The 72,089-nt window shown below is 44.9% G+C and overlaps 1 protein-coding gene across 7 annotated transcripts; it reads right to left on the bottom strand.

Annotated features, from left to right (window-relative positions):
• Window positions 1-55,598: 55,598 nt before the first annotated feature.
• Window positions 55,599-67,189, bottom strand: gata3 (GATA binding protein 3). 7 transcript variants are annotated; one of them, XM_028955103.1, is made up of 6 exons: window positions 67,045-67,189; window positions 61,767-62,149; window positions 61,113-61,646; window positions 59,794-59,939; window positions 58,092-58,178; window positions 55,599-57,000 (listed from the first exon to the last, which is right to left on the bottom strand). In XM_028955103.1, exons 2-6 carry the CDS (start codon window positions 61,969-61,971, stop codon window positions 56,710-56,712), a joined length of 1,263 nt encoding a protein of 420 aa, XP_028810936.1. In that variant the 5' UTR covers window positions 61,972-62,149; window positions 67,045-67,189; the 3' UTR covers window positions 55,599-56,709. The 7 variants fall into 7 exon arrangements, with proteins under 7 accessions (XP_028810936.1, XP_028810939.1, XP_028810934.1 ...); XM_028955106.1 differs by lacking the exon at window positions 59,794-59,939 and adding an exon at window positions 59,640-59,680; XM_028955101.1 differs by having other exon boundaries at window positions 55,600-57,000; window positions 58,053-58,178.
• Window positions 67,190-72,089: the final 4,900 nt, after the last annotated feature.

Below are 72,089 nucleotides of genomic sequence, written 5' to 3'. Positions count from 1 at the left end.
CCCCCTTCTCACTCCTCTCCCTCTCTCTCCATCTCTCACTGAACGGCTGTGTTAAAATTACATTTTAAAAAGTGAAAAAGCTGAGGGGTTCCGTGGTGCTGTACGCTCTAAAGTCGGAAAGAGGATCAGTTGAAAAATATGGTTAATCTTTCCAGGGCTCTAATTCTCCTGCATGCACACAAACACACCACACAACACACAGGTACAGTTATAGGGTGAACCGTATGATTACATATCAAGTACGCACACACATTAAAAATGATGTGTCCCATACAACACACACACACACACACACACACACACACAAAATTCCCTAAAGCACAGTTATACAGATGAAAGCACAAGATTAAACTTAGACACTTACAAAGACAGCTTGAGTACCGAGCATGAAGATACAGGAACATAGATAGAAACATACTACATTACATAAATAAAACACACACACACACTCTCTGAAACGACAGACCTCGAGTAATGAAAACGTAAACCATGCAAAGGCATTATCTATCAGTTCACATAAATTGAAACAATTTATATGGTTCTTTTGAGCAAAAACACAACACTGGATGGCCAGGCCCCCGAATGAGCCCCAGGGTTTCTTATTAGAACCAGCAGGAAGTGCTTGCCAAGATATGTGTGATAAAAGAACTGGTTCTACTTTACTGAAGTCAGCGGCACACACGGTCACCTCCACAACACAACTCCTTGCAGACGGTGGCGAGCTCAAAAAACACCGTTCCTACAGAATGAGAAAATAATAAAAGGCTTATTAAGACAAAATAAAGTAAACGGCTTTGGCTTGAATGACAGCGGGTTTTTATAAACGTACAGTAATGGTTTCTTCTCCACTGTTCTCCGCACAATGGCGCGCCTCTATAGGTGCGTGTGTCGTTTTGAGCGGCACGTCAGAATGATTGAGCGCGGTGGAAGGGCTGCGGCTTTCTCGTGGGGATTTATTTAAGCAAACATTCTGAGGTCCTTTGTGCCTGCGTCTGTATTTCACCGTTTCAAACCTCTGCGTCTTTTCTGTGTTTTAAATAATCACCTTGACATCAGTCAGGAATTTAACATGAAACAATCGCTGAGCTGCCTCAGAACCCAACATCAGTGGGGCTTACAGCCGCGCATCCCTCTTACACACGCCGGGTACACACACACATACACGCACACACACACGCACGTAGACTTGCACTCACATACACTTTTATGCAAATGCCACGCTTTGTACTTGCAATATGAAAGGTGTTATTAAATCTTATTTTGCATGATTCTGGTTTGAGGGATAAATCTATCAAAGGCTTCCAAAATTCAATAAGTTCCCCCCCCTTTGTTTGTTGTTTTTATTTATTTAAAAATTTTAATTAACTTTGGGTGTCGACAAGTCATGGTTAATTGGTGCTCACTGACAGAAGGGCGCAGCTCTGGTGAAGTTTGTCGGCGTGCCTTTATTGACTGGTACTTTCAACAACAGAATTGCGTTTGAATGGGGGGGAAGTCCGCATAAAGAAAGAATATCCCTGGTATTCAAGGAGTCGGGGGTGCAACATTCCCCCTCGCTCCCTCCCCGCCATGGGGGAGCCTACGGGGGTGGGGGGAGGAGCTTTGGTTGTCATGGAGGAAGGGGTCTGCAGGTCTTCCCAAAATCCCCCCAAGGTTGACGGTGGCCAATTCTGCTGACCCCACACACCTTTGTAGAATTTACTATCTTCTTTATCAGCCTATTTAAGTGTGTGTGTGTGTGTGTGTGTGTGTGTGTGTGTGTGTGTGTGTGTGTGTGTGTTTAGGTCGCACATCCTTAAAGGTGACAATAAAAAAGGTCAATATTTCCACCCTTTGTGAAAATGAGTTCAGCCCAGCGCTCCAGTTCAGTATTTGTGTATTTGCACTATGATTCAGGAATCGGACATCACTGACTTGAGAGCACATGAAATTGAGAGCACACAGCAGTTTTGTTTGAAAATACAACGTGTTGAGGACATTTTTAAAAATGGTTGGAAGGTGCTGCGTTAAAAAAACTTTACTGTTCCAGTAAGCAAACTGGTATTCAAATAGTATTTGAATATTCCAAACAACGTAAAAATATTGTAGCATTTTTCATGCTCGCTGAACAAACAAAAGTGCCAATCATTTACTTTAGGACGGAAATTGCCTTTATTTATTTAACGTTCCCCTATTGCAAAATGTAATAAAAAAAATGTATAAAGATGCTTTCCATGAATAGTGCGATTATTTTGAGTAGTCGGATTCAAATAACCACACCTCGTGCTTGAAAGAAGAGGTCATTGTCAGAGAATGTGTTGAGCAGAGATCTGTTGCTGAAATCTGTATTAAATAGTGATATATAAATATACAGATATGTGCGTGTGTGCGTGCGTATATGCATGCATGGCAGTAATTCAACCATTGTTGGAGCACACAGATTACCAATGGTCAAAAACACACATTATATTTGGGGACATGTTGAAGGTCCCCATGAGGAACACTTGTTATTTTTTACAATACAATGACAAATATTAATTATGTTTAGGTGCAGAGAGACGTTGATGTATTTTATTATGTAGTATCCATAAGCAGGAGTGGAAGTTTGCATTCTTGTCTAATTAAATCACATTTCTGACAACTGGCTTTAAGGTGCATAGTTTTTGACGAACCTGACGATCGCAGCATGGTGATGATTACGAAGAGTGATTGATGTTAAACTAAGTACATTTTGCACCAAAACCATTTGAACATTTTAATCACCACATATCAACATCAACATATGGAAATATTTGACTTTTCACATTTAGTTTTTCGTGGTAAATATTTTCTTATTCCAAAAACACTTTATTGTATAGGTTGAATGTGTGTGGTTTGTGTGTGTGTCATCCACCCAACTCTCTGGCTGAGACGGGTCAGGTGTTTAACCTCTTTCGGCCCTCTCATTCCGGCCACAGAGCCTTGCTGGAGGATTCTATTCCTGCCTGGCTCGCTCCTGCCCTCTCTCTCTGCTCCCACTCTCACTGCCTTACTCCAATCGTTCACTCCACCGCTCCTCTTTACTTTCTCGTTCTCTCTCTCTCTCTCTCTAATCTGCCAAACTGAGAGATTTATGTTCTCAATTAAGCAAGCAGGGCAGTGTTGGAATCTCCCTGGATCCTCCCACACAGGTAGACAAACCTGTCGACTTCCAGGTGTCTGTGTGTGTGTGTGTGTGTGTTTGATGGGGGTGTATGGACTGTATTTCGGAAAACAATACGATGAAGGACAAGGAAAAAGACACAAAAGGAAGTAAACATGCCAAACCAGTAGAGGGCCAGCGAGAAAGAGATGACACCCACCCACGCACACACACATTACACAAATTCATTAACATAAACGGCATGGGTAAAACACTGGCTCCATAGAAACGCAAATACAAACAGAGCTGATGAAATGACAACAGTCAACTGTTCTGCAACTCTCATGATGCTGACCTGTTCCAATGTGCCAGTTTGTGTGTATGCGCTGTTTTCTTTCCACACCTCTCATTACTTGCTGCATCATTCTTTACTGTACAGACTGTGAATATATGCAACCTAACCAATTAATAACAATTACGAATGCTCCTGCACCATCGTATCCCTGATCAATAAACTGAGACAATGACACATCTATCAGAAAATTATAAATGATTATACCACTGTTCTGACAATTATTTGCACTTCTGGTTCATAAAAATTGTATTTTGTTGCCATGGTTACTGCTGTTCATGGTAATAAAGATTCATTTGATTAAGTAAGTAAATATTGTGGCTGTGTGTATCACTGTATGATTCCATTTACTGTTTTGATTTACAGATTTCTTCTTACATTAAACTGTGTGTGTGTGTGGGTGTGTGTGTGTGCGTGTGCGTGTGTGTGTGTGGTGGTGTGTGTGTGTGGTGGTGTTGAGGGAAAGTGACCGCTCTGTACCCTTCCGATGTCAGCTGCCTCACTGGATTACCTGTGAGATTTACAGGACTGTCAAACAGGCATGCAAGCAGGAGATGCTTTGGGGCATGTTGCCGTGGTAACCGCTGGACCTCAGGTATGCTCTGTGCGCGCGTGTTTCGGTGTGCATACGCGTAGCACGCACGTGTATGCATGCCTGGCTATTTGTGCCCTTGTTTGTTTTAGGATTCAACCACACCTTTTCTTAAAAAGTGGACCTGGCACAATTCTTAAGCACAGATTACCAGAGTCAACAGCGGCACAAGCTCACATCTATCAAGAACAAGGTGCCACTCACGCATGAAATTCACAATATGATGCATTAAAGCGTCTCAAAAGCAGCTCATGTGCTGAAAGATGCTTCACAACTAAATACACCTGATTCCATGTAACCTTATTTAAAATTTTTTAAAAAAAAGCTTGAGCAGCATTCCCTAAACAAGAGGTTGTCTGGAAATAACTATCCTTTTGTTATAAATGTTTTACATTTACTGTCAAGAATCCATAAGGGCAGGGGAACAAACCACTCTTAAAACATCAACGATCGAACATGGACATGGCCCATCAGGATACATTTATACAAGGGTGCACATAATCAGGTAATCATGGCGACATCAGACAAACACAAAACCAGAGAAAGTCAGGTTTATGACATTTACATTTACGGCATTTATGAGACGCCCTTATTAAGAGCGCCTTTCAATCAGTAGTTACAGGGACAGTCCCCCTCGAGACACTCAGGGTTAAGTGTCTTGCTCAGGGACGCAATGGTAGTAAGTGGGGTTTGAACCTGTGACTTTGTGACCTTCTGGTTTATATGTAAGTGTATTAACTACTTGGATGCTTCCACCCTTTTACTATTTATCTTAGGTTTTTAATTGTTTTAATTAAATTATGTTCTTGTATAACTCATGCGGAATTGACAAAAACCTTGGACAAAAAAAATCATATAAAATCTAAAAATAGTTAAAAAAAAAAAAAAAAAACATAATAGTATTTTTAAACTACGTATGATATTTCATAAATCATTCTATGAAAACATATGCACCATGGGCTCCACTAATTGTGTTGGCCTTGTGTGAATTTATATTCAACTTATAAATTCATACTATATGCATTTAGCAATGTGCATTTATTGTTGCAATATATATAGACAAAATGCAACTCCATTGATGTTGATCAACTTACCCACCGCAATTTGAGATGTGTTCTGAAAAATTGCACAGCAAAAAAGGAAGCTGGAGAAACACCTTACTGACACACCAATCATGTGATCATTCATCAATACATGCAGTAATACATGTTCATCAATACATCCAGTTACACATTCAGAGGAAGGGAGAGGATAACAGAAACACTGGAGAGACACAGATGAATCTTCAGAAGGATTAATTGTGTGTGTGTCTGTGTGTGTGTGTGTGTGTGTGTTTGAGATAAGACCTCCCTCAATCCAATCTGACTGACAACTATGCCCCGAGCTTTACAGACGTGCTCTGTCTCTCTCTCTCTCTCTCTCTCTCTCTCTCTCTCTCTCTCTCTCCAGATCCCTTTTTCATTACCCCTCTTTCTTGAAGGTGATGGCGTGTGTTTGTGCATTAGCCCCCGATATCGTGTAGGCTTTTTACATTGTCGTAATTAATAAAATCACAGAGCGACAGAGTGATAGAAGGACTGTAGGATGAGGCGTTAATTGATAGTTTTCATCTTTGCCTACAATCAATCCATTACACCCAGCACCATGGCAATGGAAACTGCCTTCAGCTACACCTCCATACGATTCAACTCACAGAGTAAACAAGTCAAACTCCACGTACACAACGTACACCAACACATCAGACATGGGACAGAAAACACGAGAATCAGCACACCACAGCCCCCGTGTAAGTGCATGGGCCTGTGATTGCATGTGTTGCATGCTCGGGTGTGATGGAAAGAGCTTCATTGTCTCGCTCACTGATTGCCATCGGCAGTGGAGAGCTGCCTTGTGTGAGGCATCAGCAATGTGCCAATCAGGATTCTATTAGCATTGTGTACCAAAGAAACTTGCATTTCATCAAAACCGGGGACCAAATAAGGCATAATGATGACCAAATACGTAATTCTGCTGAGAATTCTGATTTATGTTAGAGGCTAAGAAGAGTTACACAGACGTAGTGTAAACGAATAGAATTCATACATAATACATAGTAATTCTCCTGGTCTTCACCGTTATCTAAAAACAAACAAAGGTGTAATGGCCCTGATTCTGTCCAATCTGACAGTTTATAATAAAAGCGCATCTCAGAAGGGGAGGAGAAAAATCCATCCATCTCTTTGAAATGGAAGAGTCTAATCTGCCCAATGCTGCATCACAGAGAGATTGGAGTCTGCAGACTGAGAGCGAGAGAGAGACAGAGAGAGAGAGAAATGGCAGGTTCGTGGTTTAAACCCAGACAGCAGCAGAGGGATTTAACACACCATCCAAATGTCAACCAACATCTGTTTCATATTTATGATTATTATAACCCAACCCCCACCCCAAAACACACACACACACAGGACTTTTAACACTTAAACGATTCTATCGCTACTTAGGATTACCCACTCTTCTCTCCTGCATAATTTATAAGGCTAATCTTTCAGCGGTAGAAAAAAAAATCCTGCTGCAGATTTGAAACTGATATATGAATAGCCCAGCCGCCGATTCTCAACTGATATTTGGAGCATCTGATGTTACTGGATTTATTATGTTGAAAACCGGTACAAAGACGAATTCCGGTCGTCCTCTGAACTGGTGTCGGGCAATTATTTCGGTTAAACTCAGGACTGATGACAATTTTAACTGTATACATATTTTTTTAATAGAGATTTTATCAAATGTGTGAATGTGTCTGTGTGTGGGTTAAGGTTTCGTTTGCACAATTGATGGACCGTGTGTGTGTGACACGGACGAACAGAATCGTAGAATCGTTTTAAATATCAGGCTGATGAACTGGCAGTGTTTCATGCATGCAAACTTGCTCGCTTCTGGTTATTGTATTTTTCCTCCAGCCACATCCCTTCGTCTCTTCCAGCAACTCCTCACTTCTCCTCACCACTCCTGCACACATCCCTTCATCCTTCAAACCTGACGTGACAGCTACCCCCCCCCCCCCCCTCCACACACCCATCCCCGCACGATTATGAAAAGCACACAGTTTTGATAGAGTGCCCTTCTGACATCACCCACTTATTAGCCAGTTTTCATACCGGCTTCAATCAACTCGGTAATCCTCAGAGGGAGGAAACGTTTTTTAATTCGCCGATGGGACGATAAGGGTGCAAGCGGGAGCAGCCACGGTGGCTGCTGCCATAGCAATGAGGTCTCCGAACGGAAAAAAAAACAAGATATTAAAAAAAAGATTTACACGTAGATGAATCGTGCTTACAAGATGGAACCTTGCGCATTAGCAGCAAATCTGAATTTTCTATCTGCTGTTTTTTTTTTTTTTTTATTATCATTATTTATTTCTTCCCCCACTCTGCAATTGCTCAGTATCTACATTTCCCCCCTCACTCTCTCTCTTTCGCTCTCTCCGCTCCCTCGCCCTCGCTCTCTCTCTCTCTCTCTCTCTCTCCTTCTTCTTCTCCGCCATTACCCTTGCTGATTGCAATCTTTAAGCGCCATTGGGCCCCACTGCCTCTGCACTTTTTAATCTGCCTTTAATCCCGTAGATTTTAAATATTCCCCGGCACCCGGAGACTGCAGGCAATTAACTGCCCTTCTGATGCTCTCCTTATCAGTTGCCTCCTTGTATCTCTCTGAAGCAGCCTCAAGACACTGCCAGAGTCGACAAATAATACCGCCATTTACTGCCTAGCATCCGCCGGAGAGCCGGCGCAGGGAGCCGCGCCGCCGCATGCTAAACAGGTACGGCGTTGCAGAGAGGGGCCGCATGCATGGGACATGCATGCGACCACGATGGCCAGAAGAAACACATAAATATGCCCCTTTTTCAGGAACAAAAGGGCAAAAGACGCACACACACAACAGAGAATTTTATTCACGATAAGCATCGGTTAAGATTTTTGTGACATCATTCGATGGTGCTGGAGTGGGCGTGTCTTGTCTGCCTGTGCTAATCTGCCACCAAACAATCCAGTCCAGGCTAACTGTCTATGTAAGGACCCCGTCGAACTGTGGGTGTGTGTGTGTGTGTGTATGTGTTTGTGTGTGTGTCAGAGAGAGAGAGAGAGAGAGGATTCTAAGTGCAGCTGGTGTAGTATCTTGACCCCTTTTCTCCACGGTGTCATATTTCATTGTGCACATGCCACTTTCCATTAAAATCCCATTCAATTATGGTAAGACTAAGCAGATTGGTTAGAACACTGCTATATTAACACACACACACATTCGCACACAACAAACTGACTCATGCAGCCGTCTCTGGTTTCTTCACATACTTCAATAATGATTTCATGGGCTCCAACTGTTCTGTTTTGAATTTCCCATGATGCTTGTGTACATGTTTCACCAGAGGATTATGGACATTTAACTAAAACATTATTGAACAGCAGAAATTAACCACAAAGAGAAGCAGAGGGCACAACTTGACCCCGCTATCACACAGGGAAATGCCCTCGGAATGAGGACAGCACACACCTGGACCACCAGGGTGACCTGTACTCCGTGAGTGTAGCGTCTGAGCGAGGTTAAGCTGTGGTAGGGGCCGTGCCAGGAGGGCACAGGGGCAGGGCTCAGCCGCGATTCAGGCCAGTGCCAGCCTGCCCTCTCATCCTAAACCCTCTCTACAGGGGTCCGGCAGAATTTCACACCCTTCTCTCCATCCCCCCATGCTCGCTCTCTCCCTCCGTCTTCTTAACACAACAGATTACAGAGCGGCTCTAGTCTAGTCCCTTGGCCAAACAACTCCCTCCCAGCTAAGACACACACAGACACACACGCACAAACACACACAGACTAGGCAACAAAGTCTATTCAAAAAAGGCAAAACACATTAAATTCAATATTCTACTACAGCAACGGTAGTGCGTACACACACACACACACACACACACACACACAGAGCAACAGCACATCCAAAGGGAAATGGAAATAAAGTAACCAATCAAAATCATCCGTGTTATCATCTGTCCTCTCATCAGGAGCACAGAGAGAGAGTGACTGTGTGTGTGTATCAGAGAGGGCGAGAGAGAGAGAGAGAGAGAGAGAGAGCTGCTAAGCTGCACCACAGCCTCGTCTCCGTGGCGACTGCTAAGCCCGAAGTTACGGTAAAGCGGCGTCTCGGAGCCCTGGGCAGGATTTGTGACAGAGAAATCACATCGGCCTATGCTGATTAACCATCCCATCCCCTCCTGCAGATTTATATAAAAACTATCTTACACTGGCTTTTTAATAGGAACGATCGCTATCTCAAATTGAGTCCCTGCAAACTTTAATAAAGGCAACGAGGTTGAGTGGCATTTTGCATGCTGATTTGGGCCCGATTGGCTGGCTTTTGATGAGAGAGGTTTGCTATGTAAAGCTGTGCTCCCAGCACTTTTCCTCACACACTCACACACACACACACACACAATGTAGAGGATAAGAAGCAGACAGAGAGAGAGAGGCAGAGAGAGAGACAGAGAGAACAGGAGAGGGCCCTTCCATCTGCAATCAGGATTTTTTTTTTCATCTGTAGAATCGGAATCGGAATAAATCAGGGCTGTGGGTTATGAGGGTTTTTTATTTCCCCAAGTAATAATAAAATCATAACCCAACACCCCCCTTTTTATGCCTCTTCTGGTGACATTTTAAAAAATGGTATTAATGTACAACATTCACAGGACACAGAAGGACCACTGGCAGGAATAAAAAAAAAAAACACACAATCAGAAAAAACATTTATCCCCCCTCTGCAGAAGAAATCTACATCGCATTAAAGTTCGTATTTAGTGGGATTGTCGTTAATGGGATCAGCTTTATTTGTGCAGATATTGAATAATCCTAAATAGTTTATATGGTCACAGAGATTTTACACATTTTCGTTACATGTGCTGTGTCCCAACTATTCAGACTCAACTTAATATCATTCAGTCCAATTAATTTGCACAGAAAGACAAATGCAGCAGACAACTAGTATAGGCCTGTCGAGATCGGGTTCAACTGTATGTGTTGTGAGCAGCTTTGTCATATTTGGTTTAAAACGTGTGCGTCTGTGTGTGTCTGAATGTGTCTGTGTGTGGGTTAAGGTTACTGTTGCACAATTGCTGGAGCACCTGTGTGTTTGCATGCACGCGCGTGTTTGTGTGTGTGTGTGTGAGCAAGGTTACACAACTCCGGCTCTCTTGCACAACAGTAATACTGAGTTCTGATCATCAGGGAGTTTTGCCTTTCTTTATTTCCGGTGCTGGCACTGAAATGTTTTCTTCATATTATTGTGTGTGCGGGAAGAAGGAAGGCAGAGACGTGAGCGAACAATATTGTGGAAAAGATGGACACTGTACTCTCTCAAATGCAACATCGCACACAAACACACACACCAAGACATGTCAACAGAGGTACATGCAACAAATAAATACATTCACACACTGATACGTGCAGTTGTACCAATGCACACACAGACAGATGCATAGATTCATACATAAACACAGTCACATACAACTACACAGATGCACGCGCACACAGCGCCACAGAAGGGCCCGAGGGATAAGTGGCACTCTCAAATTCTGCCAGAGGAGACAGGCAGTGGAATGGCCATGAAGGGTTGCCAGGGGCGATCAGCTCATAGGGCAAACTGCCAACTGTCTGGCACTGGGGTACCCAAAAATGTGCATATAAACACACACACACAGAAACACACAAACAATGTTCACACATATACCTGGACAGCCTGAAGACCTTACAGTGGATAAATGTGTTGGGGATCTGGGGCCCGGAGAGTGGAGAGTGGAATAAATACCTGCAAAGGAGTTAAAAAAAGATGTGACAAGTGTTTGAATAAAATGTGAATAACTAGTCATACCGTAACAGCAATACAACTACATTTACATTTATGGCAACTACACACAACATCAAACCACAACAACACATCTGTTGGTTGGTATAGTTGGGGTTCATCTTTTTATCAGAATAGATATTTTCCGCTATGAGGACCAGAAAAATGGCCTCACTGGTCCCCTCAAAATTAGCTGATTTTGGTCCTTCCAAGGCATAAATACACAATAATCTATAACCCAACAGGCATGTACAGTGTATGGATACATGTTTGTTGATGCATGTGGCAGTCTTTACAGTAAGGGGGATGCATACAGTTGCCCCACCACTTTGCCTTACTCTGATCTATGTGGGTGAAACGGTAACAGCTGACACACACACACACACACACACACACACACACACACAGGGCCGGGACCCCCAGAGCAGTTCTCCGGGTGATAAGATCCTATCTTTTCCCCCTTTAAGCACTTGAGAGCTACTTTAGGAGATCACTGTGCCAATTACCATGAAAAGCCACAGATACTCCTCACATTGATGTGCCATTAATACTGACCACTCACTCATTGATTTTTCTCTTTTTTTTTTTTAAAACATTTTTTCCCAACCTCCTCCTCCCATCCTCCTCTAAGGATAATCAGTGTTCTGATCGTAACCGCGTTTCTGTGGTTTGGCCTAAAGAGGACGATCACTTCTCTCTCCCGATTAGGTTAAAAAAATGTCGTCCAGGTCGCTATCTTGTCCGCTTAGAGGTTTCATCCTTTAAAAAGGAGCCTCGCTCTTATCTGCCAATGTTATTCAATTGTTGCCGGCCGCCGCTTGCCATTAGCGTTGGGCACTAAATAATGCATCCGGTTTTAAAAGGCCTGGTTATCTGCCCCCCTTGTGCTTTAACGGTATTAGTATAGGAGTGTGTAATGACAAGGGATGATGCCGTCCGATACACAACCAAGGTCCTTTAAGGAGAGACGGTGGCGGCCCCGTGAGGTCTGAAGCTTTTTAATAAAAACTACAGCCGACTGAGGGACTCCCCTCCCAGGCAAAATGAATTGAAAGGCGTCTGTCTAAAGCGTTAACAATCAATCAGAGGCACTGCATGCACACACACACACACACACACACATGCACACAACAGTGTGCTAGGCTATTGCTATGAAACCAAAAGGTCATAATGTCAGACTTATGGAACACTGGAGCCTCTGACATCATCCCTCTTACCTCAAAAATGATGGGTGGTGGTTGAAATAAACATCCTTCTAGGTATCATTAAGCAGAAGTGCAGAAACCAACACACGGCAACAGTTCATCGTTTTGTTTTAGTGCGTGGGGATATGAATATTCTCTGCGAATTTTAATATAGTCATTCAAGCCCAAGGCTAAGTTCAGGAAATAAATCTTCATCGCAGTCACATCACTACAGTTTTATTTGGCAAACAGCACTCACACACCCCTGTGAGCCAGTTAACACAGTAATTTATGAGCTTCAGACTCGAAGATAAACAAACAGGTCCTTAAGATGTCTGCCCTAGAAAAGAAATGGAACCCTTGTTTAACCAAAGGGTTAAACAAGCGTTTGCATGTACACGCAGATTCATGCATGCACAGTGGGGTCGTGAAAAAATGGGACATAATGTAAAATATGCAAAATTTGGTTACTAATCATACTACCCTAACATGCATTCTGTTACTAACAAAGCTGGCATAGTGTCGATACATATTCAGAATACATGTTACATTTGCAAGATGTTAAATAACAATGGGTGTAAGAACTGTGACATAAAAATTGTTGTCCTTAAAATGCTTGAATGTGGATGTAGAATGACTTTCAATAAAAAAGAATATAGATATTTTGCTTTAGCCATTTATGCCAGAATCCAATATTTTCTCCACCTTTTGATGCAGTCGCCACTGTGGTACAGTTAATGTTTTACCTTCTCCTTACATACCTTGCAACAATGAAATTCCTTTGGTGCTTTGTATTTGTTGTGGCATTTTAAACAAAAATGTGTACACTTTTTATACCCACTGTATTAACACAGTTTAGCAATTATTCAGTCATCACAAAGCAAAGCCTTTAACCCAACCCTGGCCTTTTAAACAAAGTGGGGAAATTAAAAATATTAGTGAAAGTGAAGTGATGGTGATACACCGCAGCACAGGACACGGTGGCACAACGAAATGCATCCTCTGCTTTTAAACCGTCACCCTTGGTGAGCAGTGGGCAGCCGTTACAGCTGCCCGGGTAGCAGTGTGTGGGGGACGGTGCTTTGCTCAGTGGCATTATTAGACATACAAACCAACTATGCCCATGATACAGATAAGAGATTGAGTGAGCTTCTCAACTGTGATGTAACTTGGCATGTGCGTGTTTCACATTTACTGTATGTCTGTGCGTCAATTAATAGTTTTGCTGGCTTTCCTGTGTTCTGAGAAAGCTTATACATAATTACTCTGGGGGTTTACTTAGTGTAATCACACACTCACACACACACACACTCACGCACACACACATAGGCAATACACACAGAGTCAAGCAGCTCAGCGTAATTGTGGCTGTTATTCAAATCCGAGGAAAGACAAACCGTGACGGACATTTTTTGTGTCTTTCAAAGAGGCGTCCCCAGTGATTGGTGGGTGGAACTGAAAATGAAAGGTTCCAGAACGTAAAAACCCAAAAAGAGTGGATACAGAGTACTGCAAACGAAGCAGGTCGCATTAAACAACGGCATACATGAAGACGAATACACTCACATAATAAAATATATACTAGACACACTGACACAAAAGGACAGAGGGTCGTGTATTGCTCTGTTGTGTATACTATTAAGTCTCAGGTTTCTTTTTGCTTTGGTGAAATATGTTGATCATTAACTAAGCTGCCTTGCAACAAATTAGCAAATGTTCCTAACAGGGGCATTACTTTATTATTGAACTGATGTGTCATCACGTTAGATTTTGTAATCTGAAATGTTTTCATTATCGTCCAACCATAGCTAGCCGAATATCAAAAGATATAAAAGCACTACTTTTACCGGTAATAATCAATAACATGCAATATGTGGTATAATAGAATAAGTACAAGTTCAGTGTGTGTGTGCATGGATGTGAAAAAGAGATTTTGCGGATGCAACATCATGTTAAATTCCAGTTATGCAAAACCAAAAAAAATTGCCTGCCTAAAAAGGCTGCCTGCAAAGGCGACTGCATTGTTGAGATTGGCCGTTAAGGTTTTGTGCGTGTGTGTGAGTGTGTGAGCGAGTGTATGTATGCTTGTGTGACAGGAAGAGAGAGAGAGGGAAGTGAAAACAAGCCACATACCAAAAAACACTCAAGCGTCATTCAGGACTACATCACTGGAATACATTCTAGACTACGCACACACACAAACACACAACTGAGGGCTATTCCACTGCTAGAAAACCAATCTAATTATTAGAAGTATAGTTTAAAGCTTATCCAAAACAAAGCAATAACACTCATCAATTCCAGTCAGACAACCGCATGATATTGTATTTGCTGTTATATATTGTAACACACACCAGGGACGTCTTCGGTCAGTTGAGATGAGTAAGAGGTGACCATGGGGAATTTTTTTCTTTGCTTTGCTTCTACTTTATTTCTGTAATCTCAAACAAGCAGGAAAAAAAAACAATAAAGTATTTGGAATTTATCCAGGCAAGGAGGTGTCAAGCTCTTCAAAGAGAGAAGATTAAACTATGAAAATTGACGAGACCGGTATGCTGAAGTCGGAATGCAGTTCTTTCGTTCTCTCAGCACCCACCTTTTTGTGCCTGAGTGAAGTGACACCTGCAAACTCATTCTCCACAATCACCCAATCATCCTTCTGTCACTGGCTAGAAAAACATACGGGTCCTGGGACGCATGCTGCATGCTACTGAACCTACACCTGCTGTAGACTTATCACTATTCACGAGGCATGCAAAATTACCGAAACACGCGCAGACCACTTCATCAAATCTCAGAAAAGGCTTATTCAGGACAGGACTAAAGTTTGGACACACCTTCTCATTCAATCTGTTTTTTTTTTTATTTCCATGACCAATTACATTGGTAGATTCTCACTGAAGGCATCAAAACTATGAATGAACACATGTGGAGTTATGTACTTAACAAAAAAAGGTGAAATAGCTGAAAACATGTTTTATATTCTAGTTTCTTTGCTCTGATTACTGCTTTGCACACTCTTGGCATTCTCTCGATGATCTTCAAGAGGTCGTCACCTGAAATGGTTTTCCAACAGTCTTGAAGGAGTTCCCAGAGGTGTTTAGTACTTGTTGGCCCCTTTGCCTTCACTCTGCGGTCCAGCTCACCCCAAACCATCTCAATTGGGTTCAGGTCCGGTGACTGTGGAGGCCAGGTCTCCACTTTTTGTTAAGTACATAACTCCACATGTGTTCATTCATAGTTGTGATGCCTTCAGTGAGAATCTACCAACGTAAATGGTCATGAAAATAAAGAAAACACAGTGAATGAGAAGGTGTGTCCAAACATTTGGCCTGTACTGTATGATGTAGACAAAAGCCACTCAAATCATCTTAATGGTGCAAAAACAATGTTGTCAGAAATTAAAAACAATACAACAGTAACACACACATTAACACTACAGTATAGGATGGATGTTTCATGTAATATGACTAACAATCCGTTGCCATTCTGAATCTGATTGGGAGCAGATTGTTGGCTTTGAATGAAGGGTCTCCTTTTCCTCGTGTCTTCCCCTCGTCTTTTTTTTTTCATTCTCTCACTGATGTCTGTGTGAAATGCAGGTTTGCAGTTGCTAGGCAGAAATAAGAAAGCAGGAAAGCAGTAGACGTTCAACCAGTAGGGGGTAGGTGGGTTAACCGCCAGAGGAAAAAGCCCCTCCGGGGGCTTTTATTAACTTAGCTGACAACTCAAGAGTCTCGCCACATCCCCCTGAACACACACATACATACCTCCACACACATACAGTACATTCTTGCACACAAGCGCATACACACACATGCAGACTGTGAGTCTGCTGACAGTGTGGGTGGGGCTGACACAGCTTTACACTCAAAACATTCACCGTAAAACATTCATACAGAGGGGCAATGCACGATCAGAGCTCTATCCCAAATGCAGACACATCTCAAATTTTCTTTACAACACGATGGGACCGTACAGTCAGTGGTCAGTTGGGATCTATGAATATATGGTCTATAAAGTATCAGTTTTGCTCAGTAAATCTGCATCAATCATTAATATGGCCTGTCTTGGTTCATCTGTATGTTCAATATGTGTATGTGATTTCTCAGTCTTTTCATATCCTTGGATTTAGTATGCCAGTAATTTGTATTGTGACATGGATTAAAAATTATATTAGCTATAATCCAGGCATTCACATCTTGAATGTAGACAGACGGTTCTCTGTTGAGTAAAATAGCGTTATTTAATCTGTCCATGAACAATCCATACATACTTTATGTATTCTATACACAGTCTTCAGTGTAATCTGTATGCAATCTGGCTTGGCTGTGTCATTTATCACTCTGCGTAACTGCAGATGCAGTCGGTGTGCTTCTAATCTGATACCTGAGTGTAAAATCAATGAATGCATTTCACAAACATGTATCTTTAAAAATGTACGCGTCCTAGCACTACGTAAGGTGCCGGAGTTTTACCATAATCAGCTCCCCTGCTACACCAGAGTTGAACTGGAAAGCATTTTGATCCCTTTCCTGCTATTCTGAATACTGCAATTGTTTCCTTGTTCATTTACTTTTTAATTGTCAAATGCCACTGCATCCTTAAGTGCCAACACTTATTACATGGAGACAGCGTTTCTACTCTATTTAACAAGTCAAAGCAGCAAGATAAGAGCTAGTTACGGCCACATCAGTCAGAGTCTGGGAAACACACAGATAACGTAAAAGCTACAAATCAACATTTATGTTCATTACGAACATATAAAAAAAAAAAATAGTTGTTTGAGTAAAGCTTGGGATGTGATATCTTCCCGGGTGAGACTGGAGTCATTTTGCAAAGCCCGTTGCCTGTATATTTCAGGCAGCATGTCCGGCCCTGATCGACATTACGTTTGACCAGTCTGCCGATATATATACGGGTATTGAGTGTGCAGTGTGGTAAGTGTTCAGTGTAGACTCAGTGGTGTAGGTGTTTGCTGGGATGTGTCTCGAGAGTACAGTTGGAGTGGAGTGGAAAGGTTAGCAGTGTGCTCAGACTCGCTGTAATTTGCTTTAATAAATACAATTAGAATAATTCTGCTGGGGCCGCCGCCAGGCCTCTGCTTTCCTAACCTGGTCATGTGTGGCTGCGGGGCTTTTCCTACATAACTGCTTTTTCCTGTCATTACGTCTGTCTGTCTGTGTGTGTGTGTGTGTGTGTGGGTGTGTGTGTGATAATGTGTACGTGGGAGAGGGCAAGGAAAGAGTATGCTAAGACCAGGACAGTTATCTGTTTTGTTTTTTTACGGTCCGAGGAAATAAAACCATAGAAAGCGCAATGCAAACACACACACACACACACACACACACACACACACATTCAGTGATAAAAAGCTATTCGTAGTTTCAGTGCAATCTCTACCGGCCGATTGTGTTTATCAAGGAAAAGACGTTGTTGGGACAGGGAAAGGAATGCAGAGCTTAATTGCAACGGCATAATACCAATTATTTATTTAGCCCCCTTATCTTAATTACTTCAAAAGACCAACTTCAATTAGAGCACAGAGAGCAGTTCATTCTCTCACTGTCCCCACAGAGCCACCGTCACTCATTTTTTCCCACTTGCGGTCAGAGGAACTGGTGAATTCGAATAACACCTACCAGACATTTTTTTAATTGAAATTAACAAATGACATTTTCTTTCTATCTCAAGTGGCAAAACTAATCTGTTTTTTTTTTTGTTTGTTTTTTTAAACGGTGCGTGTATTTTCAGTGCAGGGTCATTCCAAACCGTCTCTTCATGAGGAAAATGCAGTAAACATCAGGATCATGGCACTTACACCCCCCCCCCCCCCCCCCCCCCCCCCCCCCATCTCCTTCTATACAGCGGTTGGAGCTGGGTTGTGTGTGATGTGTGTACTACTCACAGATAAGCAGCACACAGGTAGAAAAAAAAAAAACCACAGGAGTTCATGTTCTGGTCACAACTATGCAAACACACAAACCAACCAACCAACCACCATGGCAACCATTAGCCCATGGGGTTTTTGTTCCTATATTTGGGCCCAGATATCAAGCGTACAAACTCTAAAGTGCCAATACTCCTAAATAAAAAGAAATTATTGGTGAGGGTCTAAACATGAAAAAGTTACTGCACGTGCATTATTACTCCAGGCAGTCACAGATGAAACAAGAGCAGAGAAATTATTCTGTTTCCATTTCGGAATCAGAATGAGTGACACAGCAATGACTTAAGTACTAGCGACAGAAGGGGGAGCGAGCCAGTGCAACAGAGAGGGTGATGAGAGAGGAAGAGTGGAAAGAAAAGGAACGAGGGACACAGGGGAACGGGGGGGCTGGACGGGGACTGAGACGCCGAGAGAAAAGAGACGGCGGGGCTCTAACTGCGCAGGCCCATTTAAAGGCTCTCAGAGCCTAATAAAGCTGCAGAGGTGTGTATTTGTCAGGTCTTAATAGATAATGCTGTAAGAAGTGACTGTGTGTATGTGTCCGTAGTGTTTGCGTGTGTGTGTGTGTGTGTGTGTGTGTGTGTGTGTGTGTGTGCGTGTGTGTTAAACTCTCTGACCTGTATCTAAGTGCCAGACCTGTGTTTACCCTAAGGAAGGAAACTGTCAGCTTTCTGAGCTCCTGGTAAAACAGCAACTCCCCCAACTCAGATGGAGAGAGGAAAAGGAGGAGAAAAGGGAACTTGGGATGAACAGGGAGGCATAGTGGGACAGAAAAAAAGTTGGGTAAGTTCATTAAGTGGTGAATCTCTGCAAATGTATAAGAGTGTGTGTGTGTGTGTGTGTCTGTTCCCTCTTTGACTCAGGCACAAACAGGGGCAGCTCTTCTTGGCTCAGGACCCCTTCGCTTTGATTGACAGGCCGATTTTGGAAGGGTGTCGTGTTTCCCCGCGTGCGAAATCCCTGCGGCACTTTGGGAAGGGGTGAGAACATTCCTGACCAGGTCATGAACTGCCCACCTTTTCTTTTCTGCCTCTCTTCACCTCGCACGCCTCTCCTGCGACGCTAATGGATTCAGGAGAATTACGGCATTAACTCTGACGCACCGAGAATCCAGCAGTTAGGAAGGAAAAGAAAACCACACATCCACAAACGCGCATTCCCGGCCTCTTACATACACAAACACACCAGGAAAGACGGACCACATTACGGTGTGTGTGTGTGTGTGTGTGTGTGTGTGTGTGTGTGTGTGTGTGGTGTGTGTGTGTGTCTGTCTGTCAAAAGTTGAATCTGGATTTTTAATGGAAAATGAAACGCAGGATTGAGCAGAACTCCAACTGGGAGATTAGCAGCTTCCCACTCTAGTTATGAGGACAACATTTACTGCAGACACACACACACACACACATATATTTATTACAAACAGAAATATCCATGCACCACATCCATGCAAAACAAGACAGTCGTTTTTTTCACACCCCAGGGCCACCCACCCAACATAAACTCACACCCATACACACACACACCATAAACACTGAAACATTGCAAATGGTCATATTCAGTATCAGTGTTTCATCATTAACCTTGTAATCGGAGACAAATGAGTATGACTCTCCATGCAGGGGTCAAAGTTAGTGGTTCTGCAGTTGTGTGTGTGTTGTTCGTACGATTATCTGCATATTTGCTGCATATGTGTACACAAAATTGAGTTTATACTATTCTATGTAAGTCAGATATATATGTGAATAGATGTATACTATTATGCATATATATATGTGTGTGTGTGTGTGTGTGTGTGCGCGCACCAGTGTGTGTGTTGTCCTGGCGACTGCTAACCCACCCGGTGGGGCAGTGGCCATTAGGCCGCCGTCTTCTGAGAGACAAATGGAATCAGCCGCTGGTCTGATGCTTCCTGTCCGCGTAATTACGCCAGCTAATTAAACCTTAATTACCCAACCCCCTGACCGCACCGCGCCGCACCGCCGCTAATCCAGCTGTGTGTGTGTGTGTGTGTGTGTGTGTGAGGGGGGGTGTGGTGTATGTGTGTAAGAGCAAAAGAGAGAAAAGCTGAAATTGGTTTAGTGCTATCAGATAGCCGTGGTTCAGGCTTTGCCCGTCTCTGGAGCAGACTGTAATGGGAAGCAAACGTGCAGTTATCAGCTGCAGATTCCCAACGTTTAATTCAAATTTCCATTAAAGTGGGGAGTGGGGGAATACAGCCAACTTTAGAAAGTGATGAAACAAAGATGAAGAGAAAAAAGGCAAATAGTCTCACTTCTAAAATAGAGCAAAATTGGAATAAACGGACCCTCACACACACACACACACACACAAAGGTCTCATCAGAGGAGTTAAAGGACTGTGTAATGATTATGGATTTTTCTATCATCCATATCAGTTTTATCATTTTCTAATGGCCCATTAGCAACAGGATGGTAGTGATGATTAACATGATCAACGCTCTGGAAAATGAGAGTAAAAATGCCAGATTGATTGAATGATAGATGGATCGAGAAAGGAAATAAATGTCACGGGGTGCATGGTAGAGCGGAAAACACATACATGATGGACAGGAATGAATTTAAGTAAGCAAGGATAATATCTAAATTCCGGAGCTTTCATTCCATTACATACTTTTAAAAATAAATAAAGTAATATATCTAATATATCAGTGATATGATACGACAATAAAGTGTTTTTTCCTCAATAATCATACTTTATTTTTGCCAGATTTGCACATTTTTGCTTCTAGATTTGCACTGGCTTATTAAGTGACCACACTAGTCCTTGTTATTTCTGATAATGGATGGCATAGGTGTATTAAACAAGCTGATATGCAAAACCACACCCCTTTACACATGGGAGCAGTCGTGTATGAGGAAATTGTGGGAGGTGCTATTTCACAGCAGAACTATGGATTCAGAACTTTAGGATGATCTGTGCAGCTTTTTATTGCAGTAACCTCTTTTTTAATTAGATTTAAGAAAGACCATGCCAATCTATTTAAGAATGCCATGTGCCTGTTTGCTGCATGTCACATGAACTGTTCAAAAAGTGTACCCATTACAGTTCCATTTTATTCCAGTAGTCATATGTTCTATTCATAAATTCAATTTGTAAATAATAAATAATTTGTGGATAAATGGAAATGGTTCTATGATTTTACATATTTGTGAGCACCTTTTGTGAGTAATAAAGCTTGAAGGTTCCTCTATGCATAAAGATTTATCTCCAACATAATTGCTACAAACCATACACACTGTGACCACACTGAAAAAAACATTGTCACATGCACACTGCCTAATTCTAGCCCAAGGCCAGGCAACTGTTCCCTCTTTTGTTGCCCCTATTCTTCCATGTTTTTCAATCCCCGGACAGACGGACTCATCCTGGTGTGACAGGGTGCAGGTTTGTGTACGCATCTTTGTCATACGTTCGAGCAAGAGATCGTGTGCCAGAACGAGACGGAGGGAACTAGATCAGGGGCGTATTAGGGAAAGTTGGAAGGTGGTTACAGCAACATGACAGGTGACACCCATAGAGGCTTAAAGTAACGGCTTCAAAGAAGAGGCCTAATCCAGCCTTTGTTGCTATGGCGATAAACAGCTAACCGTTAGCCTGGCTGGCGAACAGTGAACACAAGCTACACAAACAAGTTCCTAATTCTCCCTTTGTAAGAAGGAGCATGCACAGTTACACAAATACCCCCCCCCCTAATTCTGCCTTTGTGTGAGTGAGCACTCTCCTCACAAATAAGTTCCCCTTAGAGCCACTCACCAAGAACACTGAGTGTGTATGCTCGAGTGTGTCAGTGAGTGGAGGATAGAGAGTGTGAGAATTAAAATGTTAGGGCAAGCATGTCCAACCCCTCAAACATTTATACGTACATACACACACACACACACACACGCCTACTTCACCTGTACATACACCACAATCATTCCACCACATAAAGTAAATACAGCAACCTCAGAATCTCTGAGGTTTTGAAGCCATTAAACTATGTTTGGGTCTCCCAAGCCCAAATAAAGTGTGAGACAGATGAACCAATTTAGAGACAAATTGCACGATTTCAACATACCAATAATTGACTGTGGACTCGAGAGACTGACGGCGACTCAACCTTGACCAATGCCACCGACTGCCGCTGTTACTGTTTGTTCTCTCCAAGACCACCTCCAATGATTAGACCACCAAAGAGATCCTGGTTCCTGGCAATGAGCTGCTGACGAGACGACCCAGCATGAAATGTACTTAAGGGTCACCAGAGCCACCAACCCTGTAACAGCTAAAGCTTCGGGGATCTTCATATGGACTAGTAGCATTTTAATGACTATGACACTGAACTAAAACCTGCTCTGCACTGTCCAGTACCTCCACACATGGACAGACTATAGAAGGGTCAAGTGTGGGGGGTGTCAGCTACAGAGCCTGTCAAAGCCCAAAGCCCATCTGGGCAGTGGAAGTGGCCCCGTAGTCATAAGGTTGCCGGTTCAAATCCCGATCCACCAAGATGCCACTGAGGTGTCACTGAGCAAAGCACCGTCCCCACACACTGCTCCCCGGGCGCCTGTCATGGCTGCCCACTGCTGACTCAGGGTGATGGGTTGAATGCAGAGGACACATTTGACTGTGTGCTGTGCCGTTGTGTATCACAATGACAATCACTTCACTTTCACTCTTTTGTAAGACATACTGTATGTGATTTTTTAGGCTATATAAGAGATAAATGTTGTTGAAATGTGAGGGGTAAAATACAAAAAATACAAAACCATGTGAAAAATGTCTGAATGGGCCTTTATTGCATTCAAAAAGTAATGTGTGATGACAGTCAAACTTTGGATGAGCGTTAAATATTGGATAAATATTTATTTATATCCAATAAGTTTTATTCAGAGTAATGGAGGATGTCAAATCTATGACATCGGGGATAATAAAAAAAAGAAAAAGAAACTATTGTGCTTTTTTTTTTTTTTTTTAATTTTGCGTCCCTTTACTCGGTATAAACCAGAAACCAGATGAATGCCTAACCCTTCACTGAATCAAAGGCTTGTGGGGAAACTCAACACTTTCAAACAGAACCTCGGTTTCAGAACTCCAGAGACACTTGCCGTTTGCAACACACCAACTCGTGTACTGGCTAACAGAGATTGTTTGAGGAGAGGCCGCTGTCTCAATACTTCATGAATACTCCATCGGCGAAAGGCAATTTGCCTTTTTTTTTTTTTTTTAGTGTTTGTTTGGTGCATTTTCCCGATTAATCCTGAACTGGAGCAGCAAAAGCTGAGCTGCTGAAGAATTAAGATTTTCATCACCGCAAGGGCCGGTGGTTTCATGAAGATAGAATCTTTATGATCTAAATTAAGTAAATATCACCTTTCTTAATTCTCCAAAAATGGCTTTCAAGACCAAGATATATGCTCCAATTCACACCTACGCACAAACACACACCTGCATGTTCACAAACACACACGCCGAGGCTGATGTCAGTTTGTGGTCTAATAATGCCCGACCACAGCGCTCAGCGTGTACGAATTCCAAAGGAGTCGCTCTGCCTTTTGCTTGCAGGAACGCACACACACACCTGGGGTGCAGAGAGGCAGGAAACCTCTGTAACTGACAACCTGCTTCCACGTCTGAGAAAACGCAGACAGAGAATGCAGCTCTGCAGTTCTCAAGGCATCAGGCGAGGCAGCTGATTGGCCTCCAAACACTCAAACACACACACACACACACACACACAGAAGTCATGAAGAATGTGGTACAGAAGCTGCCGAATGTGACAAGCAGTGATCAGTTTTCACATTTCAACTTTTTTTCATTTGTAACCTTCATCACCAATTTCACAAATTCTGACATTACTTCACACACTCTGTCTCCGACAGCACAGAGTCTCCATCTCTTCCCAGATTGGGGGACCGAGGGACGCGCTACAACCTCAATGCACGCACATACTCAAAACTTTACATTTCAAATGGAGGACATAAATATGTTCATAAATATATAATAACCCGACCTCAACATTACTTTGTAACACTTTCTGTAATTAATCTCTGTAATTTTCTTACTTTCTGTAATTAAAACACTGACAAGTTTGAAATCTAAATTTCACTAACTATGTGAAACTAACTATGTGAAACTCTAATATTATTATGTCTTGATGTTTATAATATTGGTCATAGCGGCACTTCACATATCGGTTATGGCGGTGGTAAACGGAAACGATTTAAACAGGAGCATGACAAAATATGGGGAGTCAAAGGCAGTCAGACATGAAGGGTGCCGAAAGACATGCGTCCTACCTACCTATCTTCCAAAAATGACAGCAAGAAGTTAACCACCCCACACACACCATTACAACCCAAATCCCCAATAATCCTTTCATTCAGTCAGTAAGTAAGAAAAGCTGCATAAGAGACCAATCACACACACACACACACACAATTTCTCTTTCACACATGCCTTCTCAATCTCAGCACCACTCAGTTGCTTTAGTAATGCTGGACTCCCGGCCAAATGTTCAAATGCATAGGAGCGTGCGTGCGTGTGTGTGTGTGTGTGTGTGTTTCTGTGTGTTTGTTTGGGGGGGCATTAAGCACACGATGAGGATGTTTCAGTCTTAAACCCCCCCCTAATCTGATAATCACAGACCATTTACTTACACACAGGCGTTTCGCCTCCTCTCCACACACCAATTTGCAAAAGTCATTTCAATGAAAACCCGCATGCCATACACACACACTCGTACAAACAGGGATCTCCAACCCAAATGAGCTTACCGAGGCTTTGCAGGCTAAACGCATATAAAGCACTTTTTACATTTCACTCCTAACAATGTGGATGTTCACACACACACACACACACACACACACACACGGTTTTTTCAAAGTAAGGAAAAAAGTAAAAGTAGCTGCCATATGCGTTGCTGTCTGTCAGTTGCTGCTATTCACTCTTGCCATTGTGAAACCCTCACCCCCATTACCTGGTGATTTCTTGTCGATTTTCCAACATTCGTGGGACAGCCAGGAGGTTTAAAAAGAAGTTTCACTTTACAACATGCCTTCAGTGTGTGAGGCATGTGCAGTGTGTCATTTTAAGTTTGTGTGTTGTCTCTATTTCCCGAAGAGCTCCTGGAAAGTGTGGAGTAATACAGGACACATGCAAAAGCCGTGGAAATAAAATTTCTTTTACATGAGCTTTTCACTCTACAGTGATTCTGAAACATCTGGGGCAGTGGTGGCCTAGCGGTTAAGGAAGCAGCCCCCGTAATCAGAAGGTTGCTGGTTCGAATTCCGAGTTGCCATAGTGCCATGGAGGTGCCACTGAGCAAAGCACCGCCCCCACACGCTGCTCCCCGGGCGCCTGTCATGGCTGCCCAACGCTCACCAAGGGTGATGCACTTTCACTTTCATCTACACTTCTCCTGTATACACATGCAGTTTACATAGCAGGTTCATCAACAAAAACATGGTATCTGGTCTTTGTCACAGATCATCATCACTGGGCTCCTGGGCAGGGATGGCAATTCTGCCAGGAAGGATTACATTGAAATGTGAAATATGAAAAAAAAAGATGCACACAGTCTTATTGAGGAATAAGAATGCAAAATGTTTAACTTTTTCAGAAAATTAAAACAAACTACAAACATTTATGCCTCATAAAGAAAAATTGGTTTCATAGCCTTGGATAGCCTTTAAGCCCTTGTGTGCAGCCTAAAACCTACACCTGAACTTTACTTCAGTAACTACAAGCAGATATTTAAATTCCTGTAGGCTGTTTAATTAAATCTGTAATTTTTGTAAATTAACTTGTTCACAAATCGTATGTACTATTAACTCTATTCTCTATGACCCCTTTGTACTCTATGGTCCCTATTAAAAACTGTAAAAGCACACACAGAACACAGTGCAACATGTCCCCATTGAACAAATGTCTGGTAATTATGCCACGAACACGTGCGATTGGGTGAGCTGTCGAGCTGATATCCTGGCAGAGTGTGGTCGCCTTATCACCTATCTCTTAACACTATCAGCACCTCGCTTCATCCAGGTAAACTACGGCACCACTTCAACTCAGAAGATGGATGTCAAGATACGGACAGTCATGTAAATTATTTCCTCACCGCGTTTCAGAGCCTGCCGGCAATTGGGCAATCGGGAATCTGGAATGTTGCTTGAATGCACTGGAGTGTGTAGTTTCGCCAGCCTTCCAAGACGTTCTGGATTCTTCCGGGGCGGCTGGGAAGTGACATTGTTCTTGTCGTTTTCACACAATCTACTTTGTGTACAAATTGAAGTCATTACGCATGTAAAATTGTATGTCAGTAGGTATATGAACGAATATGTGACTGAGCATGCATACAATTAATTTAGTGTGTTTTTAGACATAAATACAGACTTATTTATTATCCAATGTCCCCAGACAGACTTAAAAGAGATGGGTCAATTCAGATTTTCTATAAATACAATCCTTATATCTGTCATCACTTGCAAACAAGCATATTGTGTATGTGTGTTCACTGAGATGAACGTTTCCTGCTCTGAGCATGGGCACTAGACCCAAAACAGAGTGACAGCATCACGGCCAGAGAGGACTGTGGGTAATTTAGGATGTGCCACCGTCAACCCAGACCCAATCAGTGCGTAAGACAGAAAGTGAGTGATGTGTTTATGAGAGAGTGCAAAGGAAGACCAAGCTGAAGACCAAGCTGAGTGTGTGTATCATACATTTCAATAATTTGCCAATTCTGAACATGAGCGTGTGTCTTGTGAGAATTCCTTCACACACGCGCCATTTCCTCAAGAGCAAGTGCGCACACACGTTCGTGCACCTTTCAACCATGAGCCCCAGTGCTGCGACGACAGAAGCAGCCACAGCTTCCTGTGTGTAAGTGAGGGCAGAGCGTGTGTGAAGGGGGGGGCAGTGTCTGTGAAGTGGCTCGCCCGTATTTCTGCTGTCGTATTCCTCTGAAAAAAAAAAGGTTGACGGGGGAACAGAGGTGTCAAGACGCAGAGTTAGAACACAGAAGGACCCGTTGAAATGTCGATGGATTAGAACTAGCGCTCTACCATACGACAAAGTAGCCAGGACAAGGTGTGTGTATGCACACACACACACACACACACACACACACACACACACACCATGGCCCCAGAGTAATTTCTCAAAGCGAGCAGTGAACTCTCATCCAGTTTACAGTTAGCGGAGGTGCGCTCTTTTCACACCAAAGAAGTGCAACACTAAAAATAGGTGTGGTTGGCAAGATGGTTTTCAGTGGGTTCAGTTTGCCTCTGTTTGTGTGTCTGTGTGTGTGTGTACGCGGGGGCTGTCGCTTGCCACCGTACACTGGATTTTAAACTCAAAGACGCACAAGACAACCCACACATGATGCACTCATGCTCACCCACAGTGTAATGTTCTAGTCTAATGTTCTAGTCTAGGCCCCGTGGAGCCTCGGTGCTTGACAACAAAAAGCAAGCAGCACTTCTGACTCACACACAACTTTAAAAGAATAGTTGGTTGGTATACATGCCAACAACACTGATATTATAAAGGCCTCATTTAAATCATTATATAATGAGAAGAGAAGAGTACCGAGAAGAGTATTAAGAGATGTGTAGAGGACCGGTTAGTTTTAGACTAAGTCTTGTAATATGTTGTTTTTATGCAGTTAAAATAAATATAAAAATAACTGTTTCATAATTTTTATCCTTGGTATAGGGCGGTGCAATAAGGACAAAGCAAATCACATCCCAATATTTTTAGCTCAACACCAACACAATACAATTCCAGATTTCCCAGCTTCATTTTGCTGCTCACCTGGGGCCATACGGACAACTCCAGTCTTAATGCTATAGTGAAGATTGAACAAAAACTACACGTGAACAGAGCAAACATATCATGTTGCCAGATTGAATCAGGGTTGCATTTGACCAATTCCCATTTAAGTATGTTAAGTAGTCATGTTTTTTGATAATAGAGGGCTGAAACATTATTTAATGTGGCAACACTGCCTGTGCAACCTTGTGTATGTGACGTATTGGCAGGGTTTATGAGAGCTGTCAGTCATCACCATCAGCTCATCTCATTTTTTTATAAAAACATCATTATAGGTGACAGGGAAAAAACTATAATTAATTTATGCAAATTCTGAAGATGTAGTGAACCAGCCCAGACAGTTACGTCTATTAGTGTGTTTTCAAAAAATAGGTCTCTATATTTTTTTTATAGACCGGTATATATTTGTATATTTGTCCTACTTTGTCATCACAAAAAATAGATAGACAAACTACGACTTTTATGGCCGATAAACATTTAAATATCACTGACTCCATGCTTGTATTATTGTCATGCTGACATCCAGTCAGAAACTGCAACCAGTGACTGCCACACACCTTCCAGAGGGTTCCAGCTTCAACACACACACAGTGTGTGTGTGTGTGTGTGTGTGTGAGTTTCTGAGGAACACAGAGTGTCCGGTTGTGTGTTTTTAAATGACCATTTATGGAAATGTGCTCACTTATCAGGAGCAATCTGAACGAGTTGGTGTAAAGAAATGTTCCAATAGTGACACAACCTTGCACAACCTACCACAAATATCGCCGCGAGAACATGCCAGGATCATAACGAAACAGGAGAGCCAGGGGAGACGTGTTTGTGTCAATACATGGTTATAGGGCGGTTATTTTAACACACTGTTTCAGGAGAGGCAGCGCTGTGCTGCTGGGGGTGCGCGCGTGTGTTAAATTGCTCAAAAGTAGCTCTTGCCTTTCATCCTTCACACTGACACCGCGGAATTAGCGATATCAGGGAGATTATCTACCTGTTGAGCAGATACTCATCAGCTGGGGTTATGCCAGACAGCGCTCTCTCCCCTCTCTGTGTTTATTCAAGGAATCATTATCGCACGAGCGGACAGGTAATGACTGAATAATGACACGGGGGAAGAGGGAGTGACACAGGCTGGCTAGAAAGAGAGAGAGAGAGAGAGAGAGAGAGAGAGAATACAATCGCACCACGAACTTCTCTATTCGCCAAGACTCACCGAGTTCCTCAGTTTCCTCAGACATGGTTGAAACAGAAATAACGTAAAGAGCATCAGACCAAATAACACAGAGAATGGGCGGCTGTACACACACAGATATTATTATGCTATATTATTGTGAATGTGTTATAAAGTAAAAAAACATAGTTTTCTTGAGTAAAAAATCCTTTGGCCCTCCGTGTTCCTAGTGAGGACCAACGTGGGTTTTTAGATCTTTGTGAGGGCATTCACTAAGGTGCACACACACACAAACACACACATACACAGACATAAAGAATCCAGAGGGTGCTGCTGACATGAGTAGTTCCCACTGGTTGTAGCTCTGGAGTAGTGTTTGGGGTGTAAATACCGAGCAAGAGAGAGTAACACACTGCAACCTACACGCAGGGTTCCCAGGGGAATCAACAGGTACACATCCGAGCACACACACACACACACACACACACAGACAGAACACCAACACACACACACACACACACAGAAAGTCAAAAGGAGCTGACGCTTAGATCATTACAGCAGCGGAACACTCACAGCATAATTACATTCTATCATAATAATTATTTAAGTGCCCTACACTCTGCCAAGACATTTAGATGTGTCTGATAGCGCCGCAGACTGGGGTGTGTGACTGAGTGTGTGTGTGTGTGTGTGTGTGTGTGTGCTTGATAAGGCGAATTGCTATTGTAAACCATTACTGTTATAGTGAAGAAATACACACACACACACACACCAGAATGTCATGCAAAACCCCGGGCTCTCTTTTCTTCTGCACTACAGGAAGCTCCAAAGTGCCCGGTCATCCTCGGACAGGAAGTGGCCCGGTGATGACTACATTTATGTGTGCAATTATTCCATGAACTGTTTGGATTGATAATCATACTAATTAGTGAGACAGGAAGGAAGCGGCTGCCTTTTCAGGCTGGGTAACATGGTAATAAAATCTTTGGAGAATACAGGTTTGTGTGTGTGTGTGTGTGTGTGTGTGTGTGCAAAAGTTTATCTGCAGTCTCCATCTGTGGAAAAGGAGGGTTTTTTTTTTAAAGTGCAGCACCATTCTACTGTCAGACAACATGTTTGGGTTTTTATCTTGATGCCAGAAACACATTAGAGGAATAAAGAGGCTTTCTAGCTTGTTAAGGTTGCTTTATCAGGCAAATCTCATCTGCTGGGATATTTCTAGAGGAAACTGGTAATTATTCACGTCCACTTACACTCTTTTCAAAAAAAAAATTTTGATCCAGCATGAGAGATGACGGCCATCAAACTGCAAAAACAGTGCGCAGCAGCAGAGCCATTTAGTAGAAGTACAACCTTAGCCTGAACCCTGCTTTTCAGAGGACTACAGTAAGAGGCACATTTTCCCATGAATCAAGAACCCCTCACAGCAGTATAGACCCCTATTATTATTTAAACTAATTGCACACACACACACACACACACACACACACATACACACACACTTACACAGATGTTTACTCTAAGCACAGACAAATACATAACAGAGGGAGGGGCTTTCCTAATGCAGGGTTACAGGCCAAGGTCAGCCATGAAACGACGGGACCATTTGCCTGTGGCTAACACATACACACACACACACACACACGCTCAATCAGCCAACTTGTGCCTGTACTTGACTTGAGAGGGGAAAACGCGAGAGAACTTTCAATGGAACTTTATTTTAACCACTGAGAAAGGGAAAAAAAAGAACAAGAAATGAGAACGGAATTTATCTAAATTGAACATTATCTGACTGAGGCAGAGAGAAAGATACAGAGAAGCACTCGCAAAGATAGAAAATGACAGACAACAGGAGACAGAAAGATAAGACACATTTTAATACTTCAAACAAATGTTACTGACTGGTTTTCAATATTTGTTGTATCCACAAAGGCGCAGAACCATTAGATGTATTTAGTACATTGATGTGAAAGCTGCATGCTTGAAAAAGTGCTGGGTGTTATTTCTGGGGCGAAGAACTGCTATAAGAATTTGAAAGAACGGCATATCAATGACTTAAAAGATGATCCTCGTGGTGGACTAAAACTGGCTTGTAGTGTACATGCTTCTTTACTGTGAGGTGTGAAGAACCGAATCAAGTCCAGTTAGACAATATACAAATGCCTTCACAGGGGAGGGGGTGTTAAGGAATGGCAAAAGAAGGGCGGAGAAGATGTGCGTGGGGGGGGGGGGGGCAAGATGACAAAGGATGAGTTCGCAGACACACGGATGCAGTAGAAAAACTGGAATAGCAGCTTACGGTGCCAAAACCGCAGACTGCACTGCTCCAACACACACACACACACACACACACACTCCTCACGCCCCATTAACACACCTGGTTATCAATTACAAGCAGGTAATTTCTGCGTGTAAGCAGCTCTTTACAACCAAATAAACCCACTCAAGACTCGAGATGGTATTTAGTAGTCAGTGTTCACGTACACACACACAAACACAACACTGTTGATAAGCATTCATACTGTATCCCAAATCCATAGTGTTCCAAATGTATACATAAAATAAGACCCAGACACACGCACACAGATCTGAAACCTGTAATTATAGTGCTTTCAACAGTCTAATACAGTTTATGCTGTGTGAGTGGGCCAACTTGCCAAGACCAATTAGAGTCCTGTCAGTGAGCGCTGTTTCCCGAATTCAGGAATCACACATTCTGAAATCCCAAACAATACAGCGCAGTCTACTACCTTGTAATGTAAAAATTCAAAACTTCTCACACATTAAACACTAATTGATGAGTGACTTACTGCTGAAATGGTCAAATCAAGAAAAGCTAATAGCCAGCACAGAGAGAGGAGTGTGTGTGTGTGTGTGTGTGTGTGTGTGTGTGTGTGTGGTTCCGCATGAAGACACCCCACCTGAGCAGCAAGACCATCCTGTTCTCATTGTCTGTAATTGTCATTGTCGCAGAATGAGTCCTAGAATGACTCCCAACCAATCACAGAGCAGTCACAGCTATGAATGGCGCCTGCTACAGCCCTGATATCAAATGAGTGCAAATGAGGGCACAGATAATGACAACAATGCCATGCCATCGCCGACGTGCATTTGGATACATATGGATGTAAATCCTGTATACCTGAATCAAAGGACCAAACAGAAGGGAGCACTAAACGCAGACACCCTTAACGATTCCGTATCGGGCAAAAAGGGGAATGTGACCCCCAGGCAAGTCCTTGAAGGCCGGGCTGGACACACACAAACACACCACACTCCAGCTCAATTAGCATGGCTGAGGAGTTTATTTTGTCCCGCTGAGAGGGACCAGCCCTCAACTGTCTATTGAGAAATCTGTGTGTGTGAGGGGGGGGGACAAGAGAGAGAGAGAGAGAGAGAGGGGGGACGGGACGGCTGCCTGTAGGTGCGTACCTTCCTGTAGGACAGGTATCTCTGGGCACGGGCCTCAGCTATTCATAGTCAATGATTTTATTATTCCCCCGTCATCGCCTGCTTGCCCGTCTTACCATAATTGATGATAATCTATTTCAAAACCGCCGACACACACACACACACACACACACACACACACACATACGCTCGTCTTGTCCCTTCTGCCAAAAGGTGTCAACTTTACAAATCCTCTCCACCCCCAGACTGGTTGAAGCGGAAGGCCGGGTGGGAAGTCCAGTTTTCAGCCACTGACAGTGCTCTGACAATGAGCTGACAGGCTGTCATCAGAGGTTACTGGCGGTGTACCGATGATTTATTGGCTGTTTGCGGAGCGGCGACCGGGGCTGTAGTCTTGGTCAACAGCAAAAAAAAAAAAAAAGACACATGGACGCTAATTAGAGCGCCTCTCTCACACTCAACACACCATAAAACAAGGGTGATCAACAGTAGACCCCGCTGACCGGGACGCGAATACATACAGGCGCACACAGTCGTAAAGTCATCAGGGCCAACTAGCCGCAAGCGCTAACTGCGCTAATGGGACGCGACGGCGAATTAAGTTGAAACAAAATGCCACAAAGAGGGGGCAGGAGGGGACGGAGGGAGGGAGGAGCAGGGTGGGGCCTTCATTAAGCGGGTCTCCCCTCTCTAAGGGGTAGCAGATGGACGCCGGTCCCTCCTCCAGCCCACAGAGACCAGGCTGGCAGGCAGAGGAACGCCGCGCCGCGCCTTGTGTGTGGTCAGCGGAGGGCAGTTCTTTCAAAGCACAGAACGCAACCATGAAAGAGGAGTGACGGATGGAAATGGATCTGTTGACGCTCACACACACACACACACACGCAAAGGATTTCACACGTGACACACACACCGGGTTTTCTTTGGTTGAGCATGACAATGTATCGGAATAACACTGGCTGGTTTACCATGTAGGCTAATCTAAAGTTCACCCCAAACAAACATGGAAACATGAAATGCACTCTTACACATGCACACACACAGCAGCAGCCCCTATAATAACAGCCCCAGAAACGCTGATGTCAGGGCGTGGTTAACAGTTAGACATAAGGGGCTAAGGGTCACATTAATCCCTTGGGCATGTAAACAGTAAAACACACACACACACACACAATGTCCCTGAACACACTCCAAGACAATTCCCACCCCCCCGCCCCCTAACCAACACAACAGACAATACACACCCCAGTTACACACCCTCCGCGGCCCCCTAAAACAGAACACACCCACCACACTGCAGGCTTGATTGGCAGGGTGAAGCGCTGTGGTGATGGTATCAGTTCAGCTCTATGGCTCTCCAGAGAGAGATATGGCGCTGGGAACCCAGGCGACCACGGGGTTCTCCAGAGAACCGCCAGCACACTCATCTACACAATCAGTAGCAGTAATGATGCAGATGAGTAGATGATTGGGTTTTTAATGCGCCTGGCCCTAATCTCTCCCACACACAGTCTGTCTGGCTCATAGGTCAGCCGAAAGGCCACTCCATCCTGTTACGATCTGAAAGAGAAAGCGAGAAAGAGGAAGACCTTGGGAACCTCGGGGGAGAGGACATGTGACACAGGGTCCTGCTGAGAGGAACGGCCTTGTTGAAATCGCACCCTTTAATAATATATTTGCCTGTGTGAAAGGTAATTTACTTTACTTTATAGGTTAATACAGGTCTGATCAATGTTGACCCCTGTCCCCAGGGTATGCTGTGCAATTCTTTTCATAAAAAAAAAAAAAAAATCACGCACAAGGAAATGACGAGCAATACCATTGTCTATATTTACCCTGCCGCTTATCAACGTCAATTCTTTTCTTAAATGCATCTCCAACACTCAGAAGGGTAGAAGAGGTGAAGTATGGAGCTACTGTAGAAACGTGACACGTAGCACCAAACTAAAAAATTGGCAGGACGTGGGGGGGCTGTGAAGGTAGAGTTGCTGAAGAAACTGGAAAGACTGCCTCACCAAAGAAAATTGGAATGAGAACGTGTTTTTGCGAAAAAACCTGTTTGCTGGAAAGCAGCCGGGACCTGAAGACAGCAATTAAGGGAACATTTACACGGCTCCCCGAACACCACTAATGACTCTGATTAAACCAGCGGTTTTGGTGAGAGACGTGTGTGGACGGGCCCGGAATTCTGTACCTTTCTGCCCTCTGCAAAAAATAAATAAATAAATAAATAAATAAAACGTTTTTCAATCAAATTTCTTTCTTGGAGCATTTCACCTCTGACAAGTTTCCCGGTTGCCAAAAAAACAACCTCCTCATTTATTAGCCATTTTTAATCAAAGGGAAATATTTGACTCTTCAACAAAGCCAGAAGCTTTTAAGATTCTCCGACCTGCAGACCTTCATCACTCTGGATATTAATCATCCGACTGTTCTGTGTGTGTATGTGAGTGTGTGTGACAGAGAGAGAGAGAGAGAGAGTGTCTATATTGTGCATGGAACATGTGAGGTATTTCGCGTGTTTAATAAAGCACGGGCGAAGACGAGTAGAGAGCAGCTATCATCCGCAGTCATCCAATTTGAGCATCCGCGGACCCTAAAACACGCATAATTAATCAAATGAATACATTTTACGCTGATTTAAAATGAATGTTAAGAATATGTCGGTCTGATTAAAGTGGGAAATTAAAACGATGTGATGTGGGGGGAAAAAAATGTTATTAATGACTATAAAACCCAGGTCAAAATACCCGGCAGGGCTTTTTCTCTCTCTCACACACACACACACACATCCAATTAACACCCCTTTCAGGATAATTTACAACTGAGTGTCACTTTAGTTCATGGAATTTAATATAAAGTGATCTATGTATCTTGGCAACAGTCAGCATGACGAAAGGCAAGAAATGAACAGGTATATTTCCACTTGCTCAGTTTCTCTCGTCTCCCACACTGCCTCCCACACCTTCTCTCTCTTCCGTATTGTCGCTTTCTGTCGTCTGTCATTTCACTATGGAAATAAGTCTGCCCTGTCCATGATGCAGAGAGCACCACAGATACGGCATATCCAAATCAACTTCCACACGTCGGCGAACAACAGGTTGCTCGCCTGGCGGATTGATAGACAGAACAGTCCGCTTGTGTTAAAAACCAGAGTCACCGGTGACGGACGGGCATAACAGTACTCTTACTGTCAACGTCACCTGCGCACACACTCTCACACGCACTGACACACACTTAAACACCTGAGCAGGCAGGCACATGCGGAGTGTATGCAAAAGCCAGACGCCCACGCTCTCTGTGCAGCTGCATGGTGAGGCTAGAACGTGAATTGTACAACATTAAAAACTGCTTACTTACTAGCATTTATTCACTTGTTGCATTCAATACCATTCAATAAAAGGTCATTCAGAAATTCCCCTGCTTCCCATGAAATGAGCTCGAACTGAAAGTGATGGAGTCAAGCCCATTGTGTTGATGTACCAGATCCTCAACTTGCTTCTATAAATCAGTACAAATGTTTTCATCTCTGCTAATATAATTGCAAAAGGTTTTCTTTAATGTGAACTCAGCAGTCCACTGGAATGGCTAGCTGTTGGTCCACTCGATCAGCTATTCAAGTAACAGCCTATTGTACACAGCATATTCATTTACAACACAAGCTATATCTGGGCAAGAATGAGTCTATTTAGCATTATTTTAATGTACAGAATAATTGTGTTCTACGTAGAAGAGGGCATTTTCTCCTCAACTCCTGAGAGGCAGTGCATGGCAGTTGTGCAATGATGAAGCTTGTTGACTAATCATTTTAGGGCTTTTAGAAAATATAATTCTGCTCTCTACAGTGGAATTTTAACTCTTGCAGTTGACCTGTTTGAATGTGCTGCTGTTCCGTTGGCTGTGGTGACAATAAAGAACTACTTGACTTGACTTGAAAAGCTGTGATCAACCAAAAGCAAAGAACACAACGTGCACTGTTTTCCGTGCGCAAAGTGAGCAGTCTTGAAATGACTTTGCTCTGCTGTCAATCACCCATCAATCACCATGGCTACTGCAGGAACCACACCACTGGCGGCCAGGGCTGCAGCTGGACAATGGAGCTTGAGTGCTTAGTGTGGTTTAGTATCGTGTTTAATGTGTGTTTATGATAAGGGGGCCGCAGTCACCCCCCTCACACACACACACACACACACACACACACACACACACACACAACACACACAACAAAACGCTGCAGGAGGACAATGAGCCCCCCGCAGATTAGATCAGGACCGACACAATACACACGGAGATTAGATCAGAACTAAGACAGGATCAAGGAAGGAGCCAAGGGTCTGCATGGTGGATTAAGAAGATGGCTGCTTCTGATGCTCTTTTCCAAAGAGTGTTAGGTCTCAAACACACACACACACACACACACACTGATAGGAATAGGCCACAAAATACGTGGAAATAAGCAAGACATAGAAACGTACAGTCATCCACTCACAAACACACATACACAGCGCCTCCTCATCTGCGAGTGTCAGTCTGGATCCTATTCATTAACATTGAGTGGTCTTTAACAGCCACACAAAGAGCCCTTGGACAATAGTTCAGAAAGAACACCACCGAGATTACAGAAGCAAATGACACCTCAGTTACTTGAGCCTGCCGCCTTTTCAATTCTGCTTTCCCTGAAGACCAGGCATACACACACACGCACACACACAGCCGTGTGCAAACCTACATGCTCATACACACACACAAAAACCACAGTTATCTGAGCCTTGCCTTTTCATCAAAAACTTTCCTTGGCAGTCGGCTGGTCATAAATAATTGCTAAACCATAGATTTGTGAAATTACACACACACACACTCATCTGAATCAGATGAGGTCCTGTGTAGCGCATGGAGAGGGGCGGGGCCTGTCTCATTTGTTGCCGGCAGTAACGGCTATAGAATTACAGGTGAATAGCTGAATAAGGAGCTCCTTAAGTGGATAACATACACACACACACACTTTCACACATACACACACACCCATGAGGACCCCAGAGTGGATCAGTGATCTTTCACAAGGAGTACTCACTTAAACAATTATTTCTATAATCTACATTTTCTCACACGGCATGATGGGTAATTTCTACCCATTGTGTCACAGATTACAGAGCTGGAGGTGCTGACAGCGCACGAGAGAGAGAGAAGGGAGGGGGCAGTTGAGGGGGAGGACATCTTCAAAGGATCTTGTTTCATGCTGTAAGCACTTTTACCCACCTTGCTCCATCCCTCTCTGACAGGGTGGCACAGGTACACTGACAGAGTGTCATCACAGCGGACCTTTCCTCTGATTGGTCACACCTCCAGGAAGCCCCACCCATCCACACTGTCTGACATTTCCATGCATAAAAAGGAAAAGGGAAACCGAGGCGTGAATGGAGGGTCTGTGGAGGTTGTTCTGAGAACAACGGCATCAGGCAGAGCTGCACAATAGCCTGGGTGTCAGTGGGAGAATACTCAACGGTCTAAATATGGTATCATTTACACACACACACACACACACACACACACACACACAACCTAAATATGATATCAATTACAGCTGAAACGTTGCTCTGAGAGGGCCTTTCTCTCATACTGCCTTTATTCAGGGTTTGTCTTAGGTGTTGCGCCTGGCGGGGTGTGGATGTGGTGGGAGGGGTGGGGAGAGGGAGGGCGAGCGCCATGTCCTGAGGTGCAGATTTAGACGTATTTGTCCTTCATTGAGTGTTTTACAAGTTCATTGTCTGCTGAGGCTCATTCAAGAAAGAAAACCATCACTCAACACAATCCCTCATTATCGCACACACACTTTCTCTCTCTTTCACCAGCACATTTACACACACACACACTCAGTAAATCCCCAGACATCACAGGCTGTATTTCAGCATCACTGCAGGAGGCACAAAATAAATCTTTTACCCATGCACACACGTGTTCTACGTAAATGGAAGTAAATGCTTGTAAAAGGGCAGATCACGTGAACGTTATTGATGTTTTTTTTAAGTTTTAACCAATGAAATATACCCAGATGTAAGGACTTAAGATCCGTATATATATATCCATATACCAAAACCTGTTAGATAATTAACATGTTTGACTGACTCGCAGTGACAGCCAACCAGAATGTTGTTTGCATTCTCAAAAATGATTAAATACGTCAAAATGGCATGTGACTAAGAAGTACAGCTTCTTTGGGACACGCCGCCTGGACCACGGCCCAAATGTTTTATATTTCTTAGATTTATCCTATATCCTTCTTCCAAACACCACTTCCGAATGTTTCCTGCGCCGTAATAAAAATCTGAAAACCCCCCCGGAGAACTCAAAATGATAGGATTACAAACAACCCGGCTACAGTGTAAAAGAAGCAGCATGTCTGTCTTGTGTCTTCAGCAACTACGTAACCTCCCCAACAACCAGCGACTTGAATTTCACATAAACATCCTCTGTCCAAAACAGCGACTACATGCTTATTAATAAACTCTGGAAATTGTCTTTTTTTTTTTTTTTTTTTTGGGGGGGGTGTTTACACAGTTACGAATGAACAGAGCTCCGCGTCAGCATTTTCTGAGCACATGCTTCAGGGTGAGGGTCAGACTCGGGGGTCAGATCTGCGAGCAACCACTCGGGCCTAGTACGGTTCAGGTCTCTCACATGGGCTACGCTCAGGCTTTAAGGAATTTACTCCAAGACACACATCACAGTATGGATTTAAAGGTCTGTAGAAGGAACACAAGGGTGTCCTTTTCTTGAGAAAATCATCTCTCTTTCCATCCCTCCCACTCTCCCTCCATCTGCCTGTCCAGCTCTCCATGTGTAACAGAGACCATTCTGGTGTGCCCAGCACTTCTCGATTCCCTGTCTCAGGCTGGCAGAGCCACGCTGGCGCAGTGCCACCCGATTCTGTCTGCCCACACAATGGGTGATCGGGTAAAACAATACAAGCACAGGAACAAGCCCTTCTTTACAGAGGAGACACACAATCCCCTCAGACACACACACACACTCCCGGCTCTCACAGGCAACGGTCGGGGAAACCTGCCCATGCAGGTAAAGCATTCCACAAGGCAATACTGCAAGTGCGCGGACCCACACACACACACACACACGACTCAAGAAAAAGACAGGACGGTGGGACGGATGGGCACTTGCCAACCAGAACAGGATAACATTTCATGATGAGCACATCTCTTTCAGTAGCCATGTCAACCTTGTCCACAGCCACTGCATTAGAAACTCACACACACAGATTTACCGTACAGTTTGGTTTATATACAGGGAATATGGGACCTGATGGTAGTTCATTTGGGCTGGCAAAAGCGAAACAAAGATTCCGTGGTAAATATATTTACTCTATCAGTCAGAAGTGTCGACGCACACTTGCATTTTTTACATTGTAAAACAAAACTGAAGGGGACTATGATATAACACACGTGAGGTTATGTAATAAACAAAAAAATAGCACACAAGGCAAAATGTTGATCATATGAGTCTCTCCGAAGTTTCTGCTGCGATGGCAGCATTTCTCTCCACCACCTTAAGTTAGACAACAGGGACGGCTTCCAACAGTCCTGAAGGTTTAAACTGAACACTAATAATTCACTCATGTTAATGAGCATCTCATGAAGCGGCTTTTGATGATGACAATAGTGAACAAAGCAGCCATTAAGGACAGAAAAAATCTGAAAAAAAAACAGATTCATACTTCACTTTGGCCACCATCTTAGTCTCCAAACTTTTAACTGAGAGTGCAATTAAGCAGAATGTACCTTGAATTAAAAAGCTGATTCTGCGCTTCTTTCGCTATCTCCCCCCCATAGAAAAATTCAACTGGCTGTACGACGGTATCACATATATGCTAAATCAGTGCTGCTTTCTCACTTGCACATAAGAAATGACGATGACAAGCAGGCAGGGCCTACTTTTACCAAGAATGATTGGTTACTAGCATGCCATTAAATTTACCAAAAAAAAATAAAGAGTAAAGAACTTCTCTTTAAGATCAGTAAAGAACTGTGGTGACCTTGGAAAAGTAGTATGTATGTGTATGATGTGTTTGATTTAATTTTTGATGATGTCTATTTCCAATCGACATTTGCTCTCTTGGCTATAGTGTCCATTACAGATCCTGAACCATATATTAACTAGTTCAATGATAGCTAAAATATTTAACTAATATTTAATATTTAATCAGGCCTAATCAATCCAACAACTGTGTATGCTAACAGGGCCTTCTTTAAGCTCACCCGGTACCAGATTTCTAATCATCTTGGAAATACATCTGTCAGGAAACCTATAAAACAAAGACTTCAAGACTTCAGGACTTTTTATTGTTATTCTACAGTTACCTGGACTATGAAATTAGCTGGCAAGACCACAAAGATGCAAGAAAAACAAGATTTAAAAAGTATATAGGTACAAGAGACATGGGGGGTATATGCCATCTAAAATATGATAAATAAGGGGGGAAGGGCTTTGGTCAGTAAAAATATGTAAAACTATTGGGTAAATTGGTAATTGCACATTGCCAGGATATTGCACAGGGCCATAGTCAGTAGCAGCAGTGAGATGACTGTACGGAAGAAATACACACACACACACACTCACACATTGAAAGTTCTGACTGCCCAGGGGTAGAAGCTATTCTTTAGTCTGTTGGTTTTGCACCTGATGGATCTGAACCTTTTACCAGAGGGCAGTATGTTGAATAGGTGGTGGTTAGGATGGAGGTGGCCTTTTATGATCGCCCTGGCTCTGGAGAGACATCTAGAGCTGGCAATGGAGTCCAGGGAGGGGAGTGGGCAGCCAACCACCTTCTCTGTTGTTCTGGTGACCCTCTGGAGTCTCTTCTTATCGGAAAGGTAAAAGCCGTCAGACCAAGCGCCCATCCGGTGCACAGCCACCCACCCCAAAAGCCCTGCTGATCAGATGGGCCCTCCACATCTTGGGCAGAACCACGACCCCACCAGGTCCCCGCTGTCATCGTGCATCGTGGATCCTGCCTAGCTGAGTAAATCAATGAGCACAAGACAGAGAACACAAAACTCCAGTCTGGAAGATGTTCTGAATGCGTCTATTCGGAGGGTGACCTTTCATTGCTGAACTGCAGTCATTTATTAGCATTAACTAACAGCGAATTTATAACATTGATGTTTTTACCCCTCCTGCTCCATTAAAACCAATTAGAATACTTTTGCCCAAAGATAAGGGGTGAATGAGTCTTTTTCACATAGGGATTTAAAGTTTTGATGAAATCATCAGGCCCTGGCTGAGCACTGCCCTGGGTGATGGATTGGAAACATGAAATCAGATGTTTCTCATGTTCTCTGATAGAATCTACCACTTTATTTATCAAATACACAAGGCGGCTGTTCTGCGCGCCCTCCAGCGACTACTGTATCCAAAATGAGTGGTGTATCTTTCACATCTGTCGTGACCACTGAGACATGAAACACACTGTCTGTGTGCGTGTGTGTGTTATTGCACCCACAGTGTCTTCACCTCAAGGACAATCAACTTAGAACCATCTTGACACCTTCCAGCAAAGACAGCTCTCAAAAAGAGAAGAGAAACTATGAACACCAATGTGAGATTTACAAAACCAAGCAGACATATGCGATACGTAGAAGCGTGCGTGTTTGTGTGAGTGAGAGCAAGCGGGTGTGTGTGTGGCAGGGTACAAATGCGCATGTGTGGGTGTATCTTTAAGGAACAGCCATTTGGAATGGTTTAGCTGTCTGAATAGGGCCGTGCAATTAATCACATTTAACTCACGTCAGTGCAAATCGACTTCGCTCTGAATCAAGAACAGCGGCGACTCGGCTGGATTACACTCTGACATAAAACCAAGCACCCTGTTTAATCCTACTCGCTGTGACCAATGGCCGCAGACATTGCCATCGGAATTTAACCCATATACCCATTTAGCCCATATAGTAAGACCATACAAAAACCGGGCTTCAGGCATAGATGAAGATAAATAAAGCATGGTGCGAGGCACAGTGTCTGTAAATCTGCACACCATGCCCTTATCTTTACACAAATCACCGATCAAATATGCTGTTTTATGGTAGTGCATTTTTACGTATAGGGTTCTTCGCAAATCCCATATGGGACCTGACAAACAATTACATTACTAGCATTGGTACAGTATTTGAGCTGAGCATCCTAAACCCTGCACTCAACACATGCCTGTGTAAAGAAAGTGTACAGCGAGTCGGTAAGTTATCCAAATGCACAATTGTGTGTGTGTGTGTGTGTGTGTGTGTGTGTGTGTGTGTGTGTGTGTGTATGTGTGTGTGTGCCAAAGAAGCATGTTGGTGCTACTGAGAGGAAGCAGTGTGTGTGAACTTTTCCCAGCACAAGGGCACACATTCAACACATAAACCCCAGCAGTCCGAGGGAATCCAGAAGTACGCTGCGAACACATCAAACACATTTCACCTTCTCAACTTCCCCGTACATCTGTGGCTGTACACACGCACCAGTGTCGCTTTTCTTGGATTGGATTTAAGATGCAGAGCTCCACTGGCCTCGGGGCTGCCGCACTTCCCCTTTCTGAACCCCCCACCACCCCCACCCCCACCCCAAAAGTATGATGAGTCTTCATCTCGAACAAAAGTTCAACTGTCAAATGTCCTTTCTTTCTTGTCAAATCCTGCACTTGCAGCATCAGTTACGCCATGTATGGAATGTGTGTGTGATGTGTGTGTTTTAGAGAGACAGAGTCTATCAGAAATAGAACTTGGCATCACGTTTTTCAACAGTTCAGCTCAGTAGTCTGACTGCAGAGGTCAGCATCATGGATCCAAAGGGATCCAACTCAGCACTCAGGATCGACTGGGTGGAGTCGGGAATATGGAGACAATTACAAAATATGCGTGTGTTATACATTCAAGAGCTTTTTAGGGCACATGCGCTTCATGTGCCCTGGCCCGTGGAGACATCCTTTCTGCAGTGGCACTGAGGCATGTGCATGGTACATTTCAGGCTTCTTAAAAACCTGGTTCAAGGAATCTGCCCAAACGTGTGCTAGAACGTTTCAGAGAGACAGAGAGGAGGGAGTAGGTGAGTTACTGTGTGTGTGTGTGTGTGTGTGTGTGTGTGTGTGTGTGTGTGCTCATAATGAAGAAGGGAGCTGAATTTAAACACCATCGTGTGCAGGAAGTTCTCAGAGTTCTGCGCACACCCTCTCTCCAACACACCTGCCCTCAGTGCTCCAGGTGTGTGTCCTGCAGGAACTGTCTCACTAGAACAAGTGTCCCACTATAGGCCAACCGCAGTGCCACAATACAGTCAGTCTGCCAGTAACACAAACCGCGGTCAGCGACCCTACCTGAACCTTCACCCACATGCCCATATCCATAACAGCAAGGGCCAGACCTCTGTGGGTAACCAAAGGTGGTCGCTGTGGTCATTGTCGGCAGGTCGGCCCTGCTAGATTTTTTTTTTGTCGCATGCACACAGCACACGCACACACACCGCTGCATCCTCTTAACGACTCTTTCATCCCACAACACAATCAGGGGGGTCTTTGCGCCTCCCCCCTCCCCGAGGCGCCCATTACCCCACCCTTTCCAGGTGGCCAGGTACCAAGGGACTGTCCCTCACCCCACACCACCAAAAGAGACAATCCCACCTTTCTTCTAAAGTGCCCGCCCCCATCCCGCCGAGACGTACCCATTCCACCCCTGGGCCGATGAGGCACAGAGACAGGGACAGAGAAGGGGGGGCAGAGATTCAGCATTTGCCTAATTTGCTGACCCCTAGCCCAGGTGCCACCCAACCCTCACCCACCTGGTCAGATCAGTGGTCCGCAGGTGTGTGTAAGTGTGTGCGCCTTCAGGTCAGTAAGCTGACCATGCCTGCTGATGCACGCCATGGTTGTTTTATTGTAAACCTCAAATTCATTAATATTCTTATATAAGCTTATAACTGGTCTGAATTTATCCATTTGGGTCTTGAATTAAAGGGTTTAGATGATGAACATTTGAAGACATTTTTCTAAATTAAATTAGCAAAAAAAATGGACAAAAACATTTCAACATAAATAGACACAAATGCGTATCATACTTGTACACATATACACACATGCGCACAGACTGAGTTTTTTAATGTAATATCTGGTTAGCTGGTGCTGGTCTCCTTCTCTCTCATACACACACACACACACACACATACAAACAAGCTCATTGTAGAGGCCTCAAGCAGAAACAGGCTGTCCTCAAAAACACCCATGGGAGCTGCCATTCATTGCTCAATCAATTCACAGCCATAAAGAGACAGAACACAGCTGCATAACCTCACACACACACAGCATGGACACACAAACACACACACACACACTCTCTCTCAATCACACTCAACTAGACATCCTTCCAACAAACCAACAATGTGTGCGCACACACACAGACACTTAAACATTCACACTGCCACAGAGTCTGCTCCCCGGGGACCCATGTGGACGGCAGCTATAGAATTACTAGAATTGACACTACATTCCTCCCGACGTGAATTTTAAGTGGATGCACTCAAACAGGCAACCTGTTCTGGGGCCGGTAATTAAATCTCAACAGTGCAGGACATTGATTTGGACAGAGCGCCGCCGCCCCTAAGGCGCATTATGACTGCTGAGGGCCACACATTTCCACACGGGCCACTCGGAGGCCTATCTCCAACGTGCCACAGAGCTGCCCACAGGCAGAGCAAATGGGGGCTTAATGACATGTATCTTTTTAAGCTTTCACATTTACTGTATGTGTGTGAGTAAAAGAGGTCGAAAACCAGAAATTAATGACTTAACAGTGATCACTTATGTATTGTGAATATTTTGCTTTATTAAAAACGTCTTATTAGGGGCAATAAGCCTATTTGTCTTCCTTCTAGTAATGCTGAATAAGAAGCTGGTTTGGCAGGTATATTTAATATGCACCACATTATTTCTGAGCTGGGTGTGTGTGTGTGTGTGTGTGTGTGTGTCTGTATATGAGAGGAAATTCAAAAAGTACAGACCCGTTAACTATTGAGTAACATTTCCACTGATAATAACACCACACCACTCCTGAGTAACCATAACAGAGATGCTGCAAGATACACTTTAACACTCCCAGCCCAGGACGAGCACACACACACAGACGCACACATGCAGGTTTGGATGTGTGTGTAGAGGTGGGGTGGCAAGTGCAAGAACAAATCCACTTAATAGAGTCTTGGTTTGACTAAGTAACCTGTAATTACCGCCCCCCATGTTTCAGGCCTGGAGTACCCATAAAATAGGTAACAAGCGTGTGTGTGTGCGTGTGTGTGTGTGTCGTCTGTGCCACAGGGCATTGTGGGCCAGGTGACACAGGGTTCAAAAAAGTACAGTGTTCCTACACTGAGGCTGGCGGCATGCCAGAAATCCAACACACACTCTTCCACAGACGCACACACACACACACACACACACACACACTCCCAACACAAACTGGGACCAAATTGAGTGTGAGAACGAGCTAAGTCTCAGCTCGGATGCAGATTAATGGCTGCGTGATGAAAAAATGCTGACAGTAACTAAAGATCAGCTGCTCTGCTACACACACACACACACACACACAAAAGGCGTCTGGGCCACTAACTATATTTATCCAACATTTTCTGGAATGTGGGAGGTTTTCTTTTTGTTTCTGTAGCCAACAATTACAGGAACAATTTCATCAGCAAGGAATTCAAAAGCATGGGGAAAGAACGAAAGAACGTAAGAACAACAAAGCGAAATAGAAAGGGCACGCCAGCAGGGAGAGAGGGGACACTCCAAGGGACACCCAGCTTTCGGGCTAATTTCACTGAGCTCACCTCTCTCTCTCTCTCACACACACACACACCTCCCCCATTCTGCCCTCAGGATGTCCTCCACCACAGCAAGCCCAAACCTGTCTGACCCAGGCCAGGTAACGCAGCTCACCCCTCTCCCTGTTCCCCTCTCTTTCTCTCTTGATGCCCTCGGGGAGAACAGCTCTATAAACATCCATGTGTTCTGTGATGGGTTCACATCAAGGCTCTTTCCCGGGCGTCGCGAGGCCGAATCTCGGCCCGGCCCGGTTAATGGGCTCTTCTGCGGAGGCGCTGATATCAGTTCATCACCTGCTCACACTTGAGTCAGCAAAACAGGAAGCCACAAGTTACGAATGGAGCCCAGAAACATAATGTGTTGCTGTCGTGTAGTGTCCTCTGATTAGATATCAGATGTTGAGATGTGACAAGGGAAGTGTTATTGATGTCACAAAAGCTCCTTTGATGTAATCCCAGTGGGTTATTGTAAACGTAAAGTTGAGGTGACCCAGTGTAGAAAATGTAGCAGCGACTTTCCTACATTTACATTTACAGCATTTATCAGACACCCTTATCCAGAGCGACTTACAGTCAGTAGTTACAGGGACAGTCCCCCCCTGGAGACACTCAGGGTTAAGTGTCTTGCTCAGGGACACAATGGTAGTAAGTGGGATTTGAACCTGGGTCTTCTGGTTCATAGGCGAGTGTGTTACCCACTAGGCTGCTACCAAAACTTAAACCAAAAGCAACCAAGAGCAAGTCTCTTTTTTTGGTGGAGGGGGGGGACCTTTGCTCCCCAATTAGATTCTGTTTGTTTGACACCAGCCAGGTCACCAATGAGTGACAGACCCACAAAGGAACCCTCCCTCTATCTATCCCACAATCCACTGCACTTCCATCTCTCCTCACCAGACACACACACACACACACACACGCAGACACACAAAATTCCTCAGCATAAACACAAACGAAAGCGGCCGCCATGGCCCACTCAGTTCGATGTGGAGACTGCTGAAGGAACTTGTTTAGGGGAAAACACAGGCGTCCCCCTCAACCTGTTTATCCAGTGCGAACAATACTGCGCCGGCCGTTGGAGCTACGCACCTGCTGCTTCCTGGTCGGCGGCTTGTGACAGTGTGTGTGTGTGTGTGTGTGTGTGCGTGAAGGAGTACTAACAACAGCCGCAAGTAAACACAGAATCTGGTTTGGCACTGGCGCTGACAGAGAAGCCTTCCCAGTCTTCATCCGATCCCTTCTTACGCAACTCGGGCCCGCCGCCGTCGCATTAGGGCCTGCAGACAGAGCCATACGTCTTCGAGCGGACACGTCGGCACGGTTCCCACGAGCGACGCAACCCCCCCCCCCCCCCCCCCCCCCCCCCCCCCCCATCTCTCCCCTTGTCCTGCATGAGGGGAACTCCGGGCTGATCTGAGATCAGTGCAGTTGAACACGCACGCTGGCCGCGATTAGAATCAGGGCGCAGAAAAAACGAACATTGGCACGACACACACACTCACACACACACACAGACTCGATGAGCCTCGGAGCATCAGAGTGTGATTATCGTCGAGCCGCTGATCAGTCTGTGCTAGTGCTCAGACAGCGAGCTACAAAAAGTTCCAAAGTGTGACCTCAGGAGTCACACCAGACTGCGGACAGAGGCGAAAAAAAGGAATTTTCCTACCTCCGGAAAATCTAAATTTGGCAATCAGGGCCTTCACCGTCAGATAACATCAGCCAATCGGAATCCCCTATCAGATACAGTTAACCAGTCAGACTGCCATCTGATAACGGCCAATTAGATATGGCATCCATCTGTTGCCCGTCACTGTAGCGTTTGTCTGCCGTCCGTCCTTTTTTTTTTTTAAATAAAAGGCAGACTGAGACACAGTAGAGGAGCGTCCCGTCGCTCAGGATAATTCAGTTTTGTTCCAGCTTCATTGGAGTCACATTCTGTTATCAATGAATTAGTGTGAGGAGAAGCTAAAGAGCCACGGACAGAGGAAATCCCTCCCAGCACCGTGCAAGAAACGAGACACGTGCCTACATGTCAGAGTGCTTTTTATCATGAGTTAAGGTTCAACTTAACCTGAAGTTTAATGTAATCTTTAAATCAAATGGAAACTGTGGAAATGATGATAGAGCTTTCGGGGATGAAAAAGGCAAGATATTCATATTTGTATTTCTATCTTTTCGGGGACAAATGAGACATTTTGGGACATTCTTAGCCCACTAAGAAAAACACCTCTCCTAAAAGAGCCAAAAGATGCTTGTAGTGACTGAGATTAGAGCTGTATTGGCCCCCTCTAAGTCACTCAGTAAACTGGTCTGCGAGTGAGGAACCGCACCAACCCAGACCTCCGAGCGATTCCGGTTACATTTCCAGCCAGAGGAACTCACTGACTCGGGTTAGTAGCACCAACCCAGACCTCCGAGCGATTCCGGTTACATTTCCAGCGATTCGGAATCAGATGGTGCAAAGAAACTGTAAGTTATGCAACTTTTATGGAAGTAATTGATTACAATATGTATTTATGTGACAGAGTTTACAATTTAGACATTGTACATTTAGGACTCGGTTCACGGAAGACCTCAGATTCGTGACTCATGAGTAATTTAATGGATCCGGGCGATTAACCTGGGTAAGTCATGAATCACACAACATTAACTGAGATTAAGATCTAGGCTTGAACATGTTACCCTAGGTGTAATAACTACTGGTCGATTCTTTATGTGTTGCACGGGATATCACACAGTTTCTTTATTCACAATGCTGGTGGTCAGAACTATGAACAAGTGTGACATGTATTTAATACTTGTCGTGCTTTGCAGTTCAATATAAAGTTATGACAAAAGCCATACAAGCAGTTTGAAAACTTGACGTGTTTAAAGTTACACAGAAAAATAGTCTCACTTGTTTAAACCAACTTCTGTGAACTCTACAAGCATTCAGGTAAAACTATTGCACCAAAGTGTATAATAGGTGTTATACTGTGCAACACTTCAATAAAATAATATAGTATTTTATTAGAAATTAGTAAAGATTCTACATTATGACATGTTTCAAATATTTTTAAATGATGTTCAACATTATATGAGTACCCATCTTAAATATTAGGACAAGTAAAAGTGCAAGTATCACAGAAGTTCTTTTTAGCATTTAGGTGTCATTTTGCAGAGAATCACCCTGCTGTGCAAGTGAGTGCTCGCCATGCTAAACTATGGTCACTGCATCTGGTGTGAGAAGATCAGTGAGATCAGGCCAGGTCGGCCTCAGGAAAGCCTCTCACAGTCTTCCATGCACTCCACCCAGCAGTCCCCGAACAATTCACACCACACACACACACTGTACAGCAAAGCACTCTTATAAACAAACCCATGCACAGCCCTATCAAATATATCTACACAAATAAACACACACACACAAACTGCATATACTGAATATCAAGATCAATCTAACTATCAAAAAAATAAAAAAGCATAATGAAGTGGCATCAGGGTACCTGACATATCTAACCCTGGTTATGATGTAATACATTATTTCCAACACAAGATTCGTTTTAAAGATTGCCTGTCAGATGAAAATATATGTTCACGGAAAATACAAAAAAAAATCTCTCTCTCTCCCACACAAACATGCACATGTCTGGTCTATGTGTGTGTGTGTGTGTGTGTGTGTGTGTGAGCTGTAATCAGGTGTGTGGATAAGATAGCAAAAGACTCAAGCCAAACTCCACACTTCAAACAGCTCTAGACAGGCAAACAGATGCAGAAGTTTCTGTCCTCAAGCAACGCAATTTTAATGTGTGTGTCCTCCAAACGCACTGCCAAAGAGCCAAGCAGGGGAAAAAAATGTGTGTGTGCGTGCGTGTAGCCGTAGCTTTATTCAGTCTGCGGGTGTGACGCGCCGAAAGTGGAGAGCAGGTAAAGGGGGAGAGTGAACGAGAGGGAGAGAACGATCAGAAAATCTTGGCTGCGCTGGCAGGCTAAGTGATAGTTGTGAATGCGGGCCCATGCAAATGAGCTCGGCGCAGGTGGGGAGGCAGTTTGTCCTGGGGGGCTTTGTAGCCTGTGTCAGTTAGAGGGCTTCAACTACCCTCCCACACACGTAAACACACACACGCACACACACACACACACACACACACACAGCCTTCTCAGTAGTGCAATAAAAACACTACTGCCATGCAAACTCCTCTGTATTTATTTAATGCTGTCATCCTATTAAAACGTTAATAGTTTCATAATGAGTAAGGTACCAGTGGTGGTGTGATGATAACCCGTGCAGCAAATAACTGATAAACCCCCCCAAAAAAATCAACAAACTGAAATTGGTGGCAAAATTAACATTCGTGTGAAAATATCAGTGTTTCCTTGATGTATAGATCAATTTAAAAATGACTGGTCAAAACTTCCACTTCCTGTGTATTTGCTCCTCTCAGTGTAGACGCCACAGACATGCACAGCCACTCCAACGAAGAGTGTATCTCCTGGCAACGTGTGACCGTAGTACCAAGACACACTAATGCATGTTGCATGTGTGTATAATGTGTGTGTGTGTGTGTGTGTGTGTCTGTTTCGCCACCATCTTACTTTACTTGATAGAGCTATGATATAATTAGAGCCGGCAAATACCCAATTAAAAGGGACAAGACATCAAACTGGATATAAGAAGTGCAGATAATGGTGCAGTCCTGTTTTTTAGTGTCACTACAGGGGGGAGAAGTGGGATGCTGTTACTTCTTTGGTGAATGCTGTATCAGCAGGCGAGCGCACAGCCGGTGGATCGAGGGGAAAATAATTTATAGTTAAATCTGCAAAAAGAAAAAAAAATGGAATTAGCAGCCACAGTAGTATAAACACTGAACAAATCCCAATAATGAAAACATGTCTTTAGTGCATAAGTGGGTCTTTAGAACAATTTTCTCCTCAAGATCAGTTGGTGAATGAGGCCCGATGTTCCTTCACCTAAGCCAGTTCATGGCTTCAGGCAACACTTGCCTACCTGAGAGGAACTGAAACACGTGCGCACACACACACACACACACTCACACACACCTACCTCAACAAGGCAGTTAATCACACACAAACACACACAGACTCTCCACCTACCTGCTTCAGAAAGTCCCTGCTACCTCTTCACCCTCCTCTTTGCCTCATCAGTCACTCCCCCCTGTCAAAGCTGTCTTCTGTACCTTGGGACCCGCCGCGGTGTCTCCTGGGTCTCTGGCTGAACCCGTGACCCTTTCTGGATCTCTCCCCTCAGCGCGGCGGTAACCAGGGGCCCTACCTTTTTACTTCCGACGCGATCGTTTGTTTTGGCCAAACGCATTCGGAAACCACGGGTTCGAACATTTTATTCCTGCTACGTGGTTTAATCCCATCGCCGCTACCGCCTGGCCGCTTCTCTCGGCCAGTTTTGCGCGTGTGTTGGGTGTCTGGGGCTTAACGCGTAAGGTCACCTGCAGTAAGCGGACTTGCCGGCACCGCCTGAAGGCGTCGGAATAACCCGATGATTATCTCTGCGTGTCAGCGTTGGGCCGCGAGATGATGTCTGAAAATGGAGAGGCAATTCCCTGGTGTCGCGAAAATGTTGTTTCCTTCCATGGAAATACGTTTTAAGCTCATTCACAAGGGAAAGATGGGGACCCGCACGAAGCCAAATTTTGCAAAAGAAAAGACGATACCTGCAGGTAGAGAAATGCTATGATCCTTTCAGCTCCTCGGTTGGATCTCATTGCATTAGAGACCTGCAGGATAAATAGATGCCTCACAACAATTAATATGTAATTATTATGTAATTACTACGGGGCAGTGGAGGCCTAGCAGGTAAGAAAGCGGACTCGTAATCACAAAAACGTGATCAAAAGTGAAGTTTCATGGTGGCGCCTTGACCATAATCAGAGCCTCCGCTGCGGTTTTGTTACTTGTACAGCATTTTACTTCTTTACAAGCTGACACATTATCAACAAGAAGTTAAGCTGTTCATAATGAAAACCCTGTCCAGGAGCGGCACTCTGGGATTACTACGCAAGCAGACACGTAGTATGCAGACATCTTAGCTCCAAATGTGGCCACGGCTGCGACTTGAGTATAAAACCTATAGAAAAAAATAATCAGAAGGCAAATCATTTGGGTTCTACACAAGTTTCTTCACAAACCAACGGGAGATGCTCACTGACCAAATATTCCTGACCCGAAGACCTGAAAATACTCCATACTTACACGTTTTTGAACCTTTTCATCTCTGAGGCCCTATTCAATTTCTGACCTTTCATGTTATGAACTGGGAAACCCCCTAATAGTAAGCCCTTCTAGTGTCAGAATGACTTTCTTGTGCAATTTTGGGCTGAGTTTTCTGTAAATGGTTGGTCAGTAATCTATAAAACAGAACGATGTGCTTTGGGAAGTCTGAAGAAGGTCATATATCACTAATGAATGTATCAGTTTGGTTGGTTAAGTCCAATAGAATACAAGGTTGCCTCAACAGTGAACCTTTAAGAGGAGTTTGTTAGATCTGGGTGAAGTGTATTGCAGTGGTGGCACCCCAGAACCCTCCTGCCAGGTGTAGGGTTTGTGATGTTGTGTTAATGACTTCATCTTGAAAAAAATCTGTTTTTGTTTTTCTTTCACCTCCAGTTTGAAATGATTTTGTTTTAATAAAGCACATTTCCACCATGACAGCTGGATAGCTTATGTCTTCCTACAGCATATTGACCACATCCCTGGGTTGTGAACTTCAGCACAACTGTTGGGAAGGCCTGTGAGAAGTCAAACCTAAAATAACCACATTAACAAAACAGTCCAGTGAGATGGGCTGTTGAATTTGCATTAATGTTATCTTTCTATGTGGGATACCCAGAAGGCCATTTGAATGCTTGTGTCACTGTCTTTGGTGATACTCAGCCTGAAGTGATACTTTTGGTAAACCGTACACTGCTGCTCACTCACCTCTACTCAGCCACAGAACACAAAACACACCATATATACAGTACAGACCAAAACTTTGATGAGCTTCATGAAATGCTTTTCCAACAGTCTTGAAGGAGTTCCCAGAGGTGTTTAGCACTTGTTGGCCCCTTTGCCTTCGCTCTGCGGTCCAGCTCACCCCAAACCATCTGGATTGGGTTCAGGTCTGGTGACTGTGGAGGTCAGGTCTCCACTTTTTATTAAGTACATAACTCCACATGTGTTCATTCATAGTTTTGATGCCTTCAGTGAGAATCTACCAACGTAAATGGTCATGAAGATAAGGAAAACACATTGAATGAAACTTTTGGCCTGTACCGTATATATATTGTGTATTTACCAAAGTGTGTGGTGTGGTTATACAACAGTACTAGGTGTGGATGGGGCCTGGTTTTGTCCCATTGTGTGGCTAGCCTAACACAGATGGTTTATAACCACTGACACGTTATTCCTTTTATAGCGGGAACGTCACGTGTGACGTTCAATAATCTGGGTCAGTTTGAGCCAGACGTAGATGCTCCGTACTAAGATTCGTCGGGGCTTTTGTTGCACTAAAGTGTGTGTTTTTTTTTGATAAGACGTTGTGATTCCACGTATAAAACTCACACCCTGTGGTGAAAGAGCAGCAGAAGTGCATCTTCTCACATACGCATGTCACTCGGCAAGTGGGAACCGCTCGCAAACAGCCCCAAGTAGCAACATGACAGAGTTGTTTTCACCAAGTTCGGCATGACCACGCGCCCCTAAACACACACACACACTTTCTCCAGACCCCCCAAACCGTTGAATGACCACGCCTGGTTTAAAATCACTTGAGTGTGACACACACACTGATCCTTAACACACACTCGAGCCTTCAACCCTTCACGGCAACACGCGGCGGCCGCGCTAAACCGGCACTCGCGTGTCAGTCGCTGCAGAGCGATGGTGTTGGGGACGCGGTTGATGCCACGGTCTTCCTCGTTCTCGCCGAGCCGAGCAACCGCGTTCGAACGAAGCGGCTGAAGAGAACAGTAGAGAGGGGATGCATTCTTTCATTAAACGAGAGAAGGAGGGAAAAAAAAAAAGGCCAAACACAAAACAGATGTTGTGCCGCTTCCTCCAACGTCTCGTTCGGTCGAAGGCCTCTGTGAAGCCGTCGGTGAATCTTGTCCTTCTCCGCAGCAAAAAAAGGGTTTCTAAGAAGTTTGATGGGTTTTTTTTTTTTTTTTTTACACCTCACACCCCTGCGTTCTTTTAGTGGACAGGGGGGGGCTGGATTAAGAACCGTTGGTCACATTGTGGTCAGATCTGCGGTCGAAACAACAGCGCACTTCCTCTTTTTATGCCCGGTGGAGGTGGGGTCAGGAAAGGGTTCGAACAAATGGAGAAAAGTCACCCACACGCACACACACACACACACACACACGTGCTCGCGCGCACGCTAGATGAACGAAGCAGGCCTGCTGTCTGTATGAAAGTCATAACACGAGATAGGAGAGGTCGTACGTTTAAAACGCCATCAGTTTGGTGAAGAAAGCGCTCCCGTGTGTGAGTTCGGGCCCGTGGCGTCCCCCTCGTTTGAAGTGTCTCGCGGCAGATGCTAATATATTCATGATATTCGGCATCTCGCGCGTTTGAGGCAGATAAAATCTAGATATTCTATATCCGAAGGGTCTGAAGAGGAGTGGAAATATTTTGAAAGCGCGTATTGTGTTGAATAATCAGACACTCGACTCCTTTAAAAATGTCTGCGAGCCGGCGTGACCCAGGTCACGTTAGATTAATAAGTCAGATAGATTCGAAGATTGTTTGTTGCGGGGTTGCCCTGGAGTCGTGCTTAAGCGGCAGGGTTGTTTGTCGGCGAGTGTGTATGTGTGTGTGTGTGTGTGTGTGTGTGTGTGTGAGTGGTCACAAGCCATAAAGAACCACTGGAGTGGATTTAACAGCTCTCTACAAAGGAACAACTGCCCTGCCCGTCCCAACAATCGCTCACCACCCCTGATCAAAGCTCCGGTGCGGCGAGCTGAAGTGAAACTGACCGCGAGTCAGGGGCCCGGGCCCCGCCCACCGCTTTCTGACCACCGACCGGCCTCGAGGATGCGAGCGCGACACAAGGGGACACGGAGCAGGGGAGGGACGCGAGACGCTCATTTCAGATGCGCAGGGCCACTTTATTTCTGGACTTCCTGTGTCGAGCGCGCGAAGCGGCGGCGAGGGCCCAAACACAGAAGAAAAGCATTCTCCACGGCAGGCTCGAGTGATGTCAACAGAGATTAAACTAGTTTATTATTTTGAAAGAGAGGAGGAAAAAAATTATGAAACAAAAAAAAAAAAAAGCAGTCTGTTTTTTTTTTTTTTGTTTTTTTTTTTTACACTAGTGATTATTAAATTTGTACAACCATTCAGTCTGCATTACATAAAGAAATAATTCTACATCTTTGTTTCTTTCGTATTTTTGGTACTCTGAATTATACATACAAATAACAAATACAGAGACTTTTTCACAATGCATATAATCTGTGGGCCAGAAAAAAGTCTTTCAGGTGATATGATGTGGCATAGCGTGTGTGTGTGTGTGTGTGTGTGTGTGTGTGTGCTAGTGTGGGCTTTTGTGTAAAATAGACATAAGTGGAGTGTGTTAAGGTGTGAAGACGAACCAGTTGGCCGCAAACCTATAACGTCCTAATGAAACGCTTGCAGCGGCGTATGGGCCGGCCTACAAGTTTAATGCATCCAAAAAGCATCAGTCCATCCTGACCGTTATCCGTCTCTCTCTCCATCTCTCCATCTCTCCGTTGTCCTCAGAACGGCCCTCCTTCTCTCCGAGACTCGTACCCTTCTGGTCATTAGCTGCCCCCCACACACACATTTTTTTCATTTAAAAAGTCTTCATTAAATGTATTTCATACAATTTATACAAATATATTCAAAGTTCATTTTCCTTAAGTCTGTTCACAGCACAGGGGTCGGGGTCCCTGTTGTACAGGGGCAGGAGTGACGCGATGGGGCCTTTCGAGAGTCCGTATCTGCTGCGTAAAGGCCCGCTGTAGGGTTCCTGTCGAGGAAAATGGCTTCTGTACACAAGAGGAGCTCCGGGACAGCGAAGGAGCAGACAGAGGTGCTAGGGGAGGGATTAAGAACCGTGCCAAGCTTCAGGAGTGATGGAAGAGTGGAAGAGGTTTTCTCTCTCTCTCGCTCGCTCTCTCTCTCTCTCTCTTTCTCTAATTTTCACTTTGTCTCATTCTCTCTCTTCCCAACCCCCACCCACCCACCCACTTTCGGAGAGCGTTCCTACGGATGAGGGTGAGAAGCGGTGAGGGTCTTGAGTTCTGCCAGGTTCTAGCAGTGGAGGCAGGCAGGGGCCAAACGGGCGGGGCCGGGAGAAGGACGTTGGAAGTTTTTGTATGGGTATGGAGTCACCTCTGGTGGGCACTACTCTTGCTGGGTGGGCCTTCGTCTCCAGTCAGGGTCCCGGGGATGCCTAGCCCATGGCGGTCACCATACTGGAAGGGTGGTGAGGGGCGAAAGGCAGGCTTGAGGAGGGGTGCATGGGGGTGGGCGTGGTGAGCATGTGGCCGGAGTGAGAGAAGGGGGGGAAGGAGGACATGTGGCGGGAGAGGGCGGTCGGGCTGAAGGAGCTGCTCTTCTCCATCAGGCTCTTGGAAAAATCGTCCATGCTGTCATGGGATTTTTTGCTCTTCTTGGACTTGCTGGACATCTTCCTGTTCCTGGTCTGGATGCCCTCCTTCTTCATGGTGAGTGGTCGGTTAATCTGAAATCAGACAGGGAAAGGGCAAATTAGACGACTGGTATTGTAATCCAATAAACATCTATTGCAGGTATTGTGTGTTGCATTTGTGTGTGTGTGTGTGTCTTATAGAATAGTTGCAGTTATCTGTGTGTGTATGTGTGTGTGTGTGTGAGAGAGAGAGAGACAGAGAGAGAGCGAGGCGGCTGTATGCAGTGTGTCAGGTTGTATCAAGCTCTGGGCTGGATTTACCAGCTGATTCCCCTAAGCTGGGCAGCTTGCAGGACGAGCTCTGCCAAGGCGAGAAACCCTAAACCCCGAGCCGCCAACCGGCCATCCAACCACGGGCACGGCGCGGCGCCCGCCTGCCAAGCGGAGCCTCCGCTACGCGCCGCTCCCCTCCTCGTCTCCCTCTCGTCGTCTGTCCTGAGCCACCTCTGTGTGTGTACGAAGGCCTACACCGTCACGCTAAAGGTCACCGCGTGACCTTCCCGGTGCTCCTGATCAACGCGAATGCGGCAGAAGAGCTGCACAGTGTGTATTATTATGATTATTATTATTATTATTACGCTTAGCAGATACGAAGCACAAACACACACACACCACGGTCAGCAGGAGAGGGGCGCAAGGAACAGCTCTGCGCAAATGTGGCATTCATTAGGAAGCGAAGAACAGCGAATTTACCAAAAACAAACTAATTTTGCTATTAACCCCCCCCCCCCCCCACACACCCCCCCCCTTCTGCTCCAGGTCACTTAAAACGATAATACGTGACTTGGAAATATGGTCCTTTTCGTGGATGGCCTCGGCCCCGAGCGCGTCCTCCGGAGCCTCGAACCCGTCTGCCAAGAGCAACATGGGAAAATCATTTAACAGGGAGCGCTCGCGTGACAAGCTGGACGTGGTGGCCTCCGAGGCCCACCGACATGGGACACCGTGATCAGATTAAGGAAGAGGAAACGTCTTGAGTGCATCTGGGCCGAATTTACCACCACGCGCTACCAGCGCAGCAATAAACAGTCAATGGCGAGGGGTTCGAGAGAGAGAGAGAAACGAGGTGAATTATTTTAACTCACATTGTGCAGCTTATAGTAGAGGCCGCAGGCGTTACACACCGGGTCTCCATTGGCGTTTCTCCGCCACAGCGTGGTCGTTGTCGTCTGACAGTTCGCACACGAGGTCCCCGCTCGCCTGGCTGCAGACTGCGGGACAGGGAGAGAGAGAGAGAGAGAAAGAGAGAGAAGACGTCAGTCGGGCGTCCGGGGACGGCACGTCGGTCTAAAGCATCCTCGGGACTTTTATGAAATTCCATAACAGACGCGCACGTTAAGGCGCCGCCTGATCAAAGCATCTAAATAACCCATCTTCAGCATTGCACAAAAAAAAAAAATGTACATTACATACAACATGCGTATTTATACAGTTCGAATGCAATTGCAAAAACGTATTATTCACAAATGCAATAATAATCATAATAATGTTTGTGCGCCGCCATTTATCAAACACATTGTGCAAGTGACACCAGTTTATAAATCGGCACAGGTTATTAATATTTGACAGCATAAATGAAGAGTGAAGAGGGCAGGTAAATAATGAGAAAGAGGTGAAGGAGATGAGGTAGTGAAAGGACAGAGAAGAGGCATGAATATCTCGCTGGATTTACAAATAATAATAATAATAATAGTAATAATAATATTACGCGAGACGTCGATTCTTTTATTAATGAATAACAGTTCGGTGCTAAAGTCGGTGCTTATTATTTAATAAAACAGAGCGACCTATCGGAATATGCCAAGCGGGATATTATTTCATGCTTCTCGGACGGGTGCGTGACGGCGATTCTCCTTCAATAAATAACACGCATATTCATATCTCCGAGCAGGTTTTTTTGGTTTTGTTTTATTTTATTTTTTGGTCGATTCGGCTCAAGATCGGGACTCTCGACCGGGATAGATATTTCACGATCGGGCCTGTGTATAATATCTCTCTCTCTCTCCCTCTCTCTCCCTCTCTCTCCGCCTCCGCGTTGTTCGGGCTGTTGTTAAAAACGGACTTATCTGCGCCGGTCAGACATCCGGCAGCTTTTTCCTGGGAAGCCGGCCTTTTAAATTAAAGATTCGGAGACACGGGAGAGAGAGAGAATAGAGAGAGAATAGAGAGAGAGAGAGAGAGAGAGAGAGGAGGGGAGAGAGAAAAACGCCAAAATAGCAAAGGCTGTGACCGTTCCCCTGCCTAGAGTTTCCTATTTTCTGCCGAGTGTGGGGTTTTCCCCCCCAACACACACACACACCTCACGTCGCGCAGCGTCCCTGCCGCTAATAAACGTCCCGGTTTATAGCACCGTGTCGCCGTTTCCTTCCTGTTTTTTTTATTTTATTTTATTTTATTACCATCTGCCTGATCGCGAAAATACTGCTTAAAGTGTCGCGGAAAATAAGACACAAACATTTTCGCAATTATTATTAGCATTATCAGTATCATTGTCGTCATTATTATTATTATTGTTGTTGTTGTTGTTGTTATTATTATTATTGCCGATGGTGTTTTCTGCGCGGCACTGATGCACCGATAATAAAAGCGATGGTAATAATGACAACAGTGATCGCGATAATAATAATAATGCAACATCATGACTGCAATACTGTATCTAAAAGAAGTGAGACCTGCACTTGGCGAGTCAATTTCCTGCAGCTAACACTTCTTCCTGGGTAGAGAGAGGGAGAGAGAGAGAGAGAGGGGGAGAGAGAGAGAGAGAGAGAGAGAGAGAGAGAGAGAGAAACGGAAGTGTTATCAATGCAGCGCGTGAGCAGCACGTACCAGCCTCCGCTTGGGCTTGATCAGCGGGCGGTTCTGCCCGTTCATCTTGTGATAGAGGCCGCAGGCGTTACACAGATAGTGGCCCGTCCCATCCCGCCGCCACAGCGGGGTGGACGTGGCTCCGCAGTTCACACACTCTCTACCCTCTGAAAGCACAAACACACACACACGCGCGATGCAGGAGCGGTGTGTGCACAGCAGCCAGTCAGCACAATGTTCATCATCATCATCATCATCATCATCATCACAACAACAAGCGGAATTATTCAGATAACTCACGACAGAAATGCATGCCAATTTATACTTTTCACAACGATCCTCCGATAAACAACCTCCCAGTTTTGTTTGTTTGCTTTTGTTTGCTTTTGTTCATGTTTTGTCTGTTGTAGTAATCATAATAATAATAATAATAATAATAATAATAATACTATCAGCTGTCTGATGTTCTGGTAGCTTTGAAACCGGGCGGCACTTCCTCTGCGACACCAGCTCTGATGTGACAGATTGCGCTGCGAACAGCGGTGACGCGCGCGCGCGACCCCCGTCCAATTTATTTCGAGACTTGTTTTTTTTTTTTTTTTTTTTTTGAAGCGACACCTGATTAGTTCGCCGTAAATAGACTTTTTGTCGTGTCGCGTCGAAGACGGCGCGGTGACGTCACGAGCTTTTTTTTTTTTTGTTGTAATAATTAGCGTGTTGTGATAGCGGCGGCCCGCTGTTCCGGAGCCGGACAATGCAACTGTCGCGGGCAGCGGCCCGAAAATAACTGGATTAGCTTAAACATATAAACGCGCCCTGAGAAAAATCTACCTCGGAGGGAGGGGGGGGGATACACCAAAAAAATGATAAAACGCTGCTCGAATTAAATGTCACACGAATTAAACGGCCTGGTGTCCTGCAGAGGTCATTTGGGAAACTTCGCAATAATTATTCACGTCGAATTTGTTATTTCCTGCGAAGGAAATTTAGCTTTTTTTTTTTGTTTGATCTATTAAACTGTAATCGTTTCTATTATTACCATTGTTGTTATTATTATTATTATTATTAGTGGTGATGGTATTGGACTGTGATGATAAGATCATTGGTCTTAACGTTTTATTTGATTTCTTATCTGATCGCGCGTGGAAATCAGTGTAGCTTGTGTGTGTGTGTGTGTGTGTGTGTGTGTGTGTGTGTGAGACTAGGAGGCTGTTTATGTGGAAAACGAACAGAATGAAACGCTGTACTGTCGGTCTACATTTTATATCAAATTATATATATATTAATATGTATATATATATTTTTTACTTCATTTAAATAAAAAAGTAGCGCACGCCTACCTGAACAGGACCTTGCTTTTGGTCTTGTTTTGGAACCATAACTAGAAGTAGACCCACCTATCAGGCTACTTGGTGGGAAGAGGCCCGTTGTGTAATCGGACACATAGGACGGGTAAGACGCGATCGGGTGGTGCGCGGAAGACGCTCCCGCCCCGACCGACGCCATGCCGCGGCCGTGCGCCGACTCCAGCTTCATGCCGTCCGCCAGCGACACCTGGTACTTTATGCACTCCTTCTCCTCCGGACGCCCCGCCGCGCTGGAGCCCGGGGTGGGGAGGCTGGGGTCCGGGGACACGTCCTTGGGCGGGGTCGGGGGGAAGGTGAAGAGGTGCGGGCTGGGGTGGCTGGCGGACAGGGAGGACGACGAGGCCGGCGGGTACACGGACAGCGCCCCGGGGGAGCCGTGGTGCAGCGGGGTCTTGGGGAAGGGGCTCAGGTTCCACGGCGAGGTGCTGTGGTGCGGCCCGATGCCCTTGCTGCCGTCCAGCCAGGGCAGGGAGCCGTGCAGCAGGGACGGGCGACACACCTGGCCACCTGGGGACACACGACGTCAACATTGTCACGGCGTTAAAGCGGCGAGAGCCGAACAAATTACACAGCCACGTCCACGCTTTTAATTTGAATTTGAATTGTATTTTTCTCCCGGAAACTCACTGTGGGGTGGCGGCGGGTACCTCTGCACGGCCCGCACCGGGTTCCCGTACAGCGACGAGTTGTGCTGGGACTCGATGTTGAAGAGTACGTCCACGTCCTCGGCCAGCGGGTACTGCGTGTGGTCCATGTACGCGTGGCCGTAGCCCGGGTGGCTGTCGGGATGCTGCCCGTTAATTATCGCCGTGTGGGGGTAACTTACTTCCATGGCTTAAATTCGGGCTTTTTACGTCGTCGTTGTCGTCTTCTTTTAACAAACGTTCATGCGGGACAGTTTCTGTCCGGCAACAAAAAAAAATAGCGACAGCAAAAAGACCAAAAAAAAAAATCCTGCGGAATTAAATCCACGGGAGTCCGCCGGTGACGCAGCGATCACCTTCGATCACCTGCAATTGAACAGAAGAGAGAGGAAAAAAATTAAAGTCTGATCCGGGCCGCTTTTTTTTTTTAATAAGCGATCGTAAAAGTGCGTAAAACGCGCGTGTCTGGCGAAATGTCACGTACGTGGGAAAAACACGCGCGGCGCGGGCCGGTAGCTGTCATTCACGTCGGCGGCGGAGACGGAAAGAAAGAAAGAAAGTAAAAAAAAAAAAAAAGTCAGAATGAAAGTCCAGGGTTTCTGTTCTTTTCTCTCTCTTTTTTTGTATCCAGTCGTTCCCTCCTCTCGAGTCTCCGTCTCGGTTTTCCACGCGGCGCGCGCCGCCGTCTCCCGTGGCCTCTCGGTGCGGGGCGCGGAGAGCCTGTTTCTGCTTTCGACTTCAACTCGCGGATCGGATCCGTGGATACTGCGCGGTGGTTGTGTCGGCTCTCTCTCTCTCTGTGTCTCTCTCTCGCTCTCTCTCTCTCCCCTCTCTCGCTCTCTCTCTCTCTCTCTCTCTCTCTCTGTGTTTTTTACACTGAAGGCATTCTTTCAGGATGGCGCCAGGCAGCTCAGTGCTCGCAGACAGCTGTGGCGCGACGCAACTTAAGGAGGGACCGCCGGTGTCATCGGCCTGGGAGGGGCTCCCGGGCGGCCTAATTGAATAAAGTGGGTTCCAGAGAGAGAGAGAAAGAGAGAGAGAGAGAGAGAGAACGATGACCAGGAACTACTGAGACTCTCTCTCTCTCTATCTCTCTCCGTCTCTCTCATTCGAAACTTAGAACTCTTTATTTTTTTTTTTGCTCATTTGATGTAGTGTTTTTTTTCTCAGAATAAACAAATATTTATTTATGCGACACCCCCCCCCCCCCACCAATAAATAAATAAATAAACAAACATCCAAAATATTAGGCCCCATCAAATGTTTTTTTTTTCTTTCGTTAAATGCAGCAAATGAACGAGCAAATCTCGTGATAAGCTCGTGTTTTGCTATTAAACCTTTTTGTTACAAATTATTTCAAATTATCATTGCCAAAAAAAAAGTAGGACGTGTTGCCATCATGCTCTCTTATAAAACGCGTGTTTAAAACACGAAAGGCTTGGCGCAGCCTACGTCGTTTACGGCAGTGTTCAGGTCTGCGATCGTGCGTGTGTGTGTGTGTGTGTGTGTGTGTGTGTGTGTGAGTGTGTGTGTAAAATTGTAACAGTGCGTCCCCTCGCGGTGACAAGCCCGCGGTTTTTACTAACATTTGAAGTTGCGTTGAGTTACGCGGCGCAGCGGCGGGGATGTGGAGGGGGTGTATTTTTATCTTAAATATATATTTTTATCTTTAAATATATATATATATATATATATATATATATATATATATATACACACACACACATATACACATATACACATATACACATATACACATACACACATATACGCATATACACATATATACACATATACACATATACACATATATATATGTGTGTGTGTGTGTGTGTGTGTGTGTGGAAGTGAAAGGCTTGGTATTCCCGTCGCCGTTGCCGGTTCGTGACAGAATGACGGTGACCTCTGGCCGGACAGGTGAAGCGTCGGGTGGGCACGCCGCCGCGCCATTATTCCGCTCCGTTGCGCGGTAATTTGGAGGGGTGGGGGCTTGGCCCGCAGGGTGGTATTTTGGTTGGTCCCCGCCCCGATATGTAATTGAGAGAAGTGGGTTTTTGTGTGTTGGGGGGGGGGGTCGACTGTGCTTTTGATGCTGCGCGCTGCACCGGGATGGCCAGCCTCGGCGACGCCAATGCGCGTGACGTCAGCAGGACACGGGGGGGGGGGGGGTATAGTAGCAGTGCGGCTCCGCAGTCGCGTGATTTGGCGGCAAAATCAACGTCGCTCGTCGAGCTCGTGCGCAGCCGGTGAAATAAATACATCCGGCTGTACATTTAAAATGGCTGCCGTTTCATATTTCATTAAAAAATATATATATATATATATTTTTTTTTTAACGTCTCCCCGGGCGCCCATAATAACGGTTTATTACCGCCATATAAAACATAATTGGGCGTCATCATTAGTTTACAGGGCAACCGTGTGTGTGTGTGTGTGTGTGTGTGTGTGTGCTTCACGGAACCCAGGAGCTGAAGCTGGAAGGAAATTTGTTGCGTTGTGGTTTTAATGTGTGTGTGTGTGTGTGTGTGTGTGTGTGTACTGGCCGCACCGTGAAACGTGAGAATGGCAGCGCTCTCATCTGCTTTAAACGCTGTCATTTGTCACAACAGAGCGTGAAGCCAGGATACTGTTACACTAAAAAAATTACTACTAATAACAATATTAATATTAATACCAAGTTTAATGCGACATTTACTTACAGAGAAGGGAACGTTTGACGCTGGACATGTAAAATGTACTGGAAATTGGCCGAGTTCGGAGATGTGTGATGATGATGATGATGATGATGACGGACGGACCAGATTAAAATCAGGGAGCATCTCGCACTTCTCGCTGCGGCTGCTGTTCCAGATAAAAGCCCCGCCCCCTCTAATAACTACAATCAGAAAATATCGAGCGGGGTGAAATATGTAATTACGGGGGCCTGGATACCACCCAGCACGCAAATAAAGATCGGCACCCCGGGGTGGGGTTGCGGTAGGGGGGTGAGAGTAGGTGAATGTGGTGCAGGCAGGGGGTGAAGCAGAGGACACGGGGCCTGAGAAATGAAGAGAGAGACCCGACTTGGGGTGTCGTGGGTAAATATATATCTACAAAATATATATACACATATACAATCGTATACATAGATTGTGTGTGTGCATGTATATACACACACAAACACACACATATATATATGTGTGTGTTTGTGTGTGTATATACATGCACATATATATATGTGTGTGTGTGTGTGTGTGTGTGTGTGTGTGTGTGTATGTATATTCGTCGCGAATTTAGGGGTTCGCGGCCGCGAAAACCTCCATCCTTTGCCCGGCCGAGATCGGACGTGCGCCGCAGCGCGTCTTCCCACCGGTGGCCAAGATGGAAAATATTCATCCGACAGCCAAAAGATGCATGCAGTGTTAATATCAGGCATGTACAGGCCTACAGAATTATTATTAATAATAATAAATAATATACACACACATTAATAAATTAATACGTTCTGCTGATGCAATATATATAAGGTCATATATATATAAGGTAAAATGTATTCTTATTTTGTTCTACTTACTGCCTCAGTGTGTTTGTGTGTATATGTATATATATTTTTTATTAATATTATTATTAAAGATTCCGTTAGAGGGTGTTTCAGCAGAAGATGAGTAATGAGGGTTTTTCTTTCTGTTCTGAACACCTTTTCAGGAACGAACGTCTCAGAGCGTCGATGTGAACCGTCTTAGATTCTCAGAACCCCGTCAGAACGAGAGCGGAGGTGCTTCTAAGTTTCTTAGAATGACCCACGCGAGACAGGATCGCGGTGCCGAGGACGCGTTCGGCTTTTTTTTTTGTCACGCAGCAGCGACCGGGCGCCGACGGATCCACTGCTCGAGTCGATTCCCGTAAAATAATCATTAAAATAAAATAAAAATAATAATGATAATAACAGTGTCCATAGTGCCGCGCGTGCTGCTTTTTAAAATGACTTACAGTTCGTGGTCATTATAAATATATATAATATACAAAATATATTATTCACATATAATTATTGGGGGGGGGGGGTGCTGTGAAGATTTTTTTTTTCATAATCAATAGATAGAATTAATAACGCGCTTTGCGTGAAAGGCCTGCCGGTGCTGCCGGGTGTGTTACGGTGTGTTACAGGAGCTCTCTCGGAGTATCACACACACACACACACACACACACGCCGACGCGGGCGGAAAACGCCGCTTCAGCAGAGCTGATTGCTTTTATGAGCCGCCGCGGCGCTAATCAGATGAATTTCACGGGTTAGCGCAGGCGGGCGCGCGCACTCGCAGGTGCTGATGGATCATTTAACTCCTCCATCTTCTCCATTTCAGCCGGGGAAGGAGGGAGAGAGGGAGAGAGGGAGAGAGTGGACCCGTGATTACGAAATGAGTTCATTTCACACGGGGAGCCCAGGACCAGCGCCGCGTCCCCGAATCCACGGAGCTGGCGCCGTGTTACTGGGTGCCACCCCCACCCACACCAAACCAGCCAGGCGCAGTATTACTGGGTGCCAAGCCCCCCCCCCCCCAAACCAACCAGGCTCTGCGTTCCTGGGTGCACCCCCAAACCAGCCAGGCGCCGTGTTACTGGGTGCCCCCACCCACACCAAACCAGCCAGGAGCAGTATTACCGGGTGCCAAGCCCCCCACCCCAAACCAGCCAGGCGCTGCGTTACTAGGTGCCAGGCCCTCACCCCACCCCAAAACCAGCCAGGCTCTACGTTCCTGGGAGCACCCCCAAAACAGCCAGGCGCTGTATTACTGGGTGCACCCCCAAACCGGCCATGCGCTGTGTTACTGGGTGCACCCCCAAACCAGCCAGGCTCTGCGTTCCTGCCCCCCCCCCCCCACCCCAAACCAGCCAGCCGATTTATGACTGTGTGCCCCCCTCCACCCCAAACCAGCCAGGCTCTGTATTACCGGGTACCCCCCCACCCCCAAACCAGCCAGGCTCTGCGTTCCTGGGTACCCCCCCCCCCCACCCCACCCCAAACCAGCCAGGCTCTGCGTTCCTGGGTACCCCCCCACCCCAAACCAGCCAGGCTCTGCGTTCCTGGGTACCCCCCCACCCCAAACCAGCCAGGCTCTGCGTTCCTGGGTACCCCCCCACCCCAAACCAGCCAGGCTCTGGGTACCCGCGTCAGGAGGCTTTGCGCGTGAACGTGCAGAAGAAAAACGTAAAACCGCATCCGCATGCAGCGTTTTATTTTAATTTTTTAAACGCGATATTCGGTTTTATTTCTATTTACTGACCTGTCCGTGGACGTGGGCGACGCGGGTTCCTGCCTTTCTGCGCTCGGTCCCAAACGCGCAAAGCGCCGATGGCATTTAGAGCGCGAGCGACTTCTCTCTCCTCTCTTCACCCCGCGCGCGCACACACACACACACACACACACACACATACACACACACACACACACACACACACACACATGCGCGCATGTACAGACCAACCAGCGCAGGCAGGCAGGCACCTACCGTATCTCGGCGCAGAGTTCTTCCGGGTCGGTGCAGGGTGCGGAGGAAAAAAACACTGAGAGAGCGAGCGAGCGAGAGAGAGAGAGAGAGTGTGTGTGTGTGTGTGTGTGTGTGTGTGTGTGTGTGTTTGGGGGCGGTATTAAACAGGTACAGTTCCGGAACCAGCGCGCCCGACGCGGTTTAAGTAACGGATACACATCATCATAACGGAGATTTTTATTAGTCTCTCTCTACACCTGCCTTATAATAATAATATCAATAATAATAATAATAATAATAATAATAAATTTCACCATGGTGAGGTTACACCCCCCCTTCGTGCAGACAACGGGGAATTTCATTTTCACATGAACCCAAATCACGTCATATTCATGTCATTAATTAATTATTTGATTATTCTTGTCGTTACCATTTCTAGATACTTTCGTTCGTTTGATGGTGCCGATCTCATATCGGCCAGGCGCGATTCTCTTTTGTTAGATAACGCAGATGAAACGGGAACCGATCGTGTGCGTCGCATTATCTGCCAATAGCGAATGCAAACAAGAGAACAACGAACGTAATTATTGTCTGTGGGGCAAAAAAAAAAAAAATCATATCCGAGGACGGAGGATCGACGTCGCCCAGATATCGACGGGAGCGTCTCCGTCCTCTCTCCTCCGCGGGAAGAAGGGAGAGGGGGAGAGGGGGGCGTGGGGCGCTGACGTGAGCGCAGAGCCATCACGCCGAAATCTGTCTTTTGGAGGCCAAATTCAATTAAGGTAATAAATTCAAGATAATTGCCTCAAAACGTCCTTGCAAAACTTGGAGGAGCGGCGAGCCAAAATCGTGCCTTTCTGTGTCGTTGTTGTTTTGGGGTTTTTTTTTTAAATAATGAAAATGAATAATTCAATGTTTCCAGGGCAACAAACACCTCTCATTTGCAGCATTAGAATATTTTGGTAATTTTTTAATAGAATTAGGCAGAAGCACATCCAGATGAGGATCATTTAATAAGCTCCCTCAGACGTAAATAAATTGCTTATAGAGAAATAATAAGCGCCGCTAATGTGCGTCGGCGATAAACGCGCGTACTGATGCGGCCGATAGAGAATTTTCCACATATTCCACACGGAATTACGACAGAATGTAAAAGCGGTAAAAAAAAAAAAAAAAAAAAAAGAAGAAAAAAAAAGATTAATAACTCAAATCTGTCGAGAATTCATTCGTCTTACATTCGTTTCGGGGGGAGCATTAAAATCATTTCATTTCTCCTCCCCGCGCCCCTATCAATTATCTGGGAATTTTGCAGGTAGATTTGGGGGGTGGGGCTCGATGGGTAATTATTTTAATTTTTTTTTTTTTTTTTTTTTTACTTTTCATGTCTTAGAACGTCCGCGCTGAAATGTACAAAGGGGTATAAAACCGGGGACACCCTTGCCCTTCCTCTTCCTATTCCTCTTCCTCCCGAGCTTCCGACAGTCGAGCGTCGAACGTCGAAACTGACGCTCGACGAGCTCATTCATTTATTCACGCGTCGTTTTTAAACCGATATTTATAACTCGGCACCTTATCGGCCGATGGAGTGAGGGATTATCATATCACCTTCACATAACGCGATCAACGCCCGCGTCCGTGACGTCATTCACGTGAAAATTAGGGGGTTTTCTTTGTTGTTGTTTTTTTTTTTGGAGGGGGGGGCGCACCTTCGCGCTTTATCTTCTTCCAATTAGTCACCGGATTGTTTTATTAGTGTCATTATTGACCCCGGCGGGGGGAGATGATCCCCCCTTTTTTATATCAGACCCCCCCCCCCCCTTTAAATTCCGCCCATACAGCAAAAGCTTTACAGAGAAGGAATAAAAATAAAATAAAATTAAATAAAAAATAATCATTTTATACGTGCAATTGTTCGGTAAATCCGCGGCTGGCTTCTCCTCCTCCCCTCCCCCCACCCGCTCCCCTCTTTTATTTCATTTTATTTTATGCAGCCGTCGCGCGTCCTGTAAAACGGTAGCGGGTTAGGTCGTGGGGACCGTGTGTGTGTGTGTGTGTGTGTAGGGGTGGGTGGGTGGGTGGGTGCGTGCGTGTGGAGGGGGGGGGGGGGAATTATAAACGAGCGCGCGCTTATCTGCCCGCCTCACAGATCCCGGATCAGAGAGGCTGATTAAGAAAGAAGTCGCGCGCCGCGCCGCAGTCATAATGACGGCGAATAATGAATCCTTATCTCCGCGCCGCAGATTATCTGCCTTTTCACCGCGCCGTGTTTTGTTACGCGGGATAATTTATTGCATCTCTAATACATCACAATGAATCTGATGGTGGGGAGTGATGGCCGGTGTTGTGCGGGAGGGAGGCGGCGGGAAGGGGGGGGGGGCGGGCCCGGGGCAATGAAATGCCTTTACGGTTTTTAATTGGTAAAATATATGGGAAGGGGAGGGGGGGGGGGGGAGCATCTGATAATAATAAAAAAAAAAAAAATTACCAAAAAAATAAATAAATAAATAAATAAATGAAACGTGGAAGTAATCTTGCCTTCTAGTGTTCCGCCGCGCTATAATTAGTGTGTCAATTTCAACCTGGAAATTAACAAGATCGACCCGCCATCGCCGCGCGCGCCGGTGGAGGCGCGAGATCCTAATTTCGCGTGATTTATTTTTCACCGCGAGGAGATAATTAATCATAAATACCGAACACGGAGCGGGGAGGCAGAGATAACGGAATATTTGCATCTAAAAAGATCCGATGGAGCTAATTCGCTTTCAGACCCCCACGCCACCGCCAGCTCGCTGCCATCAACCAGTACACCCCCCCCCCCGCCCTCCAATCCAACCCACCGCGATCCAAACAAGTCGGTGCCATAAAAAAAAAAAACCTCCAAGATTTTTCATTTTCCGTGATTAATCTCGAGCGAGATGTCGTTAATCATGAAGTTAGAGGAAGTTGGGGCGGGGGGGGGACCCCCGCCCAGCCCTCCTTCCCGGGAAGAGGCTTTGTGGCTTTGTCGAGGGTGATGGGGGGGGGGGGGGGGGGGGCGCTGAGGTGACCTGGAATGGAAACGACCGCAACTCCACGTCATCGAGAAAACACCTTCACCCCCCCCCCCCCCTCCCACCAACCCCGAAATACCGAACCCCACTCCCATACAGAGAGATGGGGGCGCCGGCTTCTGTCCTACACATCACAACCTGACCTTTACGTTGCGGTCCCTGGCATGAAAACGGCAGTATAAATATGTTCAATTAAAAATTCGGGGTACATGTGCAGGCTACAATGAACGACCCAAAGAGGAGAAGAAGAAGACGATGTTGCGTGAAAAAAAAAAAACCCACAACATGTCTTTGGTGTCATTATTCGTGTTGTGTTTCGTTCTTTCAGTGAATTGTGGTTCCAGCTTTGGATGCGCTGCCCGATCCGTCGTTTTCCACCGATCCCGTCGGTTTTATTCGTTTGCCAGGCAGAATGGAGAGAGAGAGGGAGGGGGGTGGAGGAGAGGAAGAGGAGGGCGGCTGCATGTGTCAAGTGTTCGGGGAAAACGAGTTGACGTTGATCGTCGCGTATTAGGCTGCCCGTTATCGGCGAGATGATGCGGAGATGAATTTTTTTCCCGTGCTTGTTTGTGTGTGTGTGTGTGGGGGGGGGGGGGGTGGGGGGGTGGAGGGAGCGTGTAGAGGGACGCGCGGGAGGAGAGATAGATGGCGAGATAGAGATGAGTAGATTAGCTAATGAAATGGAAGACAGGGGACTTGCTCGGTATTCTCGGGACCGTTTTTTTTTATCGCGGGGATAACGAGGCGTTTATTAAAGAGCGACTAAACGGAGACCCCCCGCACAGACAGGCGCCCAAGCCTGGGGGCGTCAGCGTCACTAGCGGCCTTAACCAACTAACTAAAATAATCAAAGGTGATCTGATGCAGATCTAATACTGAGTACAGATTATTTCATTCAGTTCTAATGCTGAGTAAAAATGGTCCAATATAGATCTTATACCGAGTACAGATAATCTAATATAGATCTAATACTGAGTACAGAACATCTAATATAGATCTAATACTGAGTACAGATTATTTCATTCAGTTCTAATGCTGAGTAAAAATGGTCCAATATAGATCTTATACCGAGTACAGATAATCTAATATAGATCTTATACCGAGTACAGATAATCTAATATAGATCTAATACTGAGTACAGATTATTTCATTCAGTTCTAATGCTGAGTAAAAATGGTCCAATATAGATCTTATACCGAGTACAGATAATCTAATATAGATCTAATACTGAGTACAGAACATCTAATATAGATCTTATACTGAGTACAGATAATGTAATATAGATCTAATACTGAGCAAAGATAATCTTATATAGATCTAATACTGAGTACAGAACATCTAATATAGATCTAATACTGAGTACAGAACATCTAATATAGATCTTATACTGAGTACAGATAATGTAATATAGATCTAATACTGAGTACAGATAATCTAATATAGATCTTATACTGAGTACAGAACATCTAATATAGATCTTATACTGAGTACAGATGATCTAATATAGATCTTATACTGAGTACAGAACATCTAATATAGATCTTATACCGAGTACAGATAATCTAATATAGATCTAATACTGAGTACAGAACATCTAATATAGATCTTATACTGAGTACAGATAATGTAATATAGATCTAATACTGAGCAAAGATAATCTTATATAGATCTAATACTGAGTACAGAACATCTAATATAGATCTAATACTGAGTACAGAACATCTAATATAGATCTTATACTGAGTACAGATAATGTAATATAGATCTAATACTGAGTACAGATAATCTAAT

Source organism: Denticeps clupeoides, chromosome 15, assembly GCF_900700375.1.
Source record: "Denticeps clupeoides chromosome 15, fDenClu1.1, whole genome shotgun sequence".
Classification (NCBI taxonomy): domain Eukaryota; kingdom Metazoa; phylum Chordata; class Actinopteri; order Clupeiformes; family Denticipitidae; genus Denticeps; species Denticeps clupeoides.
The sequence above is the reverse complement of the archived record's forward strand: the minus strand, read 5'-3'. Positions and strand labels throughout refer to the sequence as shown.

What these genes read in the sequence shown, in the direction of transcription:
- gata3 (XM_028955101.1), bottom strand. Translation starts at nt 61,971, where the DNA reads ATGGAAGTAAGTTACCCCCACACGGCGATAATTAACGGGCAGCATCCC. An exon ending in GTACCCGCCGCCACCCCACA is followed by an intron (nt 61,647 to 61,766) that starts GTGAGTTTCCGG and finishes GTGTGTCCCCAG; the next exon opens with GTGGCCAGGTGTGTCGCCCG. An exon ending in TCTACTATAAGCTGCACAAT is followed by an intron (nt 57,001 to 58,052) that starts GTGAGTTAAAAT and finishes GTCTGATTTCAG; the next exon opens with ATTAACCGACCACTCACCAT.